We start from the raw sequence: 72,089 nt of genomic DNA, 5'->3' as shown, positions 1-72,089 counted from the left end.
TAAGCTGAGGAGCAGCAGTGGTGGACCAGAGGGAAGTTTAAGTTGGGCCTGGAGGGAGGCTTTTTTTCCCATGGTAGGGGGGAAGGAGGTAGGCAGGCAAGCTGGCTTTTGCGCAGCAGAGAGGTAGGTAGGTAGGCAGGCAGGCTGGTTGGCTGTCTGGCTTTGGGGGAGGTAGGTAGCTAGGCAGGCTTTGGGGGAGGCAGGCAGGCAGGCTAGCTTTGGGGGAGATAGGCAGGCAGGCTGGCTCTGGGGGAGGAAGGCAGGCAGACTGGCTGACTTTGGGGGAGGCAGGCAGGCTGGCATTGGGGGAGGTAGGCAGGCTGGCTCTGGGGGAGGTAGACAGGCAGACTGGCTGACTTTGGGGGAGGCAGGCAGGCTGGCTCTGGGGGAGGTAGGCTGGCTTTGGGGGAGGTAGGCAGGCAGGCAGGCAGGCTGGCTCTGAGGGAGGCAGGCAGGCCGGCTTTGAGGGAGGTAGGCCGGCAGGCTTTTGGGGAGGGGATGGGACAAAGGCTGGAAGGCAGTGAGGGGGACATAGGAAGGAGCGATGAAGGAAGGAGATAAAGAGGCAGAGAAGGTAGGGGGATTGTAAGTAGAAGAAAGACTAGAGAGATAAAGGCCTGGACCAAAGGAGAAAAACAGGAGACAGAAGTAGGACTTTGGGAGGAGCGGACAGAGGGGGAGAGCCCCTAAGGAAGAGCAGAGAGAGGCAAGATCATAACAGAGGAGGGAGAGAGAGGGAGACCTGGAACAAAGGTACAAAGGAGAACTGACACTGGATCTGGGGGCACTAAGGACATAGGAAGGAAGGAGGGAGGGAATAGAAAGGGACAATTGTTGAGCCTGAGTGCAGAAAGAAATGAAAGAAAAGGATGCACAGTCAGAAGGAAATGCAACCAGACAGCAAAGGTAGGAAAAATGATTTTATTTTCAATTTAGTGATCAAAATGTGTCAGTTTTGAGAATTTATATCTGCTGTCTATATTTTGCACTATATTTTTCTATAGTTACTGAGGTGACATCTTTGAAAAAACCCCAAATATAAATGATAATTAACATTTTCTCTACATATAGGGTGCTTTGTGTTTTTTTACATTTTATGGTTACCATTATGAAATAAGATATTGTGTGTACATGAAAAATGAATGGAAGAAATTGGGGCGGGGCTAGGGCGGGTTTGGAGGTGGAGCTAGGGCGGGATTGGGGGCAGGACTGAATATTAATAGATGTCCCGTTTTGATGAAAAAAAATAAATGGTCACGTTAAGCATGCTGAAATAGGAGGGGCCTTAACCAAAAATGGAGGGGCCTGTGCTCCTCCAAGTCCACCAATGGTTACACCTCTGTTGAAAACACAAGTACTTTATATAGGAATGTGCAATAGAAGGCCCTAGGCCAAGAAATGCCAGTATGGATGTTTATTCTAGCTTCCTTGTCATTCATAAGTCTCATACCACCCTCAGATTGTAACCTAGTCAGGATTTCAGGCACATATGCATTTAAGAGATTTGCATACAATGGAGGCAATGTATACAAATCAATCACGTGCACATTCAAGTGAATGCAATGTTTCTACGTTTATTATTTTTTTTTACATCACATTTGTTCAATGCTCTCATTAGATAATTCAAAACAAAGAATGAAAACTGTGGAATCAATGATCTTGGTATAAATGTATTTGAAAATGATGCAAGTCAATAAATCAAGTAGTACTCCGCTTTCGCACACACATTATTTTGAAATCTCACCCAATTCTGTGGCATCTTCTGATTGAACTCCAGAAGAAGGACTTTATGACCGAAACACGGACCGTGTCAGGTCCACGCCACAATACCTCACATCTGAACTTTGTTTCTCCACCGGTTAGAGGTTCTAAATTTAAAAGTCATCACCAACATCTTCTCTCACATCCAGCAGCATTATGGGGTAAAGACCTGGAACAACTGCTCATGCCTACTACTTAAAGGGAATTCAGGAAATGCCTAAAAACACATCTGTTCCTGAAATACTTAGGTAACTGACCTATAGAATCTTAGTCCTCAACAAATGATCTTTAGAACTGTTATTCACTAACTCTGAACTTTGTTTATTCCACTCGATTTGTAATACCTTTTAATCATTGTAAACCGCATAGAAATTCACAGTCCTGCGGTATATAAACTGTTATTATTATTATTATTTATTGTGTATTATATGGATTTACTGACTGACCATCATTACTCTTTATTATAAAGATTTTTGGATCTATTTATTGACTTGCAGCATTTTCAAATACATTTATACCAAGATCATCGATTCCACATTTTTCATCCTTTTGTTTTGGTTTCTCCTGATTTCCTGTGGAATTTTTGGTGAATTTCTTTGGCTTGTCTCATTAGATAATTTGCAGAAAAATGTTTTAGCACTTATCTCTTCTAGATTTTTTATTCTGATATTGCAAAATCAGGACAGCAGAGACTTCATGAGAGGGAGACACATTGAGGAAGAAGTCAGAGAACTCGAGGAATTCATTGAGGAGGCCTACAGGAGGAGGGTGGAAGAACACGAACATCAGAGGAAAGATGAAGACACACCAACATGGATGGGAGAACAAGTGGAAGATAACTCCAAGGAAGAAACCCACAGAGGAATCCCGCAGGAAAGGGAGGAATGGTTTAGTCAATGCCCAGAAGTAGCAGCAGCTAAGCACACCAAGGACATAGAAGAAAAAGCAGCGAAGCACTCAGAGGACATAGACCTGCGACCGGAGCAAGAACTGAAGAAGGGAAAGTCTGCAATCCTAGTGGGAGACTCAATCCTTAGGCAAGTAGACAGCCACATAGCAGGTGGGAGAGAGGATTGACTGGTGATCTGCCTCCCAGGAGTGAGAACAAAGGACATCGTGGACAAAATTGGAGAGATCCTAGAAGGAGCAGAGATGGAAGAGACTACAGTAATGATCCACATCGGGACAAATGATGTCATCAGGAGGGACTACAGTAGAAGTGCACTGATAGAACAGTTCAAGATTCTGGGAAGGAAGTTAAAGATGAGGACTCAGAAGATAGCGTTTTCATAGATCCTACCAGTACCGAGGGCAGATGTGAAGAGGCAGGTGGAACTACAATCAATAAATGCATGGATGAGGAGATGGTGTGAGGAAGAGGGGTTCCACTTCATGAGAAACTGGACAACGTTTTGGGGCAAGAACAAGCTCTTCAGGAGAGATGGACTGCACCTAAGCACAGCGGGAACTAGACTTCTAGCAAACAATGTCAGGTGAGGAATAGAACAGGCTTTAAACTAAGAAGAAGGGGAAAGCCGACAGTCGACCAAGTGTTGACGATTCAGAAGAAGGTATCCCATGAAGATATTAAGTGGGAAAAATGCTGGGAAGAAACAACAGGCAAAACACAGGAACTGACTGACTTAGAAAAGGAGGATAAGAGGATTGTAGCACAGGAGAAGAAAATAAAGATTGAAGCACAGGGAAAGGAAATGAAGACAAAAAAATACCAGGACTTAAATTGCATATATACTAATCCAAGGAGTCTAAGGAACAAAATGGGGGAATTAGAAGTCATGACCAAAACTGAGAACCTAGACATCATTGGGGTCTCAGAAACATGGTGGAATGAAGAAAACAAATGGGACATAGCACTGCCGGGGTACAAACTCTATCGCGAGGACAGGTCAGGTCAGAAAGGAGGAGGAATAGCCCTATACATAAAAGAAAGCATACACTCGACCAGAGTGGACACAGCAGCGACGACCAACAAATTGGAATCGCTATGGGTTAAAATACCTGGAAGGAAAGGGCCCGAGATAAAATTGGGCCTGTACTATCATCCACCTGGGCAAACCGAAGCTACCGATGAAGAAATGGAAGCCGAGATGAAACAAGAATGCAAAAGCATTAACACGATTATTATGAGAGACTTCAACTATCCTGGGATAGACTGGAGTCTTGGAAACTCAAAATGCGCTAGGGAGACCAGATTCCTGGAGGCTATTAAGGACTGCTTCATGGATTAGCTTGTCAGAGAACCAACGAGAGGAAATGCCACTCTGGATCTAATCCTAAATGGGCTAAGAGGACCTTCAAAGGAAATGGAAGTAGTCCAGTGTTCCCGCTAAGCTGCGCTGGCGTGCGCTGGCGCACAAAATATTACATCGCAGCGCACAAGTTTCACGTCACAGCGCACACTCGAGCGGAGGTGAGAGGAAGCGGCGGCGGTCTGCCCTGATCGCCTAAGATGCAGCAGCGGCGGCTCCTTTCATGATCCCCCGTAAATTACGGGGATGCCGCCGCTGCTGCATCTTAGGCGATCAGGGCAGACCGCCGCCGCTTCCTCTCACCTCCGCTCGAGTGTGCGCTGTGACGTGAAACTTGTGCGCTGCGATGTAATATTTTGTGCGCCAGCGCACGCCAGCGCAGCTTAGCGGGAACACTGAGTGGGACCGTTGGAAAACAGTGATCACAATATGATCAAGTTCAAAGTTGAAGTAGGAATACCAAAGGGAAAGATAACCACAGCGACAACTTTTAACTTCAAGAAAGGAAACTACAAAGTGATGAGGGTAATGGTAAGGAAGAAACTTAGGAACAGCTCAAAGAAATGGCAGACTGTAGAGCAAGCCTGGTCTTTATTCAAGGACACGGTGAGCGAGGCGCAAAATCTGTATATCCCCAGATTCAGAAAAGGATGCAAAAAGAGCCGAACAAAAGACCCGGGTTGGATAACTAAAGAAGTGAAGAAAGCGATAGGGGATAAGAAGAATTCTTTCATGAAATGGAAAAAGAGCAAAACTGAAGAGAATTGGAAAGAACACAGGAAGTATCAAAAAGAATGTCACCCAGTGGTTAGAAAAGCAAAAAGAGAATATGAAGAGAGGCTAGCCAGGAAAGTACGAAATTGCAAACAGTTCTTCAGATATGTTAAAGGGAAGCAGCCGACTAGGGAGGAGGTGGGACCGCTGGATGACGGAGATAGGAAGGGAGTGGTGAAGGAGGAGAAAGAAGTGGCGGAAAGACTAAACATGTTCTTTTCGTCAGTATTTACAAAAGAGGACACATCTAATATACAAATCTTCAAAGGAGACCAAGCAGGAAAATTAACATCCATGGAAGTAAGCCTCGAAGATGTACACAGGCAGATAGAAAAATTAAAAACTGACAAATCACTGGGCCTGGACGGAACCCACCCTAGGGTACTGAAAGAACTAAAGGAGGAAATAGCGGAACTACTACAGCAAGTCTGTAATCTATCCCTGAAAACAGGCGTGATCCCAGAGGATTGGAAGATAGCCAATGTTACGCCTATCTTTAAAAAGGGATCGAGAGGTGACCCGGGGAACTACAGACCGGTAAGTCTGACCTCGGTCCCGGGGAAAATGGCGGAAGCACTGATAAAAGATAGCATCGAAGAGCATCTAGAAAGGAATAAACTTATGATAACAAGTCAACATGGCTTCTGCAAGGGAAGATCGTGCCTGACGAACTTATTGCACTTCTTTGAAGGAATTAACAAACGGATGGACAAAAGGGACCCCCATAGACATCGTATACTTAGACTTCCAAAAATGCTTTGACAAGGTACCCCATGAACGCCTACTTTTATTGATTCTAATTGAATGGTTTAATCCTTTACTTCTTGTTATAATTTACACATCCAGGGGAGGGGGTGGGTGGGAGGGAGAGGGATAGTATATTGGGACAGGTTTATTGAAGATATGATGATATGAAGGTATTATTGTATGGTTTCTTTATGAATGTATTGAAATCAGGGGGGAGGGGGAGAAAATTATTTCTCATGTATCTTATGGATGGATGTAAGTGCTGTTTTTCAAATTACTTGTATGTATTCTTGTATGCACTGTTTATAGTTTGAAAATTAATAAAGATTTTTTTTTTTTTTTTAAAGGTGGTAGATGCATGGAACAGTCTACCAGATGAGGTGGTGGAGACAGAGACTGTGTCTGAATTCAAGAGGGCCTGGGATAGGTAAGTGGGATTTCTCGGAGAGAGAAAGAGATAATGGTTACTGTGGATGAGCAGACTAGATGGGCCATTTGGCCTTTATTTGTCATCATGTTTCTATATTTTGCCTGTTACACATTCCTTTGCTGCTCTTTATTCTTTAAATATTACCTTAGCACTTGATCACCCTACTACCACCACACGGACACTTTTTCATAATGATTTTAGTTTACTATTTGGTCTGTTCATATTAGTGGCATCACATATCAGACATTATTACTTCTGGTGTGGCACACCTTTTATACCTACTTCTCTACACACCATGACTCAATACATTCTTTGACAGGAATCCTGAGGAAGAAGTGTTTTTCAAAACAAGGACCATGGCAGGTCCGCACCCTTCATATCAAGGACCAATTTTGGAAACACATTTTTCATCGATTATAATAAAATTCCTGAACCTTGTCCATTTTCTGCAGTTCTTTTTTGGTTAGAATATATTCTATGTCACACTGCCAGAAAGATCACATGAAATAACCTGCAGAATGGTGAAAGGTTTTGTTCCCACACCAGTGGTAACTATATCAAATTTTTACCCGTTCCTGCAGTTTTCCTCAGGGGAGGTATTGTTCCAATGCATGCCCTAGTGGGGAGAAATATGCCCTATGAAGCACTGTATGATTTAATAATCTGTGGATGAATAATGTCATCAACAATCTCAAGATTCAGTCTAGCTCTCCTGTCTTCCACAGTTTCTCCCGCAATAGAAGATGTCTTTTCAGAAAACATGCTGGTAACAGGAATGCATAGAATCTCCTGTGCAAATTTTGCAGTTCTGGCCAGCAGTTTTGCTTGTTTTTTCAAAAAACTCAAAACATCATTGTCTGCATTTCTCAAACGTAAATAATTTCATTCATTAACAATAGCCTTCAGGGGAGGTATTGTTCCATAAAAGGTGTTCAGAAAACTGCTAACACCCATTCTCACTGAGTCCTTGTTGCAAGGAGTTGCAGAGCATTGCAGGCTTTATTCTGTCTATCTCAAGAAAACATTGAATGCTTGAGTGTTTGGAATGCCATTGGTAGATGACTGCACTAATTAGTATGTGTTTAGTTATTAGCGAAGTATGTTAATTTCTGTTATTTCCAATCCCACAATAACGTGCAGATATTGGAGGTTCATCTAATAAAATACTGCTAAATTTTCTTGCATGTCTTTTATCAATGTTTCATTGCTGAGTGTGAAAAACATGTAAGTTAAAGTTATAATACCAAGAAATTTGCTCTATTAAGCAAAACTAATAGCAATTTTAAGACAAACGGAGCTTTATATAATCAGTGGCTTTGAGTGACCCCAAGATGGGCTTAAATTTTTTTTAAAATTATTTTCTGATCAAGAAACAATCAAATTCATGGGGAAAACTTCAATTCACATAGTTTTTCCAACTTTAGGTTTTTCTGGACAACCCTACAGTAAGATGCTTAAGCAACTGGGAAGGATGTTATAGATGGTAGGGATCTGCTCAGCAGATAAGACTCTTGTTGTCACATCAAAGGCATACAAGACATATATGATGTCATTTAAAAGTGCTTCTATAACTCCAAAAGCAGCATCTTTAGTTTGGGTTTTTTTTTTTAAATCATTTAATTCGTTTGTCAGTTATCTGAGATGTGTTAAGTTTTTACATATTGATACTAGCACTTTAAACATGCTGTTCCATCTAGTTGACACAGCCTGCTTAAGGCTAGAATCAAGCATTAGAAAATGGCATGGGGTAAAGTTTATGCCTATCTCCGTCCCCGCTCTGTCCCCATCCCCATCCTATCCCTGAAGGATCTGTCCCTGTTCACATGGTTCAATGGATGGGATGCAAACATACTAGGATATAATCTTTTTAGGAAGGACAGAGATGGTTAAAAAAAAGGTGGAGGAGTAGCTATGTAAAGATTGATATTCAAGTGACCGAAATGCAAGGGACCTGGTGAGAGGAAGAAGCAATATGGATCGCTCTGAAAAGAGAAGATGGAACTTCTATCTATGTGGGTGTATTCTACAGACCTCCGACTCAATCGCAGCAAATTGATAAAGATCTGATTGTAGATATCCTAAAGTTTGGAAGGAAAGAGGAGGTGCTGCTTTGGGGAGATTTCAACCTGCTGGATGTGGACTGGAATGTTCCGTCTGTGGAATTGGAAAGAAGTAGGGAGTTTGTGGAGGCCTTTCAAGATGCTCTGCTCAGACAAATGGTGATGGAAACCATGAGGAAAAATGTGATATTGGCTCTGGTCCTCACAAATGGAGAGAGTATCTCTAATGTTCGAGTGGGTGCTCACCTGGGATGTAGCGATCATCAAATAGTTTGGTTTGATATAACGACTAAAGTGGAAGGCGGCCGCACGATACTTAAAGTCCTAGATTTTAAACGTACGGACTTTAATAAAATGGGAGAGTACCTGAAGAAAGAGCTGTTAGGATGGGAGGACATAAGAGAAGTGGAAAAACAGTGGTCTGAGCTGAAAGGAGCTATAAAAATGGCTACGGACCTTTAGGTGAAGAAAAAAATAAAAACAAGAGGAAAAGAAAACCGATATGGTTCTCCAAACTAGTGGAGGAGAAAATAAAGGCAAAAGAGTTGGTGTTCCTGAAATATTAATAAACCCAAGAAGAGGAGTGCAGAAAGGACTACCAGGTGAAACTGAAGGAAGCCAAGAGAGACATATGTCTGGCAAAAGCACAGGCGGAAGAACAAATGGCTAAAAATGTAAAAAAGGGAGACAAAATTTTTTTTAGATATATTAATGAAAGGAGGAAGATGAAAAATGGAATTGCTAAACCAAAAGGTGCTGGGAACCGATATGTGGAAAGTGATGAGGAAAAAGCAAACGTGCTAAACAAACACTTCTGTTCTGTGTTTACAGAAGAAAATCCTGGAGAAGGACTGAGATTGTTTGGCAAAGTAACGCGAGAAAATGGAGTAGATTCTGCGCTGTTCAAGGAGGAAAGTGTTTATGAACAACTTGAAAAACTGAAGGTAGACAAAGCGATGGGACCAGACGGGATCCATCCCAGGATACTGAGGGAGCTCAGAGAGAACATAAGAACATAAGCATTGCCTCTGCTGGGTCAGACCAGAGGTCCATCATGCCCAACAGTCCTATCACGCGGCGGCTCATCAGGTCCAGCACCTGTATAGTATTCTTCAATCTATACCCTTCTATCCCTTTTTCCTTCAGGAAATTATCTAATCCCTTCTTGAACCCCGATATCGTGTTCTGTCTTATCACACCCTCTGGAAGCTCATTCCAGGTGTCCACCACCCTTTGGGTGAAGAAGAACTTCCTAGCCTTGGTTCTGAATCTGTCCACTTTTAATTTTTCCGGTGCCCTTTCGTTCTTGTAGTTTTCGAAAGTTTGAAGAATCTCCACTTTCTCTATGCCCTTCATGATCTTGTATGTCTCAATCATGTCCCCTCTAAGCCTCCGCTTTTCCAGTGAAAAGAGCCCCAGTTTCTCTAGTCTTTCAGCATACGAAAGGTTTTCCATACCTTTTATCAATCGTGTCACTCTTTTCTGGACCCTCTTGAGTATCGCCATATCCTTCTTAAGGTACGGCGACCAATATTGGACGCAGTACTCCAGATGCGGGCGCACCATCGCCCAATACAACGACAGGATAACCTCTTTTGTTCTGGCTGTAATACCTTTCTTGATAATGCATAGCATTCTATTCGCCTTCTTTGAGACTGCTGCACACTGTGCCGACGGCTTCATTGCCTGGTGGATCCTATTAAAGACTTTTTCAACAAATCTCTGGAGACGGGAGTGGTTCCTGGGAATTGGAGGAGAGCGGATGTGGTCTCTATTCACAAAAGTGGTCACAGAGATGAAGCGGGAAACTACAGGCCAGTAAGCCTCACTTCGGTTGTTGGAAATATAATGGAAGTGTTCCTGAAAGAATGGATAGTGAACTTCCTAGAATCTAATGGGTTACAGGATCTGAGGCAACATAGCTTTACAAAAAGTAAATCGTGCCAAACGAACCTGATTGAATTTTTTGGTTGGGTGACTGGAGAACTGGATCAAGGGCATATGCTAGATGTAATTTACTTTGATTTCAGCAAAGCCTTTGATATGGTTCCTCATAGGAGGCTCTTGAACAAACTTGAAGGGCTGAAGTTAGAACCCAAAGTGGTGAACTGGATTAGAAATTGGCTGTCGGACAGATGCCAGAGGGTGGTGGTTAATGGAAGTCGCTCGGAGGAAGGAAAGGTGAGTAGTGGAGTCCCTCAGGGTTTGGTGCTTGGGCCAATCCTGTTCAATATGTTTGTAAGTGACATTGCTGAAGGGTTAGAAGGAAAGTTTGCCTTTCTGCGGATGATACCAAGATTTTTAACAGAGTAGACACCGAAAAGGGAGTGGAAAATATGAAAAAGGATCTGCAAAAGTTAGAGGAATGGTCCAATGCCTGGCAACTAAAATTCAATGCAAAGAAATGCAGAGTAATGCATTTGGGGATTAATAATCAGAAGGAACCATATATGCTGGGAGGTGAGAGGTACCTTGGGTTCATAGTGTCTGAAGACCTAAAGGTGAAAAACAGTATGACAAGGCGGTGGCTGCTGCCAGAATGATGCTGGGCTGTTTAAAGAGAGGTGTAGCCAATAGAAGGAAGGTGTTGATGCCCCTGTCCAGGTCATTGGTGAGGCCCCACTTGGAGTATTGGATTCAGTTTTGGAGACCATATGTGGCGAAGGATGTAAGAAGACTAGAAGCGGTCCAGAAGAGGGGGACGAAAATGATAGGTTTGTGCCAGATATATGAGGAGAGATTGGAATCCCTGAATATGTATACCCTAGAAGAAAGGAGGGACAGGGGAGATATGATTCAGACGTTCAAATACTTGAAAGGTATTAACGTAGAACAAAATCTTTTCCAGAGACAGGAGAATGGTAAAACCAGAGGACATAATTTGAGGTTGAGGAGTGGTAGATTCAAGAGCGATGTTAGTAAATTCTACTTTACGTAGAGGTTGGTGAATGCCTGGGATGTGCTCCCGAAAGAGGTGGTGGAGAGGAAAACGGTGACGGAGTTCAAAGAAGCGTGGGATGAACACAGAGGATCTAGAATCAGAAAATAATAGTAAATATTGAAGAATTAAGGCCAGTACTGGGTAGACTTGCATGGTATGTGTCTGTATATGACCTTTTGGTTGAGAATGGGCTGGGGAAGGCTTCAATGGCTGGGTGGGTGTGGATGGGCTGGAGTGAGCATGTGTTGATTTAGCATGCGCTAAATCTGCGCTAAAACGCTTAGCGCGCCTTTGCAAAAGAGGGCCCTAGAGTCAAATAATTTTCATACTGTTTTTCAAGCAATATTTATGGTATGCCTTGAACATTAAAAATATACAATAAGGAAATATTATAATCTGTACCTCATAATATATACTGATATATACAGTATATATCTATATATATAATAATTATTATTTTTGATATATGCTTTGAATATTGCATTATTATATATAAAGGCATACCAACATCTGCTCTTAATATTGCAACTTAATTATTATTAGGCCAGCCTTGATCTGCAGATGTGACTCTGCTTGTAATTTAGTCTGTACATATGGTTCTGCTTTTAGTTCAATTACATTGGCTTCTGATTGTATTTAAATATAGAGTACTTTTTCAATTTTTTTAATTTCAGCAGCGTTGTCTAGCTTTTTATCTTTTTGTGCTGGTTACATCTATGGGCATGATATTTAGCCAGTGACGGGCAGTGCTTTGCCCACCACCGGTCTTAAATCCAGATATTCAATGCTGGGCCATTTCTGATGGCCAGCATTGAATATTTGTTAAGTTATAGCAGTTAAAGATAGGACAGTGCAGTCCAATTTAACCTGTAATCTTATCTGGTCTGCTGCTAAATCTCCACACCTAATGGGATAAGTCACACAATAGAGCGGTTCAGCAGTAGTCACTAACCACGCTTATTCAGTGAGATAACTGGTCATCTACTGCAGAATATTTGCGTTTAGCTGCAAATGCTATTTAAGTGGTCAGCAGCCATTTCTCACTGGTTTAATAGTGCTGAATAGCGGAGTGGTGTTTATCTTTTTACCCCATGCATTCCTGTCAGTAGAATACTTTTTTGGTCTCGTCATTTCATGTTAGTAAAACGTAGGTGGAAAAAAATGCAGCCATTTTCAATATATAAATCTGTTATATGGAATATCATTCATTTGAGTTGTGTTCATTGAGGGAAGCGGTGACATTTTGTTAGGGGACTTAAGACATTATCAGGCTGATATTCAGACAACAGAAGGCAGGCTGGCTAACTCCTTCAGTTGATGCTGACTGTGGATATTCAGTGCTGGGCCATTTACGAATATTCAGTTTATTTTTGGCCGGTGTAAACTCAACTGGCTAAGTTAATATGCATCGCTGGCTGGTTAAGTTTATTGTGGCCAAAGATAGGACTAAACCTAACCCAGGATTTACCAAAATCGCTTCATAGAATACCTAACTGATTGGTAAATAAATAGATATAGATGGGAGGTGAGAAAGCTAATAAGCTTGAACACTCAATATATAATAGGGGGGGAGGCAAGGTAAAAGTAATACTACCTAAAATACTGGGGAACTGCAAAATAAATGTCCCATAAAAAAATGAATAAAAGACAGGCAGACCTGTCATAAAACATCCCTCCAGATAAATGCCCCCCCCCCCCCGTGACTCATAAATGGCAGGAGAGATGCCGACTCCATCCTGCCATTGGTGCTTCCTCTCCCAAAAAACATGAACCCCCTACTCCCCGCTCCCCCTACCTCTAAATTTGGGAGCAGGAGGGTGCTCAGTCCTTCCTGCTCTGTAGGCCTCCAACGATGGGAACAGGAGGAACCGCAAAGTCCTCCTGCTTCTTCTCCTTCGCCCTGCTGCGATGTGAATGCGGGCCTTAGGCCCCGCCCCAGTGCATCATATGATGCACGGTGAGGGGCCTAAGGACCTTATTGGCTCAGGCAACTCGGGCTCCTCCCTTGGGCCAAACAAATGGCCAATCAGGGACTTCCTTCATCTCAGCCCTAAAGAAGTCCCTGATTGGCTCAGGCGCCTCAGGTCCCTCCCAAGGGAGGAGCCCAAGGTACCTGAGCCAATCAGGGCCTTAGGCCCCTCCCTGTACATCACATGATGCACCAGGGCAGGGCCTAAGGCCCGCATTTGCATTGCGGCAGGGCAGAGGAGAAGGAGTAGGACTTTGCGGTTCCTCCTGCTCCCATCGCTGTAGGCCTACGGAGCAGGAGAGACTAAGCCCCCTTCCTTTAAAGGTAGGGAGAGTGGGGGTTTGTGTTTTGGTGGGAGGGGAAGTGCCGATAGCAGGATGGAGTCAGCATCTCTCCTGCTATCCTGTTTGCCGCGGTAGCGGTGGGCATTTATCTTCGAGGATGAAGGGGCACTTTGTTGGGGGAGTCTTTTTTTTATTTTTTTAATCGAGCAGTTATTTTGCGTGTGTAATACATGCAAAATATCTTCCCAATTAAAAAAAGAAAAGAAAAAAAGTTGGCAGAAGCCCTGACAGCAGTGATAGGAGGCTGCTTCTCCTGTCACTACTGGTAGGACTATGCACCGACTCAATTGCTCACTGAGCGATTGAGTTGGGAGTTTGCATGCAAAAAAGATAGTGAATCAATTGCTGTTTTAAAATGGACCAGGAATCAGCCAACAGTGATTGAATCGCTATCTTTAGTGAATCTGGGCCTATGTTTGGGAGGCAGGATGACAATTTCTTACTTAAGGATAGGCGCCGCTATGTTGTCAGTGGGGAGTGTAAAGCTTTGGAATGCACTGCCTGGAATTCTGCGCTTATGCGCAGACAGGTTGGGCTTCAAGAAAATGTTAAAAACGCAATTGTTTATAAATGGTTTCTTGTGATGAGATATTGTGTGAAGTAATTACCTGCAAATGCTTTATTGGATCTTATGGTAAATTTTTATGTATTGAACATGTATGCATCTGAAAACCTGGCTTTTCTCCAAAATGTAAAGCTATCTATTTAAAATGTAAAGCTAGCTATCCTCTTCATAACCTCTTATTTCTTATTATGTCCTTCGTTCATTTGTTGAATTACCTGTAAACCGTGTCGAGCTCTATCTTCATGGAGATGATGCGGTATACAAACTTAAGGTTTAGTTTAGTTTAGTATGTACTGTCTAATAGTTATGACTGTTATGTAAACTGTTTAGGATTTATACGGTATATATAGTTTTAAATAAATAAATAAAATGCTGTTCATTAACTGAGAATTACAATTCAATTATTTAACCTATTTATCAAAAATATGTTTTTATCAATTTCCTAAAAATTAGATAGGAGTTGGAACTTAAAATCAAATTACCAAAGCTCTTATCCCACAAAGCTGCCTGATAGGTGAGAATTCTATTTAAAAAATTGTTCGTATAAACAACCTTTTACTGAAGGGGAAGCAAATAGTCTGGAATCACGAGTAAAGTGCTTTCTGTTAACAAACTTAAAATGATCAATGAAATAGGTAGGCACCAGACCATGCAATGTCTTCTAACAAATACAACCAAATTTAAATAATATTCTTGCTTCAATTTGCAAGCAATGTAGACTCCGATAATAATCCAATACATGATTGAATTTCATCAGATTGAATATCAATCAGACAGCTGTGTTCTGAATAATTTGTATTCTTTTGATGTTCTTTTTGCATGACGCTAAATAGATCATGTTATAATCTAAAGTACTTAGGACTAATGATTGTAGCAAATGCCTAAAGGCATTAAAATCGAAGTAAGGTTTAATAGTCTGAATTTTCCAGAGCAAGAAATAACAATTTTTAACTAGAGAATTCATTTGTATATCAAATGATAAATTACGATCCAAATAGATCCCTAAGATTTGATATTGAATTGCTGAGCAGGCTAAATGAACCGATTGATCCTTTTCTTTATTTATTTAGTGTGATACTATAAGAGCAGTAATGAAAGCTAAAATAGTATTTAACCCAGTCTGACCATGGGTATAAGGGCCCACATTGTTTATCAGGATGAGTACTCGCTCCTAGAACCAAATCTTTTCCAATAGAAGGGAACATGGGAAAACTAGAGGTTATAAATTGAGGTTGTAGGGAGGAAGACTTAGGAGTAATGTTAGGAAATCGTTTTTCATGGAGAGAGTGGTGGATGCCTGGAATGTGAGCGAACTGGTGGAGAAGATTTCTAGTAGAAAATGAATGGTATAAATTAAAGAACAAAGATCGATATTGGGCAGATTTGCACGGTCTGTGTCTCATATATGGTGATTCGGTGTAGGATGAGCTGAGGAAGGCATCAATGGGAATTCCTGTAACTTGGAACATGAAGAGATTATTGACCAGGCTTTATGATAGGTATCCTGCTAATAACAGGAGGGTTGGATTGGCTGGAGTGAGCATGGATGACAACTCCGGCAGTTGACACATAGGACAGTACCAGTGCACTTTACAGTTTATGACCCAGAAATATCAAAGAAAATAGACAAGTTAATTTTTTTTTAAGTTCAAAAAGTTTTATTAAATTTTTATAACACAGACAAACAATAGATATTCAAGATCAGTCAAGTTAATTTAATGGGCAGACTGGATGGACTATTCAGGTCTTTATCTGCCGTCAGAACAATTTATGTACCTGTGGTAATGTGAACAAGGTTGGGCCTGGAGCCCAGATTAAACAGAGCCACACAGTGGGCTAAGGTGCACAAAATATTTATTTATTAAAGGTTTCAGGTAGGGGATTGTGTTCAATTCACAGGTCGGGGAGAAATTAAGCACAAAATTAGTCCTTAGAAGAATGGCCTCTTGTGGTCTCTCAGCAAGACTTCACATTCCACTTGACTCTGGTCCCCAGTAGAATCTCTAGCACAAAAGATTTGTTTGAGAGTCTTATTAAAACATTCCACCAGACTGTCTGTTAGTGGATGATATGCTGAAGACCACAAGGAAACAAACACAACCAGGAGAATCACCTCCACGAGTCAATAACAGGCAAACACACAGTGGACATGTCCCAAACCACAGTAATACTTGATAATTTCAACACTCTGCTTTATTTATGCAGTGACTCGACACACAAGTCGGCCTAAACGACCTGCCTCAGGAGTCTTGTTGGAATCACAATGAATATTGTAGAGTAAAATATACTTCAAATTGGAACATCAACATAAAAAGGCACTTCAAACTTAACTTTGAGATCGCCGGCACCAACGGTAATTTACACAGGTTGTCTGGCACCTACCCCAAAATTTTTCCTCTCTGGCATCACTGCTAGACCACCAGGGCTTTAAAGGTAAGCTGTGGAAGGGTCCGGGAAGTGGGAAGGAGTTAGGGTATGGGCCCTAAAGTTATTCACAATTTTTTTTAATATTCACGAGGGAGCAGTGCCCCTAAGCCATGTAAATATGAAGGGAGACCTGTATAATGGTACTGGATTATACAGCACTTTACAAAGAATGCATGCAAATTTGAAAATAATTCGGGCTGGAAATTGGTAAACAATGCAACTTTAGATAATATTCAGTTACAAGATTGTGATTTTTTAGGGGGAAAAAAATCAGCCTGACTGCAATGTTTTGTGCTGTTTATACTCGTAGTTGATTGAGTAAATAGTGAGGGCATCCTAAGTAGATTTATATTACAGTACAGTGTTACCCCGCAAATTTGCGGTTCGCGGTTTTAAAGTGTGTCAAAGCAGCTCCTGATTGGTGTAGCCCGACTTTAGTACAGGAAAAGGCAGTCTGAGCATACCGCGAGTGATTTCCTTCACTCGACAGTGCTCCAGCTGCACTCTCCTGCCTCCCTAGGCAAAAAAACAAATTTGTGTTTTTTCAATATTCGCGGGGGTTCCTGGAACGGAACCCCCGTGAATATCGGGGGAGTACTGTAATCCAGAATGCTTAATGCAAGCAACTGGACAATCAATTTGAACTGGAGTTCAAGAAAATAACTTCTAATTTCATGCAGTTTTCATAAGTGTAGAATACCTTTTTTAGAACTATAGATACGTGAGATTGAAAACATAAGAACATAAGAAAAGCCCTCACCAGATCAGACCGAGGTCCATCCAGTCCGGTGATCCGCACGCACGGCGGCCCCATTAGGTACTCCCGAATGGAGACCCAGATATACCGTAGCCCTGAATATGATTTGCAAGAAGGTGTGCATCCAACTTGCGCTTAAATCCCAGAACAGTAATCTCTGTCACAACATCCTCCGGGAGAGCATTCCAAATTCTCACCACGTGCTGTGTGAAAAAGTACTTCCTGATATCCGTCCTGAACCTGCTGCCACTCAGTTTCAGTCTATGACCTCTTGTCCGTGTCACATCCGAAAAAGTTAGTAACGCTGCTTCTTGGTCTATTTTATCAAAACCTTTTATCATTTTAAAAGTCTCTATTAAATCCCCTCTCAGTCTTCTCTGCTCGAGGGTAAATAGTCCCAATTTCCTGAGGCGTTCTTTGTAGCTCAAATTCTCCAATCCCTTGACAAGTTTTGTGGCTCGCCTCTGTACCCTCTCCAGCAGAGTTATATCTTTCTTGAGGTATGGAGACCAGTGTTGTACACAGTATTCCAGTTGCGGTCTGACCATTGCTCTATAAATGAACGCCTAAAATTCTTCTTGTAGAAACAAAAGGATAGTAAGCATAACAAATTGTTATTTCTGTTTCAATTTTTGTAGGGGTTCTGCTTGCAACAAAGAATTTACACTGGCTTTTGCAAAGCTGTGGTAGAGGCTTCTACCATGGGCCAGCGAAGTAAATTCTTATGAGCATCAGGGCATTTACCTTACCAGTCCAAGGTAGAAACCTCTACTGTGACTTTGTAAAAGAAGCCCTTAGTTTTTTTCTCTGGGTTTAATTTTAAATTATATTTTAGCATCCAGTTATCCACAATAAGGTCCTCTTTTACAAAGGCGCACCAAGCGTTTTAGCGTGGATTTAATGTGTGCTGAATCAACGCATGTGCTAACTGCTAATGCGTTCATAGGATAACATGTACACGTTAGCGTTTAGCGCATACTACAAAGCATAGCGCACTTTTGTAAAAGAGGGGATAAGTTTTCCACTTTTGGTCAAACTGATGTAATTGTAGAAGAAAAGGGAATGATAACTGTAATATCATTCACAGAACTAATGTTTCTGACATTGTTTCAGATTATTGATTGAACCATATCCATGTCATTCTCTTCTTGGTTGGGTGAGAATTTTTCATTACACCCTCCTAGGTAGTGTTTAAATCTGTGCTTGAGATAGTTTTTGTTATTGTTCCATTGTTTGTTTGTTTTTTGTTCATTAAATCTTTATTGATTTTCACTTTAAAGTCAAGTATTACACTTGTACAGAAAGCAATTATAGAAGGTACATTAAATACAATGAAATTATAAGTCATAAAGGTAACAAAATTTTTAACTATTTATGCTCAAGTCCTCGACTTAGGATCCAAGACTTCAAAAATGGCGAAACTTTAAAGAAAATACAAAGTATTTAACAAAAAGCTGAATGCTATAGCACTGAAATGAGGTCTTCTATTAGTTAAATTATAGGGCTCAAGGATTTCTTCAATTGACAAAAGTTGTCAATTGAGATGGTTCAAAGAACACATAGAGGGGCATAAACGATAAGTCGTATAAAAGCTCCAGGCGTCGGTGACGTAAAACGTCCAGGGAAATGTGTCGATAATCGAAAGACGTCCAGGCCAGTCGATTATCGGCACATAACACGTCCACCAGAAACATGTCCACATGAGCTATATCGAAGCGTCCAACTTTACCTACCAAAATGTCACTCGTCCAAACAGGACGTACAACTATTGTCGCTGCATTCCGCTAGATGACTTGCTAGTCATGTAGCGCTCTTTATCTATTAGTTGGCCTGGTACATGTCCCACTGATGTCACACTGTCCCCAACAACGTCCTGCATGCCCATATATAAACCACCACGTGGAAGTGCGACCCTTGTGGGTGTAGTAGGAGTTTAGTGAGGAGTAGGAGAGTGGTTGGAGTTTGGTGGAGGTTAAGAGAGTTTAAATTGATTACTGAGTGGGATCGAGTGATTGGAGAGTATTTCTGTGAGTGTGTGTGTGAGAGCAAGTGAGAGAGATTGTAAGGGAGACAGACAGGAGTGACTGTGAGCGATTGTGGGAGTGAGAGATAGTGTAGTGAGGAAGGGCGTGCCAGGAAGAGTGTGTGGCCACCAGGGTGAGTGTGGGAGAGGGTGTGGGAGTGTATGTGTGAGAGCTTCTGTGAGTGCGTGCGGGTGTGATGGTGGAGCGTAGGGAGCCCAACTACTCCCTAGCGGAGACAGAGTCATTAGTGGAGCTCTGTCTCCAGTATGAGGCACGGGTGTTTGGCCACAATGGCAGGAGGCCACCCCGCAACGTCGCCATGAGGGCCTGGGCCAGAATACGGGACACACTGCATAGGTGAGAACCACCCCAGTACCCATCACTATGTAGCCAGTGAGTCCTAGTCGCTTAACCTGTCACCTATTGCTCCCACCCCCATTTGTCAAGGACCTGCTTGCTTATTCTGTGTTGCATAAAAAAAGAGAGATAGATAGATCGATAGATAGATATATAAAGGAAACATAGATAGATAATGAAGGATAACAATATTTTGGCAGGCAGATGTTTAATACCTGGACAGGTCCCTACCTCATCAGAATCTACGACAGATGTGATGTGCTCAGTGCCTTCATAACGCTGCATATGTTTGAAAAGGATTGTCACCTGACCATATTCTCCACCATATCTTTCTTCCAGGCGTTATGGTGTGTACCGGGACCTCGAGTCCCTGAGGCGCAGGTGGCACAGAGTCCACCGGGAGAACCCAGTCCTCATCCGGCGCACCAGACACCGCCTCCAAGCTGGGCGTAAGTGGCAGCCCCCCCCCAACCAAAAAACACTAAAGTCAGTAGCACAATTATGACAGCTGCCTTGTAATAAATACTAGAAATCCTGAAACGTGGAGGTGACTCTCAGATGCAAAAAAGCTATAATGGAGGAACGGGAGCTAATGGTCAGCTCAATGAATATCTCTGCAGTTGATGTCGGTGCTGATAGCATACTGAGTGCTCATTCTCTGAGGCCCCTCACCACAATCATCTGCATTGTCAAGGAGGCATACCCGAACAAGGGATATAGGTCTCAGAGGCTGCCGGCCACATGTTGCTCTGGAGGTCACCCTCATACCTCCAGACGAATGTCAGGCCTGCTGTTGTGGGAGGCATATATCCCTTGGTCAGGTATGCCTCCCTGACAATGCAGATGATTGCGGTGAGGAGCTTCAGAGAGACACGATCAGAATCTAAGCATCATGTGTGCTTCATAGTTGCACCTGTCACCTTCTATTCTATGTCATCTCATGTCTGCTACCTCTCAACGCTCACCTTCTTGTAAATGTGCTCTTCTTTGGCAGCTGTTCTGGTATGCAACCTATTGGTGATGAGATGCCGGTCAGGCCACTGTGTCAACAAATACATCAAGACCACTCAGTATCACCTGCATAAGCCTGGCCACCTTTTGTTTAGATGTATACCGGTGTCACTGAACACAGAAAGTAGTTTACATATGTGTTCACACACTGGCCTGACCTGTCTCCCACCTAGTCTCAATGGGTTGGGTGGGGGTGGGGATAGCTAATTGTGTATGTAGTATAAAAGCTATGCACACTATGGTTACCCTAACATCATATTCTGTCCATACACAGGTCGTGCACAGCATGCTGCAGAGGGCCTAGCCCAGGAGGTGGTGCAGGATATGTGTCTCGAGGCTGCCAGGGAGGCAGTGGCAGAGGCAGCAGATGAGGAGGAAGGCTACTCTGCATCTGAGGAGAGTCTGCCACATGACAACATAGTGGAGGTGTCAGAGGTGGAGGAGGAGGGCCAGGCGGCAGAGGTGCAGGATGTGGCACAGGGCGTGGTGGAGGTGGTGCCACAGCACGTGGTGGAGGAGCAGGGAGCATGGGAGGTCCCCGATGTCTATGCAGACATGCCCCCTCTTGAAGGGGATGAGGAGGTGGCGATGGAGGCAGCAGGGCCAGCCCCAGCCCAGGATGTGCAGCCAGTGGCCCCAATTGTTCCTCCCCGTCCTGAGGCCTATGAACAGCTACTGAACGTTGTGGCCGATAAGCGCGCTGAACTGCAGGAGGGGAAGCGAGAGACAATGGAGGCCCTGGCGGAGATTGTCAGGCTCCTGCGCCAGCTGGTAGTCATCTTCCAGGAGCCTGTGAAGGAGCCAAAGGGGCAGACCTGAGGGCCATGGTGGCAATGGACCATTGAGGCCCCAATCATGTTACCAACAGTGTCCCTGACATCTCACAAGTAGCTGGCAGATATCCAATGACTGAAAGGACATCACACGGGTGCTCCTTTGCATATTCATGGGACTTTACCTACTGTATCCCATTGGGACATACTTGCATGATACAGGCTGTCGCCTACAATGTTGTCACCATATTCTCTGCCAATGATTGCAAGTGTTGAGATGTGATGTACAGATGCAAACTGTACATTGATGGTTAAGGTGTGCAATAGTTGCACTGAAGGTGTGTTTTCACCCCATGCCTAGGGTAGGAAGACATGCATATGGTGGGACAGTGTTATATGCAATATAGGGTACCTATCCCATATCAGTGGAAAAGAGGTATGCAGTGAAATGAAAAGACCCTGCCATCAGATGGCATGTGGTGTGGAGGCCCAAAGAGTGACACTGAAAATGTGGGAATGGTAGGCTGCATATTTGAGGTGACAGATAGCTTGCCTAACCTATGGGCCAATGGATGATGATGTAACGAGGCCAGGGGTACAGGGAGCAGAAGTGAGATTAGAAGCCACAACCTCTGGAGACAGAGGCTGCTGCAGCAGGACAGCCCTCACAGATATTTGCTGTCCCTTACAAATGAAAAAGTATGTGAGGCTGAGAACTGCTCGCTTACTTTGCACAGGTCGGAGCAGTTTCAGGCATGTTGGGCCAATCAGCCTGGCATGTGCCATGTTGTTACCATAAGTATGATATTGTGTTTTCTCATAAAGCGTACATATATGTATGGTGAATGTTCTATGACAGTCTATTGTGACCAGGTGGTCTAGCATTCATGTCTACCTCAGCAATGGTGTATGCATTTATATATGAATCATGACAAAACAAAAGCAGAAGTAAATAAATAACAGATATCTACCTCTAAACTGGGTGTCATGTGTGCTCCCTGATGTCATGTCACTGACCTGCACCTAACAAAAGGTCAGGCAGCCTACTGAAAGTGGGAAGGTGCCCATCTTGTAAGTGAGATGTGGATGAGACCATGTCACATTCAGGACCTGAGACAGAGGTTGTGTTAGTAAGATGTCTAGAATGAGGGGAGAGACATAGACCTGTGGGTTCCATGATTTGCAATGCATGTACCACCTGACAGCGCAAATAGCTCCCCCTCATTCTAGAGGCCTGTGCTACCCCTAGACTGACGGGACATCCTAGGCCTGAGGAGTCATGTACAGGACAGCTGGTGACTGCTTTGCAATGCTGGGAATCATATGCAATCAGGTAGATGCCATAAGAGCATCACATGTGCAAGGTGAGGCACTAGGAAGCAGAGCTGTGAAAAATAAGAAGGTATCCCCCCCCCAATGACACCTAAAAGATGTAACTGCATACCCACCAACACGGCCACACATACACCTGTGGCCAGGATCAGGGGTGTGTAAGGCAGGTATCCCAGGGGAGGGGGGTGAGGTGAAGCAATCATTGGAGGAAGGAGATGGCATTGTGGGATAAGGAAGCCCCCCCAGGCAGGGATGGAGGACAGGGACAGGGAAGAGGTGTGTCCCCCCAATAAAGAGTGCCTCTCCCCCCCACTCTTCTTCTATACGCTGTTTCACACAGCCTTTCCAGGGGGTGACCAGCAACGTGAGCCCCAGACATTACTATGAGCATTCCAAACATCATAGATGAAGCAGGAATACTTGCTTACCTGAGTACAGCCACAGGCTTGAAAAGGCAGCCCATGTAATGTGTAACATTTAGCAAACGAGTGCAGATTGCAACAGTAGATAGGAAGGTGTCTCCGAACAGACAGGAGACGGAAGTTTGTGGTGATGTAGACGTATCACAGCCCTCAGAATTTAAACGTACCAAGGAACGTGGGCTAGACATCTTTCGGATTTGTCCATAACCGACCAGATGAACGTATTACGTCAGGTCGTCTAACGTACGGCTTGTTGCACGTGCTTAATTGTGTATAAATACGTCTAACTTCATATTATCAAAAGTGTGGGTACTTTAGAAACATAGAAACATAGAAAGATGACGGCAGATAAGGGCTATAGCCCATCAAGTCTGCCCACACTATTTACCAACCCTCTTAAGTCTACTGACCCCCTAAAGTATAATTGTAATTATACTGTCACTCTACTAACCCGCTCATTCAAGTCCATACCCTAGTGACCCTATCCCTTGGCATGACCCTCGTAGGGATCCCACATAGGTATCCCATTTGTTCTTGAAGTCTGGGATGCTGCGTGCCTCGATCACCTGCACTGGAAGCTTGTTCCAATGCTCAATCACTCTCTCCGTGAAGAAGTACTTCCTGACGTCTCCACGAAACTTCCCTCCCCTGAGTTTGAGCGGATGTCCTCTTGTGGTCGAGGGTCCCTTGAGAAGAAAGATATCATCTTCCACCTCGACCCGTCCCGTGATGTACTTAAATGTCTCAATCATGTCTCCCCTCTCCCTACGCTCTTCGAGAGTGTAGAGCTGCAATTTGCTCAGTCTTTCTTCGTACGGGAGACCCTTTAGCCCCGAGACCATCCTGGTGGCCATCCGCTGAACCGATTCAATTCTGAGCACATCCTTACAGTAATGTGGCCTCCAGAATTGCACACAGTATTCCAGATGAGGTCTCACCATGGCTCTGTACAATGGCATCATGACTTCAGGTTTCCTGTTGACGAAGCTTCTCTTGATACAACCTATCATCTGCCGTGCTTTAGTTGAAGCCTTCTCCACTTGAGTGGCTGCTTTCATGTCAGCACTGATGATTACTCCTAAGTCTCGTTCTGCCGTAGTCCTGGTTAAAGTTTCTCCATTCAGGGTGTAAGTTCTGCAAGGATTTCTGTTACCGAGATGCATGACCTTACATTTCTTGGCGTTGAAGCCCAGCTGCCAGATCAAGGACCAACTTTCTAAAGTATGCAGGTCTTGCTCCATAGCATCCTGTAGATTATAGCTGTTTACTATATTGCATAGTTTGGCGTCATCAGCGAATAAGGTTACCTTGCCTTGAAGCCCTTGAGTCAGATCCCCAATGAATATGTTGAAAAGGAGTGGGCCCAGGACTGAACCCTGTGGCACTCCGCTAGTCACCTCCGACATTTTAGAGAGGATACCGTTAACCACCACCCTCTGAAGTCTGCCACTAAGCCAATCTTTAACCCATGCAGTTAGAGTCTCTCCTAATCCCATCGATTTCATCTTGTTCAGCAGCCTGCGGTGTGGGACGCTGTCAAACACTTTGCTGAAGTCCAGGTACACGACATCCAAGGACTCTCCTGAGTCCAGTCTTCTTGTTACCCAGTCAAAGAAGCTGATTAGATTGGACTGGCATGACCTACCCTTGGTGAATCCATGTTGACTGGGATCCCGGAGATTTCCCTCGTTCAAGATCGTATCTAATTTATACTTAATTAGTGTTTCCATGAATTTACACACTATTGAGGTGAGGCTTACCGGTCTATAGTTCGCAGCCTCAGCCTTACAACTCTTTTTATGTAGAGGAACAACGTTGGCTGTTTTCCAGTCCAACGGAACTTTCCCCGTACTTAGTGAGAGATTGAAGAGCACTGCCAATGGTTCCGCCAGAACATCTCTCAATTCTCTGAGCACTCTTGGTTGTAAATTGCCCGGTCCCATGGCCTTGTTTACCTTTAGCCTTGCCAGTTCGTTGTAGACATCCCCAGGTGTGAACTCAAAATTCTGAAACGGGTCATCCATGTCTTGTTTTATCTTCAACTGTGGTCCATGTCCCGGTGCTTCGCAGGTGAAGACTGAGCAGAAATATTCATTTAGTAGTTCTGCTTTTTCTGAATCCGCCACCGCGTAGTTTCCGACCGGTTGTCTAAGGCGTACTATACCGTCTGTGTTCCTTTTCCTATCACTGATATACCTAAAGAAGGATTTGTCCCCTTTTTTAATGTTTTTTTGCCAGAGTTTCTTCCACTCGAAGTTTGGCCTCCCTAACTGCTGTTTTGACCGCTGCAGATCTGGTCTTATATTCTACTTTAGTTTCTCTTCTCTGCGTACGTTTGTAGGAAAGAAATGCTTTTTTCTTCTCCTTAATGAGGTGTGAGATCTCTTTAGTGAACCATTGGGGTTTGTTGTTTCTTTGCCGTTTATTTACTGATTTTATGTAGCGATTAGTTGCTTCGTGTATTGATGATTTCAGGTACGACCACATAGTTTCCACATTGCCGGTCTCTGCTTGGTCCTGCAGCGTCTGATGAACGAAATCTCCCATGCGTGCGAAGTCGGTGCCCCGGAATTTGAGCACCTTTGTTTTTGTAATTGATTTAGGGGATCCTTTCCCAAGGTTGAACCATACCATGTTATGGTCGCTGGAGGCTAGCATATCTCCTACCGAGACCTCTGAGACGCTTTCCCCGTTGGTGAGTACCAGGTCTAGGATCGCCTGGGCCCTAGTGGACTCCGTTACCATCTGTCTGAGATGTACTCCTTTTATGGAGGTCAAAAGCCTCCTGCTGCTGCTGGTTGTTGCTGAAAATGTGTTCCAGTCTGCATCAGGCATGTTGAAGTCCCCTAGCAGAGGAGAGCAGAAAGGACTACAGGGTGAAACTGAAAGAAGCCAAGAGAGAGATACGTTTGGCGAAGGCACAGGCGGAAGAACAAATGGCTAAAAATGTAAAAAAGGGAGATAAAAATTTTTTCAGATATATTAGTGAAAGGAGGAAGATAAAAAATGGAATTGCTAGGCTAAAAGATGCTGGGAACAAATATGTGGAGAGTGATGAGGAGAAAGCAAATGTGCTAAACAAATACTTCTGTTCTGTGTTCACAGAAGAAAATCCTGGAGAAGGACCGAGATTGTCCGGCAAAGTTACACGAGAAAATGGAGTAGATTCTGCGCCGTTCACGGAGGAGGGTGTTTATGAGCAACTTGAAAAACTGAAGGTGGACAAAGCGATGGGACCAGACAGGATCCATCCCAGGATACTAAGGGAACTCAGAGAGGTTCTGGCGAGTCCTATTAAAGACTTGTTCAACAAATCTCTGGAGACGGGAGTGATTCCTGGGGATTGGAGGAGAGCGGATGTGGTCCCTATTCATAAAAGTGGTCACAGGGATGAAGCAGGAAACTACAGGCCGGTGAGCCTCACTTCAGTTGTTGGAAAAATAATGGAAGTGTTGCTGAAAGAAAGGATAGTGTATTTCCTTGAATCTAATGGGTTACAGGATCCGAGGCAACATGGCTTTACAAAAGGTAAATCGTGCCAAACGAACCTGATTGAATTTTTTGATTGGGTGACCAGAGAGCTGGATCGAGGACATATGCTAGATGTAATTTATTTGGATTTCAGCAAAGCCTTTGATACAGTTCCTCATAGGAGGCTGTTGAACAAACTTGAAGGGCTAAAGTTAGGACCCAAAGTGGTGAACTGGGTCAGAAACTGGCTGTCGGACAGACGCCAGAGGGTGGTGGTTAATGGAAGTCGCTCGAAGGGAGGAAAGGTGACTAGTGGAGTCCCTCAGGGTTCGGTGCTGGGGCCAATCCTGTTCAATATGTATGTAAGTGACATTGCTGAAGGGTTAGAAGGAAAAGTGTGCCTTTTTGCAGATGATACCAAGATTTGTAACAGAGTAGACACCGAAGAGGGAGTGGAAAATATGAAAAAGGATCTGCAAAAGTTAGAGGAATGGTCTAATGCCTGGCAACTAAAATTCAATGCAAAGAAATGCAGAGTAATGCATTTGGGGATTAATAATAGGAAGGAACCGTATATGCTGGGAGGAGAGAAGCTGATATGCACGGACGGGGAGAGGGACCTCGGGGTGATAGTGTCCAAAGATCTAAAGGCGAAAAAACAGTGTGACAAGGCAGTGGCTGCTGCCAGAAGGATTCTGGGCTGTATAAAGAGAGGCGTAGTCAGTAGAAGAAAGAAGGTGTTGATGCCCCTGTACAGGTCATTGGTGAGGCCCCACTTGGAGTATTGTGTTCAGTTTTGGAGACCGTATCTGGCGAAAGACGTAAGAAGACTTGAGGCGGTCCAGAGGAGGGCGACGAAAATGATAGGAGGCTTGCACCAGAAGACATATGAGGAGAGACTGGAAGCCCTGAATATGTATACCCTAGAGGAAAGGAGAGACAGGGGAGATATGATTCAGACGTTCAAATACTTAAAGGGTATTAACGTAGAACAAAATCTTTTCCAGAGAAAGGAAAATGGTAAAACCAGAGGACATAATTTGAGGTTGAGGGGTGGTAGATTCAGGGGCAATGTTAGGAAATTCTACTTTACGGAGAGGGTGGTGGATGCCTGGAATGCGCTCCCGGGAGAGGTGGTGGAGAGTAAAACTGTGACTGAGTTCAAAGAAGCGTGGGATGAACACAGAAGATTTAGAATCAGAAAATAATATTAAAGATTGAACTAGGCCAGTTACTGGGCAGACTTGTACGGTCTGTGTCTGTGTATGGCCGTTTGGAGGAGGATGGGCAGGGGAGGGCTTCAATGGCTGGGAGGGTGTAGATGGGCTGGAGTAAGTCTTAACAGAGATTTCGGCAGTTGGAACCCAAGCACAGTACCGGGTAAAGCTTTGGATTCTCGCCCAGAAATAGCTAAGAAGAAAAAAAAAAAAAAAAAAAATTTTTAAATTGAATCAGGTTGGGCAGACTGGATGGACCATTCGGGTCTTTATCTGCCGTCATCTACTATGTTACTATATGTTAGTACAGTGTCGCCCCGTAGAGTTATATTCTCTATGTCTTCAATTAATTCTGCGTCCATGTCTTCCGGTTGTCTTGGAGGTCTGTATACCACACCAAGATGCAGGCATTTCTTGCCACCTCATAGAAACATAGAAAATTGACGGCAGAAAAGGGCCTTAGCCCATCAAGTCTGCCCACACCAATGACCCACTCCCTAACGTTTATTCCCCTAGAGATCCCACATGAATATCCCATCTTCTCTTAAAATCTGTCACGTTGTTGGCTTCAATCACCTGCTGAGGTAGCTCGTTCCAATGATCGATTACCCTTTCGGTGAAGAAGTACTTCCTGGTATTACCGTAAAATTTCCCCCCCCTGACTTTCAGCGAGTGCCCTCTTGTAACCGAGGGCCCTGTAAGACAGAAGATAGCATCTTTGACCTCTATAGGTCCCGTAATATACTTAAAGGTCTCAATCATGTCTCCCCTCTCTCTCCGCTCTTCCAGCGAGTACATCTGCAGTTTTTTTAGCCTTTCTTCGTACGTGAGTTCCATGAGCCCCAAGACCATCCTGGTAGCCATTCGCTGAACCGACTCCATTCTCAACACATCTTTCCGGTAGTGCGGTCTCCAGAATTGAACACAATACTCCAGATGAGGTCTCACCATGGATCTGTACAACGGCATTATGACTTCAGGTTTTCTGCTGACAAAACCCCTACGGATGCAGCCCATCATTTGTCTTGCCTTGGACGAAGCCATCTCCACCTGATTGGCAGCCTTCATATCATCACTAATGATCACTCCCAAATCACGTTCTGCCTTGGTCCTGGACAAGGTTTCACCATTTAGTGTGTAAGTTCTGTGTGGATTTTTTTACCTAGGTGCATCACTTTACATTTTTTAGCATTGAAGCTTAGCTGCCAAGTTGACGACCACTGTTCCAGCTGCCGTAGGTCCTGCGTCATAATGTCAGGCACACTGCTTTTACCTACTATGTTGCATAGTTTGGCGTCATCGGCAAACAGTGATACTTTTCCTCTAAGCCAGGGGTGTCAAAGTCCCTCCTCGAGGGCCGGAATCCAGTTGGGTTTTCTGGATTTCCCCAATGAATATGCATTGAAAGCAGTGCATGCAAATAGATCTCATGCAGATTCATTGGGGAAATCCTGAAAACCCGACTGGATTCTGGCCCTTGAGGACCGACTTTGACACCTGTGCTCTAAGCCCTTGGGTAATATCTCCTATGAATAAATTGAATAGAATCGGCCCCAAGACGGAGCCCTGTGGCACTCCACTTGTCACTGCTGATGTTTTGGAGGGGGTACCGTTTACCATCACCCTTTGAAGCCTACCGCTTAGCCAATCCCTAACCCATGTAGTGAGTGTATCCCCTAATCCCATAGATTTTAGTTTGTTTAACAGCCTGCGGTGTGGGACGCTGTCAAAAGCTTTGCTGAAGTCCAAATAAATCACGTCCAGGGACTCCCCGGCATCCAGATGACTAGTCACCCAGTCAAAGAAGTCAATCAGATTAGATTGGCAGGACCTTCCCCTGGTAAATCCGTGTTGGTGTGGATCACGTAGATTTTCTTCTTCTAGTATTTGGTCGAGTTCCTGTTTGATCAGTGTTTCCATGAGTTTGCACACTATGGATGTGAGACTCACCAGTCTGTAATTTTCTGTTTCTGTTCTGCAGCCCTTTTTGTGGAGTGGAATTACGTTAGCTGTTTTCCAGTCCAGGGGTACTCTTCCCGTGCGCATGGAAAGATTGAAGAGCACGGATAGTGGTTCAGCTAAAACTTCACACAGCTCTCTGAGCACCCTGGGGTGTAGATTGTCTGGGGTGTAGTAGCTTTGTCTACTTTGAGTCTTGAAAGTTCGTAGTAGACGCCACTGGGTGTAAACTCAAAATCTTTGAATAGGTCTTTTTGACTGTCTCTTATCTGTAGTTGCGGACCAGCTCCCGGTGCTTCACAGGTGAATACTGAGCAGAAGTATTCGTTTAGTAGTTCTGCCTTGGTAGAATCAGATTCCACGTAGTTTCCATCTGACTGCCTAAGGCGCTCTATCCCATCCTTGTTTCTCTTCCTGTTGCTAATGTACCTGAAGAAGGATTTATCCCCTTTTTTAATGTTTCGTGCTAGATCTTCTTCTGTTCGTAGTTTGGCCTCCCTGACTGCTTTTTTGACAGCTTTCGATCTGACCAGATAGTCTTCCCTTGCCTCCCTCTTCCCAAGATGTTTGTAGGTGATAAATGCTTCTTGTTTCTTTTTGATGAGGTCCGAAATTTCCTTGTTGAACCATTGTGGTCTTTTGTTTCTCCGGCATTTGCTTACTGTATTAATGTAGCGGTTAGTTGCTTCGTTCAGGATGGATTTCAGATTTGACCACATAGTTTCTGGATTGTCAGTTTCTGTATGGTTTTGCAGCTCTTGATGGACAAAGTCTCTCATGTGGTCAAAGTCTGCGCCCCTAAAGTTGAGGACCCTCGTTGCTGTGTTTGATTTAGAGAAGCCTTTCCTGAGGTTGAGCCATACCATGTTGTGGTCACTGGAGGCCAACGTGTCTCCTACTGATACCTCTGAGACACTGTCTCCATTGGTGAGTACCAGGTCCAGTATTGTCTGTTCCCTTGTGGGCTCTAATACCATTTGTTTGAGTTGTGCACCCTTAATGGAGGTTAATATTCTTCTGCTACCACTCGTAATCGCGGAGAGTGTGTTCCAATCTGCATCTGGCATATTGAAGTCCCCTAACAGTACTGTGTCACCACGCAAAGTGATGTTCTCTATGTCTTCAATCAATTCCTTGTCTTTTTCTTCCTGTTGTCTTGGGGGTCTGTATACCACACCGAGGTAAAGGCATTTTTCATTCCCTCTGGCCAGGTTTACCCAAAGTGATTCCCCTGTGTATCTAACCTCTTGCCAGGTTTACCCAGAGGGACTCCCCGGTATATTTGACATCAGTGATCCTGGTGGTTTTGATGTCCTCTTTAATGTATAGTGCTACCCCTCCACCTAACCTGCCCTCTCTGTCCTGACGAAGTAGATTGTACCCCCGGTATAGCTATATCCCACCCATGTGCGTCCGTGAACCAAGTCTCGGATATTGCCACCACGTCCAGGTTGGCATCCCTTATTTCAGTTTCCAGTTCTAGAATTTTATTGCCTAAACTGTGTGCATTAACATACATTGCCCTCCACACTTTGTGTTTGCTGAGTCCCTGTAAGGCTATTCCTGAGTTTGTGTGGCTCCTAGAGAACTGTTTGCAAATTGGGTCCTTACCTCTGAAACAGAGTGTCGACTTGTCCCATCAGGATAGTTCCTTTCCACACCAGTATATGAGTAGGTCCCCCTTTGACACCCAAAGCACTGAAACCTATGGCGAGAAAGCCCAACTTCACCCAGGCTGAGACCGAACTGCTGGAGCAGGAGGTCCACACTCACCAGCAGTGCCTCTTCTCGCCCCAGGGAGAAAGACTCGGGGCATACTCTAAGAGCAAGCTGTGGACCGAAATTGCTCACCGCCTCAATGTAGTCCACCACCATAACCGGGATGTGGAGGACTGCAAAAAGAAATGGCGAGCCATTAAAAGGGAGATGCGAGCAAAGGTGGGGAACCGGCCTCAGGATGGAGACATGTCAGACCTCAGCCCCATGGAGCAGCTGGTGCTGAGCTTTGTATCACTATCCTCCACCTATGGTGTGGGCACCCAGGACACCTCAGCTGCCCCACCTGCACAGCCTTCTGGTAAGTACCTGTCCTCATCCCCAGTCTCACAGCTATGTCCCATATTCTGAGAGCCCTCTCTTTTATCCGCCTTCCTCTACCCCTCTAATGGGCCAGTGAGTACACCTGCTGTTCAGTCCTTCACATAACACCTGTTTGGTACTGCTGATGTCACAGCATGGAATTAGAGTCCACCACCCTTATACTCACAAATTGGAGCATTTGCTATGATTAGCAGTGTGGTCACGTAAGGTGTCTGCATATGCACTGCGTTCATCCCCTTCATACTGTCACCAACACACCGCCCTATGGTTGCTGGCTATGTGGTACTACACCTTTGGGATGCATGTTACTGGCAACTCATCTCACCTACACACAGGTCGCACACCTGTGCTATGCGGTGACATCTATATGTGCTTTTCCCCTATGTAGATGCCAGCTCTGATGAGGAGCAGCCCTGCGGTAGTGGCATGGACACATCAACTCCGCAGGATGAGCCAGCTACAGTCAGCCAGAAGGAGCTTCAGGGGTCCCAGCACACCCTCACACAGGAGCCTGCGAGTAGAGCTGAGGACCTTCCAATTCTCTCACCACCTGAGCAGTTTGCCACTGTGGTTGGCGAGACTGAAGACGGCAGTGAGGGAGGCCAGGCTGGCCGCTGGAGGGCACCTAGTTGCCAGCGTCAACACCTGGTTCGATTGGCCCAGAAGCTACTGGGCCAGAATATGACTCTGGAGGGGTATCGCCAGCAGAAGCTCCAGCTGCTGAGAGAGGCTGTGGAGGTGAAACAGCAGGGAGTGGAGGCCCAACAGGAGACGAATGACCTTCTGCGCCAGCTTGTGCATACCAACACTGCCATCGTTGGCAAGCTGGAATGTCTCCGCAATGAGCTGCGAGCTGCACACCGTACCCCCTCCATAAGCCACCACACTGATGAGGTGCCTGCACCACCCTCCAGCACTGGCTCAGTGCCAACCGGCCGCAAAGCCACACAGAAAACCAAGCACCCCCAGGTGTTGGGGCCTGTTCCACGCTTGCCTTCCTCGGCTCCCTTAAGATGGCCAGCGTTTGACCACAACACAACCTCCAGCAGTGAGAGTGGCAGCTCAGACACTGATGTGGCGCCAGTTGTTCCAGAGGCCACATCTCTACCTAGAGGGGGAGCTGGGAGGGCTGTCAGGGGCCGTGGGAGACCACGTGGACGAGGGAAGGGGAAGTAGGTGGGGGCTGCAGTTGTTTGTGTATGGGGTGGGGTGGGTTTGGTGAGGAAGTGTGTATGTAGGGGTGGTGTTTTGCACATTATGTGGGATAATAAAGGTGTTTTTGGAGAAGAACCTATTGTCAGTGCTGTTTTCCAGCTTCAGTTTATGTACACTGAAGCTGACTTGGTTTTGCAGTCCAGTTAAATGGCACTGGACTGATATAGTGTTAGGTGGCTAGGGTACACCATCCATGTCACACGAAGTGGGTCTGTATTAGATGGTACCTGACGTTGAACCCTTCATGGACGGCACTCTGTTCAGCTCTGCAGTGTGGGGGTGGAGGGGGCTCGTCATAATCAGCATCAAGTTGTTGCTGTGGGGGATCCAGCAGTGGCAGCTGTTTGCGTAGTGCAAGGTTATGCAACATGCAGCATGCCACAAAGATGTGAGCCACCTTCTCAGGCCTGTACAGCAGCTGGCCCCCCGAGCGATCCAGGCATCTGAAGCGGTTTTTTAACTGGCCAAATGTTCTTTCAATGATGCTCCTGGTGGCTCTGTGACGCCGGTTGTATTCCTCCTCAGCTGCAGTATGAGGGTGGACAATCGGAGTCATCATCCAGACTCGCTGCAGATATCCCCTGTCACCTATCACACATAGAGAGAGAGAGAACAATGATGAGTGGCAGTGATTTGCAGATGGAGAGTGTTGGGGTGGGGGGGGGGGAACAGGGTAGCTGTATCCCTGAGGTGCTTACCAAGAAGCCAAGCCCCATTGAACTCCCCCTGGGTTGCTCTCCTGTGGAGGCCGCAATGTTGCACTATATAGGAGTCGTGTGTGGAACCAGGGATTCGGGCACACACATCCAGGATCTCTCCCTCTGAATTGCACACCACCTGCATATTCATGGAGTGGAACGCTTTCCTATTCCGGTAACTGGCCTCATCCGCCCGAGGGGGTCTCAGGGCAATATGAGTGCAGTCTACCACTCCGATGACGGAGGGGAATTGTACCACATTGTAGAACCGCCTCATACTGTCCTGTAGGGCCTGGGGAGTGGTGGGGAAGGAGATGTAGTCATGAGTGTGGGTTAGGAAGGCATTAAGAAATTGGGTGAGGCAGTTGGAAATGGCAGGTTGACTGAGCCCAGTGCTGGAGGCCAATACAGACTGGAAGCTCCCAGTTGCCAGAAAAGCGAGGGCTGTTGTTACTTTTAGATGCACTGGGATTGGGTAATTACGGCGAGTTGGGGCCTGTAGCAGGGGCTGCAATTGGAGGCAGAGATCCTGGATGGTGGCTTTGTCGAATCGGTATCGCTCCACACACTGCTGGTCGGTGAGCTCAAAGAAACTGGAGTGCCCCCTAAACTGCCTACTATGGTACACTCGATGTTGAGGTCTGTCATTCTCCATCTCCTCCTGCAGAAGGAGTTCCACAGCAATGACCACATTGATCCCTTCCATGGGCCACACGGAAAGCACCTGGCAAAGAAAGCAGAGCTCCCAGCCCAGCGGTCAACCCACACCCCCTCCCTCCAGGGATTGAGACAGGTGGTGAAACAGCCCACTCATGCCACACAATAGAGACCATAGTGCATGAGTAAGCTGTAATAGATGTAAGAGAATGAGCTGGTGATGGTGATAGGAGGTAGGATGAGAGAGGGTTGTTTGCAGAGGAGGATGAAACGTGGGGTGACACACAGCAGTGAGAACATACGTGGGGAGGTTGAGATAGAGATGGTGGGAGTGAGGAGGGTATACAGACACACTCTTCCCTTACCTGTAGACTGCACGACACACGCTGGAATAACTTAGATGTTGTGAAAGCAGGTCTAAGTCAAAACGCTACTTTGAACGTACTGAGCAAACTGATGTGGCTTTGGTTATCGTATTTGTACGTTTGGGGCCTAAACCCACCCTCGGACCGCCCCCAATTTGAACGACTTACGTTCGAAGTTTTGCGGGTGGGACGTGCAGCTGGCTGACCTTTGATTATGGTTACTTGTACGTTTTGCTGGGTAATACGTCCAAACCCCGACTTGTGTGCTTTTTTAGACGTTTTTCTGCTTTATTACCCCCATTCTTAACAGCATGGTAACACACAATACATTTACATGGATGTCTCAAATAAAAAGTCGCCCCCAAAGATATAACCCCAGGTTCAAAAGAAGAAATTCACGGCGGCGCTTTTGCGTCCCCTGTGCTAAATTTGGAAACATCTGTATTTTATGACCAAGGAAAATTTTTTGTTTATTTTTAAAGTAAAGCTTTAACAACCATGTTTTATCAATTGGTAATGCTACAGTGATAATCATAGTGGCTGACGATGCTAAGTCCTTCTCAGATGTCTCTAAGATTTCAGAAATATTTAAGAGTTCTTGATCTGAGGATTTTTCTTTTTGTTGTTGATTATGTCCTTTATCAGGCAGGTAGTTACGTCCGCTAGTTCCATCTGCAACCTAGATAAAACCTCAGCATGATTTTGGAACAATTGGCTCAGGTGGTGGATCGTATTTCTGCCCTGGAATTGACTTCTAAACAATTGGCAGCATCTGTCCCCGCGAGAAAGGAACAGACCTCAAGGAGAAAGGATAACAATATCAGTTACAGGCCTTCCGGAACTCGAGTGGTCAAGTCTGTAGTAACTGATACCCATGCTTCCTCAGTAGACGACCTGGATGACACACCCGAATTGTTAGAGGATGATACCGCATGACTAGTCCGAGAACCAATTTCTCCACCCACTATTGTATCTTCTGTCCAAACAACATCTCCTGATGCTACACAAGACATAGATCTGGTACAATCCAGTGAATTATCTGAGAACACCGAGTGGCTTCCTTCGTGGGATTCCATTAAGTCACACAAGTATTTCTTGGGTAGGTTAAAGCCTATGGGTCAACGGTACACTTTACCTTTGTTTCTCCAACAGGTTTTGTCTTGTCCCGGTTTACTTGATACGGCTTCCGAAGTGACTTTGATCACTCAGGGACTATTCCAACGTTTGCAGACTACCCTGGGTACCCAGAATACACTGTTGATTGTTCCCAGTGATTTGTCTTTGGTTGCATATGGATATCAGAACATTGAGACAGTTGGTTAAACTTGGCTGACCTTGCAGTTAGGCAAAATGAATGTTAAACACCCAGTGATTATTACCACTAGTCCAGGAGAGGAGTTTTTGATTGGAAACGATCTTTTGAAGAGATTGCGGCCTATTTTGGATTACGTCCAAGAAGTGGTCTGGGCTCAGGTGACTCGTCCCCTTCCTTTTGGAAAGGTACCGACTACACGCCTTCCCCAGGTTACCAGTACTGTGGAACGAAACGATACTTCAATTCGAATAAATTTCCTGCGTTCAGCGGATCCACACATTTTGGAGCTACGGTATGCCAATGTTCCAGAAGGGGGTCCCACAGACCGCGAAATTGTCAGCGTTCCCAAGGAACAAATATCTGACATTGTTCTCCAGGCTGACCATTTGGAGATTGTTCTGAAGTCTACGTTCCCCGTGCCAGATCCACCTCAAGAGACTGTCCAAGACCCGACCTCATCTGTTTCCAGTTCTTTGACCTCTCATCCTCGTCTACTGGCTGTACTTCACCAGGATGATACTGACTTGTTTGTTGATGTTCACCTGCACGGTTCTGTCCCAGTTCAAGCTCAACTGCTACTCCAGAGTGACATCTCCATGATTAGTGAATCTTTTTACTGTCAACTTCAGCGAACCACATCAGTTCCGTTTGTTCGGCACCACTCTACTCACCTACCTATACCAGGTCAGGGGGTCAAGCCTCTTGTTGGGGTTTGTAGCCTTTCGCTGACCCTGGGTTCTAAGACTTTCACTCATCACTTTTCTATGGTGAAAGGCCTATACACATCCTTGTGTTTAGGATCAGAATGTCTTGTTCGTCTAGGAGTCTACGTTGATTTGGTGAACGGTGTGCTTTGGAGCAGATTGCAAGGCACCCCGGTAGAAGATGTGGACCTGATGGATGGTCTGAAGGCTGGACAACTTCTTCCTCAAGTTTGTGAAGTGGTTTGTGCTGAAGACGTCAAGATTCCTGGCCTTGTGCAGGATTTTGCTCTGCCTCTTCGTTTGGCCCATGGTCAACGCATGCTCGATGATATTGGCTTTTTCAACCCGAATTCCTCTTTTCTCGAGCATGGTCTTTCTCTAGGTGCTTTACCATGTCTTGAAGTACCTACCTCTTCTTTCCATGTATTGATTGTCAATGCTCAACCTACGGAAGTCTTTCTCTCCGCTGGAGAACATTTGGGTTTTCTAGTGGGTGAATCTTTTCCTGATGTTGAGGTAACATTGCCTATCATTGGCAGCTTGTCTTCCATTGTTGACCCCTGCCAGGGGGGGGGGGATATACTGGACCATATTTTTACCTCACCTAAAGGACTCATTTCACTGGACTTCCTTTGGCCATATGATGCAACGACTTCCCATGTAACAGTGGATAATGATTTTTTGATTTTATCCAGGAAGTTAGCTCTGTCTGACCAATCTAAAGCGGTGAATGCCATTGAGTCTTCATCTTTGCAAGAACAGATTGAAGACCAAGTGGAAATCTCTTCCAACCAACCTTTTTCTAAGTTTGATGCTATGGTAAAGGAACAAGTGGACCTAGCTGATGCGTGCTCTTCTGATGAAGAAAAGGCTCAGTTCACACAGTTGTTGTACAAGTATCGAGACCTTTTTGCAGTGGATTCTTATGACACTGGTCTGACCAATCTACATGTGACCAAGATTCCTACGGATCTCCACAGTAAGCCCGTCTTCGTACGTCAGTATAAGATTCCTTTGGCCTCGTATGAGTCCGTGCAAGAGATACTTGATACCCTGGAAACTAGGGGTATCATTAGGCTTTGCAACAGTACATACAACTCATCCTTGTGGCCAATCCTGAAGAAGAATAACAGTTGGAGAATTGCCTTGGACTACCGACAGCTAAACAAGCGGGTACCCTTGTCTAGGTGGCCTATGGCCCATCTTGACCAGAGCTTGACTACCATCAAAGGAGCTAAGTATTTTACCAGTTTGGATTTAGCTTCTGGATTTTGGACAGTTTCTGTACATCCACCGGATCAATACAAACTAGCATTTACCTTTGGGAAGAAACAGTACACGTGGAATAGAACACCTTTTGGTTTTCTGAACTCTCCAGCTGAGTTCAATATATTTCTCCATAAAGCCCTTCCAGATGCGGAAGCTCGAGGAACTCTAGTCTATGTGGATGATATCCTGATCAAGAGTCCCACCTTTCAGAAACACCTGGAAGAGGTAGAACATGTGTTCCAACAATTGCAAAATGCAGGAGCTAAATTGACCCTTGCCAAAGGTCAATGGTGCCGAACATCTCTGAATTATTTAGGGTATGACATTTCCTCTGAAGGTCTTTGACCACAGAAGAAAAGGATACAGGCCCTACAACAGTTGAAGAAACCTACCAATTTGACGGAACTTCGTTCATTTTTAGGAATATGCAATTATTCTCGACAGTTCATAGATCAGTATGCAGAGATCTCTAGACCCTTGGTTGCCTTACTAAAGAAGGATGTACCTTGGACGTGGGGTCCTGAACAGGAAGATGCTATGCAAGAGATGAAAGAGCAGCTTAGTCGCTTTCCTTGCTTGTCCTACCCTGAGAGTGGTCGTGAATTCTTCATCGACCTAGGATTCTCCAAACACTCTATGAGTGCTGTCCTGTACCAGAAATACGACTCTGACAAGCGTGTGGTGGCCTATGCAAGCAAAGGCTTCACCGATGTAGAGAAGAAGTATTCTGAATGTGAGAAAGCTCTACTGTCAACTGTTTGGGCTCTTCAACATTTTCGGAGTTACATCCAAGGAGAAAAACTCATTGTAGAGACTTGTCATCAACCCATTAGTTTCTTGGGTAGTGACAAGATCAAGACTGGTCGTGTCTCCAATAGCCGAATAGTCTCATGGACTTTGGCTCTCCAAGGATGGCCTTTACAGGTAAAGTATGCCCAGAAACATCGAAACACAGTAGCCCAAGGGATAGCAGAATTGCATGATTGTACAGAACAAGATTCTCTTACAGGTATACCGGAACCTGATGTTCCACCAGAAGAGGAGGAACCCCATCGTCATCATCTTTATGATGAACAGCTATGTGCCAATACACCTCAAGTCTACGTAGATGGCTGTGCCTTCCACCAGACCTCGACCCATAATTTGGTCGCAGGAGTAGGTGTAGTGTAGAATGTCGACACACCTATGGAAACCTTGAAGTATAGATTGGGTGCTAAAACCAACCAATACGCAGAGATTGTAGCAGCCTTGGTCGCTGTACAGTCTGCGGTACAAAAGGGGATCCCAGAACTGATTATCTGTACAGATTTTGATTATGTGCGTCAAAACTTTGTGTCTCACTTACCCGTGTGGAAAAAGAAGGACATGTTAAATTCCAAAGGAAAGCTTGTCCATCATGGCGACTTGATTCTAGCCTTAGATCAATTGGTACGAGACAATGACATGACCATCTACTGGAAGAAAGTGAAAGGTCATGCTAAAGTTAATAGTCATGACAAGATCGGAAATGACCTTGCGGATCAACTGGCCAAAGAAGGTGCTTTGTCAGGTGAACTATGGCAATGCCCTGAAGAGTTGTTTTCAATGGTACATGCTATTACTCGACGCCAAGCTAAACAGCTGAAACACCTGTAGTGCAGTGGGGTAATGATGTCCCTTCCTTTGATCTTGTAATCGCTCAGAAGACAGATCTTATTCTGGGAAAGTTCTATAACTTCATACAGAATCCACAGGATCATCCATTGTCTGAAGACGATCGGAAGGATGAAGAACTTAGGATACTCTACACCTCCAGAGAGAAATTTTCGATTCATCAGAACCTGCTCACTCGGACGAGTAAGCATGGTATTGTGCAGTGGGTTGTACCCCGTGCATATCGAGGAATCATGTTGCAACATGCCCATGATGAACCTTGTGCTGGACATAGAGGTGAAGAAGTTACCTATGAGACACTGAAGCAAGTGGCCTATTGGCCTCATATGCGGCAAGATGTGCAGTTATATACGAGAGGTTGCTTGACTTGTTGTCAATTTCAACCCTCTACACCACTTCACCGAGCACCCTTGAGAAAGAAGGGTTTGGTCATGCCCTGGTCCGACATCCAGATTGACTGGATTGGCCCAGTGGTCTGTTCCTCCCGAGGTAATAAGTATATGTTGACTGTCACTTGTTTGTTTACAAAGTGGATTGAGTGCTTGCCTGCACCCAATTGTACGGCAGAGACTACCGCTACCTTGTTACTGAATCATGTGTTCAGTAGGTGGGGTTTGCCCATGAGAGTGGACTCAGACCAAGGATCACATTTCACTGCAGAGGTGATGCGACATATGTGGAAGATGCTCGGAGTGAAAAGTAAATTGCACATAGCTTACCACCCTCAATCATCGGGACAAGTGGAAAGAGCGAATCGTACCATCATCACGATCCTGAAGAAGTACGTGTCTACCTCTGGTAAGGATTGGGACATGAAGTTACCTTTGGTACTGATGGCTATTCGTGCCACGCCTCACCGGTCTACGGAGGTGACGCCTTTTGAAATGATGACAGGTAGAGAAATGATATTACCAATTCATTTGTTGTATAGAACTAATGATGTAAATCTTTCTAGTGCTACTACTGCTCATGAATATGTCACCCATTTACGTAACCATTTACAGGGTGCATTTTCTTTTGCCCAGAAAAATCTGGAAATTGCTGCTAAAGGTAGAAAAGCCTATTATGATCATAGGACTACCACAAAGGAATACCAAATTGGCGACAAGGTATTTTATTACAATTTTGGCAAAACCAAGGCCAAAGAAAGTAAATTTTTGCCAAGTTGGCATGGTCCATTCCCTATAGTGGAAAAAGCTTCACCTGTGGCCTATCAAATTCGCATCAAATCAAATTCTCCAGGTGCAGATGTCCTTAAATGGGTCCACATTAATCAACTGAGCCCATGTCATCCCAGTAAATTTGCCCAGGATGAAACCATTGTTGTGATGAATGACATTAACCTAGCAACAGCCTAGGCTGTTCTCTCTCTTTTCTGTTTTTCAGATGGCGAAACGAGTTCTGCCGATGCTGTTCCTGGTTGTCCTGCTGATTGGAGTTGTTACCAAAGTGATTGATCCTGGTCCACAGTCCCGTGTTGTCCTTCAAGATTCTCCTGGTTTCTTCTTCTTCCCGTTCCAGATCTTGCTCCAGACCATCTTCTTTCGATGTTTCTCTTTTCCATTTGGACTCTACTCCTACTGAAACTAAATTAGAAATCTTAGATGTTTTCCGTGGACATCCCATCAACTTTACCCTTGAAGTGGAACAATATTTGATGACAAAACCTTCCCACACCATTGAACTGAAAGTTCATAATGATAAGCTTCATATTGAGGACTTTCATATTGGCTCCTCCAATGTACATGAAGTTGTTGATACCCGCAGTATTGATCTTTTTATCACTGTTGTTATTCCAATTTTTGCCATCTTGTGGGTTCTCTTATTTGGGTTCTCTGTTTTTGCACTCTATGAGACCATCCGGATTAGACGTCTTATTCGACAGAAACCATCACATATTGACTTAAGAATGCATGATTACATTGCGGCTATGAAAGAGTAATTTTGCTAGCTGTATTTTTGTTTATGATCTATCTGTCTTAACTTTTGCTTTGGCATACCTTTTGTGCCTTGCTAAGTAGTTATGATTTTTGATTTTATCATATATTGCCATTATTCAGTGATTTTATTCATCTATTTGGCTGGGTTCATATATTTTGCCCTTGCCTTTATGATTATTATCCATTGATTATTGATATCTTTGATTTATCGCTGATTTATATGGTATTGCTTATGTTTATGCATTTTTATATCACCTTGGGTCTTGTCGATCCTTTCCTACTTAGTTAGGTTGAAGGTGAAATTGACTCCATTGAAGTTATTTCTCCTCCAAAAGGGGGGACTGTAGGGATATTTCCGTATTCACACCTGAAGGTTAGGCCTCTATGATGTCATCAAGCCTGAACCATTGTTTCAAGAATCTCTCTCTGCAAGCAACTTTCCAGCATGAATTTTGCAAGAAGTAAGAAGTACACAGCTTTGCTGTTTCTGCCTGATGCATTATGGGGATGTACCCGAATGTTGCTATTCAAGGGCATTCATCTGTGCTTTAATAATGGGACAGTGTGAATCTTGAAGAAATTATTCTGTTCTTATCTGTCTAACGGCCCTGGGTCTTCCAGCATATATGATACTTTATACAGAAAGGCTATTCATCAAGTTCTGTTTCTGGATTGGTCCGAGGAAGTCATCTGATGAGATACAAGAAAAGAAAGGTGCTAATTAATTAATAGTTAGTTAGTCTGTGATAAGGTCAGATCTGCTCACAGATGTTCTATATGTAAACTTTTTCTTTCAATAATTAGACCTGTAAGATACCTCGTGTGACTCTCTGCCTAAGAGAGAGAAATTCAGACATTTATAACGGCTCTGAACTCGGCACGGAACGGGACTTATTTGCAGATGATTTATAGCCTCATCAAGGATTGTGAACACGTGTGCCTTTAACAACCGGATTCCTGACGTCTACCAAAGCAGCCAAGAAGTTTTTCCTTCCACCTAATTTCGTCTGAGAGGCTAATCTTAAGGTGAGATTACGGAATTTACACTCTTATCAGCGGGGTTAGATAAGGATCACTTGTGATAAAGGATAAGGGTTGAAAAGATTCATTGGTGATAATATAATCATTTGCTAATCAGGGATTATTATTATAAGGAATTGTGTAGTGTGTGTTTAACAAGAAGTTTTACTTAATTGTCTAACCATTAGATTGTGACAATCATGTACTGAGTTTCATTTGTGTAATTAGATATTTTGAACAATCTTTAGATTCTGCAGCTGGCTTGTGAATTATATTTTTCTATTTTCATAATAAAGATATTTCTCATTAGCCTGGTTTTTTTTGTTGTATAATTAGACCTTGATATTTGAACTTGAATAAGAGGTTATGGTTTTCTCTAGACCACTTAACAGAGACGTAACGTGTTTATAATACCGCTAAGTGAACCATAAATCCTTCTACAAATAGACCCGTGAGAATGGTGGTAACAATTCTTCAGATATCTCCAAGATTTCCACTAGGTATCTCTTAAGGATATCTCTAGGTGTTACCAACTTTGCCTTTAAACTATAAACTTTAATGTAAGCATTGACAAGTTTAGACTGCTTGCTCTGCAGACACAGGATTGAGCAGCTGGAGGGCATCTGGAAATGCATGGACATCGGCGTGATGACTTCACACGCATGAGTTGCACAGTACTGAAAAAAAAAGAAAATATCAACCACAGGGTCAATAGCCGTTTTGATCACCCCTCCTACTTAAGACTTGGCTGTATGCTTTACAACTTACAAGTTCCAAGAGAACTGACTCAGTGCAAATATTAAGAAGAGTACTAGCAGTAAATTTGACAGACTGAAGTCATTCTCAACATATCCTGGGTTAGGAGTGATGTTTATTCCTATCATGTATTGTGCAAAACAAATCCTTTGGGAGGCACAAGCCTGTGAAAAGGTATTACTATTTTCTATTGCATTTGCGGAAAGTCTTAGATAATTCTTTTAAGACAAAATGATCCACTGTCTTCCCTGCTTATCTTAAATGTATTATAGTTGAAAGCTTAGATAATTCCCACTGTCTCACACAGGATTTACTGTCTGGGAAAATAACAGAGGCAGACCCCAAGTACAGGCTTGACACTATGAGGAACAGAAGTAAATCACAAATGCAAGTGAGGAAGGCAAGAGTTCTATAGTAAAGGTAAAATGAATCGATAGCACAGTTAAAAAAAATAAAATAAAATAAATCAAACTAATAGTTTTATAAGATTGAATTTTTTTCAAAACATTATTATAAAGGAGACATGCAGAAGAAAAAAAAAAATCACATCTTAAAATAGCATAGCACAGAACACACTCCGGCATCCTGCTGTAACTGCCAAATCTGCATCAACTAAAAAATGTATATTTTTTGAAGGAGTGGAGAGTGGCATAACCACTTGCCTCCTATTCCCTGTAGCTGGTTATATACATAGGAGGAAGGCCAGAAGACACTATCAAGTAAAAGGAGACAAATATCTAGTCTAATCTTCCATTTGTGTGTCGCACATACCTATACAGGCTCAAGGCGACAGATCAAGGAGGAAAGGGGAAGTAGTAGGAAAGGGGGCATGGAAAAATAAGAGAGGGGACCCAAAAGTAGGGGGAGTTATACAGAAACTAAGACAGTTAGTTGTCAAAGAGGTGAGTCTTCAGGTTTTTTCTGAATGTAGTATAGTTTGTCTCTGTCCTGATAACTTCTGGTAGGTCATTCCAGGTTTTTACACCCAGATAAGTTAGCACAGAGTGGAAAATTCACTTGTAGTGGAGGTTTTTTGTGGATGGTAGATTTAGTTGGATTCTGTTAAGGATTCTTTTTGATGTACATTAGAGAATAATTGGATGAGAGGGACTTCTGAGCTTTCGTATAGGATCTGGTGTAGGATACAAGATGATTTGAAAATTATTCGGGATGATATTGGGTGCTCATTGTTGCCAGATTGGACTGCAGTATTATATCCTAGAAGAAGTCCTTAGGAGATCCTTTCTCTGGCCAATACCTGACGAAATCATTGAAACCATCATCCAGGTGAACCGAGAGCTGATTCAGATTCTAGAGGACCTGGAGGACTACAGAGAACCTACAGATTCTGTAATGATTAACCCCTGATGAAGGCAATTTGTGTTGCCATAACTAGGATCCTTGTTAGGTCTTAATTCATTTAACAAAGATATTTCCAAAGAGCTTCTGAATAAAGATATTTCAAAAGAATGGTTTGTATCATTTCCAATTAGGATATCATCAAGAATATGATAACCTCTTTTAAAAACACATATCTGGATAGCCATCTCACCTGCCCTTTTTTTTTTTTTTTTTTTGCTAAGAGATGTAGATATGAGATTAGCGAAAAAATAAAACAGCTTCACAGAAAATAAGCAGATGATCAGGAAGCTGAAGCACCAAACTGGAAGAAAGTTGGGAAAGGGGAAATATGATCAAAACATTTAACTATCTCTGTGGTATAAATGCACAGTAAGTGAATCTCTTTCAATAGAAAAGAAGCACTGGAATAAGACACAGGATGAAGGTCAAAAGGGAAGACTCAGGAAATACCGGTGGTGAATATATAGAATGGCCTCCAAGTGGAAGTAGTGAAGATGAAGATTGGATCTCCAGTGCGTACAAAACGCAGCAATCTACCTCCTACACAACCTCAACTACCATGGCCCTATCTCTCCAGCCCTCCGCGCAGAGCACTGGCTCCTGATCAACCAACGCTGTGCTTTCAAGGCCCTGGTGATAACACAAAAAAGAATCTACACTACCACCCCAGCATATATAGGATCCAAGCTAACCCTTTACACCCCCACCCGCCTCCTCCACTGTGAAATGAAGAAGCATCTATGCATCCTCCCAGGAAGGTCTCTCCTGTCAGAAACCGCCCGCAAACACTCCTACAGCCACTTCATTCCCCCCTCTCTGGAACCAACTCCCCCCACAAATCAGACTACAGAACTCTCTGATGACCTTCCGAAAAGCAGTAAAGACCCTCCAACTGAAATTCTAACTGCAAACTACTCCTTGACCCCCTTATATTCCCCCTCCTTTCTGCACTCTCCTGTACTTAAGTTGCTGTATAGTCTTGTACTGTCCAAAATGTTTTCCATTGTGAATGTTGGCTTATAACCCATTCTAAGCTACTGGGAGGATGGGATAGAAATCGAAATAAATAAATAAATTCAAGCAAGCTTGGGACATGTACCTAGGATCTCTAAGGGAGAAGAAAGGATAGTGGATGCTATAGATCGGGGTGCCCAACACGTCGATCGCGATCGACCAGTAGCTCAGGAAGGCAATGCGAGTCGATCGCGGAGCCCACCCCGGGCTCCGTGATAGACTCGTGTTGCCGTCCTGATCTACCGGGCCGATCAGCCTTCCTCTCCAGTGTTCTCCCTTGGGCCTTTTAGCTGGGCGATCCGCCCAGCTGTCATCTGCTGCTGAACATTAAAAAAAAACAAACCCAAAAAAACGGCTTGGAGATTTCAGCCCGTAGCGAACTTATGCTCCGTGGCTCTAACGTGTGCGTGCCGGCTTCCCTTCTCTTCCCTCCGAAACTGGAAGTTATGTCCGGGGGGGGGGGGGGGGAGAAAGGAAGCCGGCACGCACATGTTGAGAGCCCTGAAGCAAGTGTTCGCTATGGGCTAATGCGGGAGACAGGTTAGTGAAGCATTTGCTCTTCTTGCTGCCGGGTCCTGTCTACTTCCTGTTTCCGTGAAGGCAGGACCCGGCAGCATTTCCCCCAATAGGTCGATCGCGATCTTGGGCCAATCAACCTTCTCCCCGACGGCAGAATTAATGTCGGGGAGAGGAATGCTGGTCGGCCGAAGCAGGGAGAGCTTGGGGTTGCGTCGGCTTTCGGGCCTGTTATTGGTGGCGGTTTGGGTCCTGATCCCCGATGGCAGTGGCTTGGGGGAGGGCAGGGAGAAAGAAAGAAAAAGGGCAGGCAGGGAGACAGAAGGAAAGAAGAGAAACAGAAAAAAAGAAAGGGAGGCAGAGAGAAAGAAAGGGCAGGGAGAGAGAAAGGAAAAGTTGGGGGAGGGAATGAGGTCTGGAGAAGAGGAAGCATACAGGCTAAAAGAAAGGAAGAAAGATTGGATGCACAGTCAGAAGAAAGTGCAACCAGAGACTCATGAAATCACCAGACAAGGTAGGAAAAATGATTTTATTTTAAATTTAGTGATCAAAATGTGTCTGAATTTATATCTGCTGTCTATATTTTACACTAAGGTCCCCTTTTACTAAACCGCAATAGTGTTTTTTAGCGCAGGGAGCCTATGAGCATCGAGAGCAGCGCTGGGCATTCAGCGCAGCTCCCTGCGCTCTAAAAACTGCTATCGTGGTTTAGTAAAAAGGGAGGGGGTATATTTGTCTATTTTTGTATGGTTGTTACTGAGGTGACAGTGCATAGTCATCTGCTTTGACCTCTTTGAAAAACCATGGAATAGGAATGATAATTAACATTTTCTATGCGTACAGTGTGCGTTGTGTTTTTTTAAAAATTTTATTGTTGGTAGATCATTTTGACTTGGTCATTTTAAAAGTAGCTCGCAAGCCCATAAAGTGTGGGCACCCCTGCTATAGATGGTTTTTATCTACCTTCATTTTTCCCTGTTTCTATATCCATTGCCTTTTCATAATCAGTGTAATGTGAGAAGGACAGGGGCGACTTAGAAGCATTGTGACTTTGCCACTGAATATTGAGGTTTAAATATATTCAGATAACATATTCAGATGTCTTTGGCTTGAAATATCCACAGCTGAGATATTCAGATAACTTTAAATCAGCTGAATATTAAAAGCAGAAAGAGGTAGGGTAAATAAGATCACTCCTTGCCTGGCAATTCTTGAAAGCTGTCTATTATATATTCAAAGAAGGATCCATGTTCAAAGAAGGATCCATGTTTTGGCACTGACATACTTTTTCAGGGGTAAAATACAAAACCTCCACAAAATCAACACAAAAACCCGGACACTATAAACAGTTCACAACAAAACTCAAATTTCTTTTCTTTTTTTTCAGACAAATATACAAAACATTTAGGGCTCCTTTTACAAAGCCACGCTAAGGCCTTAATGCGCAGAATAGCTCGCGCTAAATTGCCACGCACACTAGCCGCTACTGCCTCCTTTTGAGCAGGTGGTAGATTTTCGGCTAGCACGCGCTAATCCAGTGCGCTAAAACGCTTACCGCACCTTCATAAAAGGAGCCCTTAATTTTTTACAGAATGAAAAATGGTGACAATGTGCAATACTTATATTTTTGCAGCTTATGAAAATAATCTTTATTCATTTTAAAATAATTTCAATAAGTGAAGAACTATAAATAAAACATTTATACTATAGACATCACTTAAAATATTACAAGATTCTTACAGATCAATAACCCCCCCTACCCAAACTATTCTTTATCATTCAAGTATCTATAAATTTATCATAATTCCGTAATTCACTACATATTTTAAACATAAAATTACACATTTATCCACTTAGACATATTTTAAACTTATAAACCACCCTGCCCCCATCCATAATAATAGTTGATTATAACCCTTATATTCCTCCCACCCTCCCCCCTCTCTCCCTGGATGTGCAATTCTTCTAACAACAAAAATGTATAATTATAATAAATCTACAAAAGACGTCAATGGACCCCATATTAAATTAAAGTTTTTAAAATTCCCTACCTGATCAGCTCTCATTTTTTCATATTTATATATTTGACATAAACTTGCCCACCAGAAAGCAAAACTGAGATGATCCCAGTTTTTCCAGTTATGTGTAATCAATTGTATACCTGTACTTGTCATAATTAAAGAGACTTCTTTTATATTTATCTAGGGTATCATTGATATACAAAATGGTACCACAGATTACTTTCTTTTGCAGCAGTGTCGCAGCGTTTGTCAGCGTGATACGTCTTTTCAAAGCAACATTTAGTGAGGTTGTGCACCTTTTTACAAAGCTGAAGACTCATAAGACTCCTGAGGCAGGCCGTTTGGGCCGAAACATGCGCATGTCGAGTCATAGAGTCATTTTATGAATTTTGGATGAATAAAGGCATTTGGATTTATCAGATGAGTTGAAAGACACTTTTTTGTGCACCATTCTGATTGGGACAATTCCACCTTTGTTCTGTGCTTTTGAGATTGTGGTTTTGTTTCCCCTGTTTTATCCTTGTACCACAGATTACTATTTCATAAGTTAAAGGAATCTCAGATTCTAAAATATTAGTAATATGTCCCCAAATCGATTTCCAAAAAAACAGTATCTTAGGGCAATAAAACTGTAAATGATCCAAAGTTCCTATGTCAAGATGACAGTGCCAGCATCTATTAGACTTTGAATTATCTAACTTATTCAATCTAACCGGGGTCCAAAAAGAACGATGCAACAGAAAAAAACAAGTTTGTTTCATAGATGCTGAGATGCTGAAGCTGTACATCTCATCCTCCAAGACCAAATACGTGGCCATCGAGATGCAGAAATATACTGCTTAATCTCAATGCTCCAAATGTCTCTAAGAGCGTTTTTGGGTTTCTTATTCATAAGTTCAGATATTAATTTATACCACTTAGCAGCTTGATGTCCTAGGATGTCTGTCTGAAAACAGAGGAATTGCAAGATGTAATAATTTTTCAAATTTTGTAGCTTATTGTTTCAAATTGACCATGGAGCAGGGAGACACAAAAACAAAAGTTGGCTCAGGGTGCTGCAGCCTCTTGAACCAGCACAGGACGCAAATAACCACACCTGCACACCAGAGGAAATGCTGTTCCCTCCCCCTACTAGTGCATTTTGGAAGCTAGTCTTTTTTTTACAATTCTCAGTAAAGCTTGTTCTAGCATGGTAAGTGAATGTATATACTTGTGCATACATATTAAGTACGTATTTTAGAAAGGAACTCCTGGTGCTCTAAGGCAGGAAGTTCAGGATCGGTAGGTGCACTGTCTGAATCTAAAATAGCATGCTATCTCAAGCATTCATTTCCTTTCATGGCCAAAGAAAAGCTAATGTACATATCTATGGTTTACAAAGACCATGTCTGATTAACTCTCACATGAGTAGAGCGGTAAAGTCTCAGTCTCTTCAAAATGTACACATTTCCACAGAACACTGACCTGGAGGAACTCACATTTCTGGCAGCCCCAGTTTCTTCTAGAAGGAAGTACTACAGGCACTGATAAAGGCCCAGGGACCACGGAGGACATCACATTTCTTGTTGCTCAAATATCTGACTTTCCCACCAAAATTCAAATTGGTGGACTGCTCTGTTCCCAGTCAGGTCAGTGAACCCACTATTTACAAAGTCACACTGCAGACTTCAGAGCATACCCTGAAGAAAGCTGAAACGTCAGTTTCTACTTGACAAAGACACGGCGAGATCTGGAAACCTGCAACAAGCACAATGCCAGCTGCAGAAACCCTGAGATAACAGTCGGTATTGGTGCCTATAATGGCCGCCAATTGCATTTCAATTACATGTTTATAGAATCACAGCTGTTTTTAAAACAGGCACATTAAAAATAGGCCAGCATTTTACAGGCATTCTTAGGCACTTCTGAAGGCAAGCAAACAATGCCTTCAACATTGCCGCATCAATTTTTTTTTTTCTAAAACGTGTATCCCAATTGGTTAGAAGGCAGTAGATGACACCAGTTGTTTGCAATTTGATGAATGTTTAAGGAGGAAACTCTTTCATTTGGGGATGCTCAAAACAATATTGATAGATGCTACACCTGCCACATTTTCTATGTCCCTCAAAATTAGATGGCCCCTAAAGTAATCTTAAATTAGGTAGTATAGAAGGAGCCAATTTTTATTTCAAATTCCTATTGCTGGAATAAGCTACTACCAAGTGCTCTCTGAAACATGCGTGCTCCTCTAGTACTTTCCAATGTTTACAAATGATTTTTATGTATGTCTATTGCTAAGTGTGAGTATCTGAGAGTGCACAAGATATCTGTTTGTGTCCTTTCTGTGGGTCTAAGTAAATCTTCTCAATGTCCACCTGTTTGCCTATCCCTCCCCAAAAGGATGCATCTACAAAAGATTCTTGGACAAAACCCTCTCTTTCCAAACTGGCAAATGGAATGACTGCTTGACCACCCTCATCTCTCTTGCCCCAATCTACCTATCTTTCAGGAAATCTCTCAAATCATACCTCTTTGATAAATTCCTCTAACTCCCGCCCTCCCAACCAAGCTACTAATCTCAACCTCGCCTCCCTCCCTTCCATTCCCCCCCTCTTCCACGGTTATTGTTCGCACCCCCCCATGCAACAGTTATCGGATCATTTTATAATGGCCACTGGTTTATACCATACACTTGATAACTAATTCTCTGTACCTTCATTGCACAAATACAGTTCTTATCTCCTGTAAACTACTCTGAACTGTTTTCTGATACTCTGTAACTTCGCTGTGTATGTACAGTCTCTTCTCCTGTAAACCGCTCTGAACTGTTTTGTGGTATTGCGGTATACAAAAATAAAGTTATTATTATTATTATTATGTTGGGATCTAGCCTTGTTGTAGGCTTTTTTTATTGTTTCTCAATGGATACCCTCTTCTCTGAAACTTCTCTATCGTGACTTGGATCTCGTCTGAGAAATCCGAGAAATTAGTACAGATTTTCCTGAGTTGTAGAAACTATGAATATGGTAGGTTTCTTTTCAAAGATGGATTATGTAAACTAGTGTATTGTAAATAAGCATTATGATCAGTGGGGTTCCTATACAGTAGTGGAAAAACAACACAACTTTTTCCAAACCAATAAATCTTGAAAGCTGATCTCTTTAGGATTAAAGTTCATTTTAAATGAAAGATGTTCATCTCTAGTATTGAGCCAATGAAAAAGTACTGAGACCAGCACAATTTCCATGCCATAATAGAAAAAAATATATATAATCGATATACCTATGATTAAAATATATATGATTCTTAAAAGGATGGTCCTGTGAGTAGGTTTTCTCAAAATGTGCCACATAAAGATTAGCAATGAGAGGGGCTATGGTTAGGGTTATCAGATTTTCCTGAAGGAAAATCCAGACCTGTGGCCACGCCCTCAGGTCCATCCAGTTCCACCCCATTCGACCTGTGCCACACCCCATTTTACCCCCTCAGCTGCGCCCCCAGATGGCATTCACGCATGTGCAGATACCCCTTCCCGACGCAATTTTGACGGGAAGCTTTTCAAAACCCGGACAAAGTGCCTGGTTTTGAAAAGCCATCTGGAACCCCGGACATGTCCTTGAAAAGGAGGACATGTCCAGAGATATCCGGAAGTCTGGTAACCCTAGGTATGGTAGCAGCCATTGCTGTATCCTGAAACATAAAATAGTTTTGAGTGAGGACAATCGTTGCAAAAGCTAATATTAACCAATTTGGAATCCTATGATCAAAATCATGTCCCAACAGCATATTTTCAATAATAGATAAAGCTTTGATTTGTGGAAATGTTAGTATATAAAGAATCTGGGCCTGATTCTGTATAGGACTTCAGTCTCAACGGCCACCTAAGAAGCGGCTGAGAATCGCATGCTGGTAACCTATTCAAAATTGCATCTGCCCTAACAAACAGACACCTAACCCCCTGATTCTCTAAAAGGCACCCATATCACTGTTGTTGGTTACAGAATCACGCCTTAGCCTGATCACAAAGACAGGCAGCTCAGCCGCCTATTTTTTTGTCGAAGGATCCCTTGCCATCAGCTGATTGCAGCAAGGGCTGAGCCGACAGGACTCCCCAAAGCCACGCCTCAGAGAGACCTGCCTACTCAGCTGTAGAGAAGAAAATACCCCTGCTACAATCAGCTAAGTCAGCTGCGGCAGAAGACCCCCAACCCACCCCCTGTCTATGAGCATCAGAGCAGGTACCGCCGCTGTAAGTGATAAAATGCACACTCTGCGTTCATAAAAGAGGGGGGATGTTTGTTATGTTTACACATGACAGCGTGGGGTTGGAGAGAGGAAAGGGAGGTGGAGTGGGTGAAGAGGCTGCAAGATAATTTTAAAGCTATGTCATAGCAAATTGAATTGAATTGAAAAATTGATTAAATTGGCTAAATCAATCAAATCCAAAAAAATTTTTTCCTGAATCGGATAGCTCTATTTGGTACTGGATTTTTGTGTGTCTTCTGCAAAATATCCAAACTCGGATTTGAATGTCCTATTGAAAATATCCTTTCAGATGTACCATCTTTGGCTGAAGGTGAGATTGTTTTTTATTCTTGTGCACATTCTCTGTTGAAGGTTTTCGTGAATTTGTCAAATTTTACTACTTTGATCCTGAATCATCATGACATTTTCTTCAAACAGGCTTGAGTTCTTTGTGATCTTAGGGTTGTTAAGAAATTAATTCCTAAATTGCCCATTTCTTTTTTGATTGATAAGCTTAAGCTTTATGTGATACACATACACTTACAAATTCGGTGTAGTTTGCATGCTCCCCTGATATGCATTTCTTCTTCAGTCTTAGCTAATTTCCAATGCCATTTGAGCAAATTTATTTAAATACTTTTGGGAAGATGATAATTACTTGCTCATTGAAAAATTGCTGTTTTCTGAAGGTATTCACTCTAATGAAATCACATGTACAATTCTCCCCAAAGGAGAGTTATACATTCATTTTGCTTACATGTAAATCAAAGCTTCTACTTTCATTAAAATAATCAAGGCTGTGCTATAAATAACCAGATGTTTGAGTTTGCTGCAGGTTCCTTATCTTTAAAAGCAATTATTCTTGCTTTCTTGCCTCTTTTTTGATTACCCGTCTGCAACTTCTTTTTTCTTGTTGTGTCTTTGCCATTGTTGCCAACATTGGCGCTATTTGTTCCTCATTCAGTGTCCTGGGGTGTTCTTTTTTAATGGTTTTTATTAAGATTTAAAATTTCAAAATGTAAAGACACATCCAGAAAAATATTATAAGTAATACAATCAGAAGAGTACAATTTCAGCAACAATATTATATACAAAATAGAAATAGCAAGAACCATACATACTGTACTGTATATTTTGGAGGCAGGGGCCTAATAAGAGGGACGGGGGTGTGAATTGCCCCAGACACCATTTTCATGGGGAGTGCCAATGCCTCTCCTCATCTCTGCTCCCTGGTACCTCTTTAAATATTCACTGGTGCAAGCAGCATCTTCCACTTGCTGCTCACGCCGGCTTCAGTTCCCTTCTGATGTCACTTCCTGGTTTTTGAAATGTCAGAAGAGAGCCGAGGCTGGCGCGAGCAGCAGGTGGAAGATGCTGCTCACGCCAGCGAACATTTCAAGAGGTACATGGGGCAGGGTGCGCTCAAGCGGCGGGGAAGAGTAGGGGCACACTGGGTCCCGACTCTCCGGCTTCTGCTGTTAATGAAGCGCTGCAAAGCAGGTGAGATTCAAAGTCCACCAAGATGATAACACACACAAATCGTTTGCCTCTCCAAACTTGTGCAGTCGCGGCATCCCTTTAACCCTCAGGCAAAGGACCCACGTGACGTCAGGACGTCTGACTCCTTGGGTGCCCGCAGGGAAACAGGTCCCGACTCTCCGGCTTCTGCTGTTAATGAAGCGCTGCAAAGCAGGTGAGATTCAAAGTCCACCAAGATGATAACACACACAAATCGTTTGCTTCTCCAAACTTGTGCAGTCGCGGCATCCCTTTAACCCTCAGGCATAGGACCCACGTGACGTCAGGACGTCTGACTCCTTGGGTGCCCGCAGGGAAACAGGTCCCGACTCTCCGGCTTCTGCTGTTAATGAAGCGCTGCAAAGCAGGTGAGATTCAAAGTCCACCAAGATGATAACACACACAAATCGTTTGCCTCTCCCTCCCCACGTTAATTTAAATATCTTATCATTACACAAACTTTCTGCATTCATTTTTTCATATTTATAGCATAAACATAAAGAATTCCACCTAAAGGAGAAATGGAGTCTATCCCAATTTTTCCAGTTTTTAGTAACCATTTGCATGGCAAATAGATTGCTTTTATATCTATCTAATAGAGGTTTAGGTGACAACAATGTACCACAGATAACCACCTCATAAGATAACGGAATCGAAGACTCCAGAATCAAATTGATCCCCATATTGATTTCCCAAAAGTTGAGTATCAAAGGACTATAGAACAACAACTGATTCAGTGTCCCTATTTCAAGATGACAGTGCCAGCATCTATTAGATTGTGAACAGTCTAACTTCTGCAAACGAACTGGGGTCCAAAAAACTCTATGTAACAGAAAAAACCAAGTTTGTCTCATAGATGCTGACACTGTACATCTCATCTTCCAAGACCAAATCCGTGGCCATTGAGTGGCAGAAATCTGCTGCTTTATCTCAGTGCTCCAAATATCTTTTAGACTAGTTTTAGGCTTCTTATTCAAATATTCAAATATTAATTTATACCACTGATGCCCTATTCATAGAAAGGGTAGTGAATATGTGGGATAGCGATCTGAATTCAAGAAATCTTGGGATAAGTACAGTAGATGTCTAACGGAGAGGAAGGGTTAGTAGATGGCATGAATAGGCAGACTAGATAGGCCATATGGTCCCTTCCAGTTTATGTACAAGTAACTATAGCCCTGGGCTTTTTGGCTAAAGGAACCTTCCAAACGTCCCTGGGAGCTGGGGCTGGCATCAGTCAACCGTCTGTATCCAGGATCATCAATAAGTTTTTGGACGTCTTTTTAAGACATATAGCTATGTATATCCAGTTTCCCATGAGTGAGGCAGAGCGGCTACGCACAATGAGGGGTTTTGCTCAATTGGCACGTTTCCCCTCTGTCCTGGGAGCTATAGACTGCACACACGTAGCACTCAGACCACCTGCTGAGACTGAAAGGCAATTTAGGAACCGGAGGGCATATCATTCCATGAATATGCAGGTGGTCTGTAGTGCTACCATGGAGGTGACGGATGTGTGTGCCAGCTTCCCAGGGTCCTGCCACGACACTTATATCCTGGCCCACTCTGGCCTAGATGGCAGGTTCCAGAGGTGAGAAATCCACGGTGGATGGCTGGTTGGTGAGTTAACATACTACTGCAGATAAAGCTTTGCTACATTAACCGCCTTTCTCTCAGTTTAGCACAGGGTCATGGCTAACTTTGGAGGATGATGCAGAACAATAGACAACAGATATGTGCCCCTTTTCTAATATTTTTCTCCTTGCAGGTGATCGGGCCTATCCCCTGAGGACGTGGTTGATGACCCCAATTGTGCATCCCCAACAGCCGGAGGAGAACAGTATAACCGGGCCCTGAACACCACAAGGACCATCGTGGAACGTGCGTTTGGGTTGCTCAAGTCCCGCTTTAGATGTCTACACCGCTCAGGAGGGCAACTGCTCTACAGGCTCGACAAGGTGTCCAAGATGTTTGTTGCCTGCTGCATGCTACATAACCTAGTGCTGAGAAGAAGGATGCCAGACCCTCCTGAGCCGGTCCAAGACAGTGACGATGATGAGGACATCCAACCTAGACGCAGGCCTCTACCTGAGCAAGAGGAGCGTAGGAGAGGGCAGGTGGTTAGGGACAACCTAATAAGAGCCCATTTCTTGGAATAATGGTGAGTATATTTATGTGAACCCCAAAGCTTCTCTCTCTCTCTCTCTCTCTCTCATGTGACTGAATGTGATCATGCCTCTTTCTCTAGGCAGCAGTTAAAGCTCAGATGTGGCAGCTCAAGTATTAAAGGTGGAATAATAGGTGAGAATCGACTATAGCTATCTTTGTTTTTGGCCTCATTCACTATGTTGCTCCTGTATATCATTCCATTAGTAGGCTTTATGATGAATTGACCACATGGCAAATAGCTAACAGCTTTCATACTCTTGTTGCAGGTTGGATGTCCAAGACTTTCATCGTCAACATACAAGGGCATCGTAATGTGATTCTTGATGGCCTGGTAAGAGCTAGAAGTTTAGGACCTCTTGGTTTTTTGTTGTTTTACCAACAACAAATCGTAAATCAACACACGCTAGTGTTAGGTTAGCGTATGGGTTGATTGAACACCCCCTTAGTTTTAGGTATTAATGACATCTATAGTGGAAGCTCAGAGAAAGCCGATTGGATGACCTATACTGCTAAAATGTTAAACTTTGGCTATCAGAAGCCTATATGCTGCTCAGCTTTCCACTTCTTGTAGGAGTTAATGATGGTATTGGTCTCCAAGTTTCTGTGTAGCATAAGACTATAGCACCCCCCCCTTTTTCCATGCTGGCACTTCAAGTTCAATTGAAGCTATAGGGTAACTGTAGGTGTTGTGACAGTTTGAGGTGGGGGACTTTCCAATGTATTAACATGCTTCCCCTCTTTGCAGGTGCTCGGGCCCAGCTGACCTCCTCCTGTGATAGCATCTCATCGTGAAGCTGTTCCTGTGATATGGGCGGATCCTGTGACCTATTCTTGATACTTGTGCATAGGTAGGTACGAAACATTTGTGGTCACTTCCACTAACCTTCAACATTCCAAACAGTGTGTGTAGGTTCCTAGCTCTCATATGGACTCTGTGACAAGGAGGACGGCTTTTATTTCCCTTGCTTCAATGGCAGAAACCTCTGGCCTTTATTCTCTGACCTCCTTACTTTCCTTTCTTCCAGTGCACCGAAGAACATCCTACATCTCTGAATCTATCTTCCTTTTCCTACAACTTGCCTTACCCTACCATGAGGAAACCTTAATATTTCACAGGCACTGACATTTTACCCTTTCCTCCTGTAGGATGGCAGTTGATTTGGACCTAGGAGTGGCTTACTCTGTATACTGGTGTAGCTGTGATCCATCTCAGTGAACTGCAGTTGCATGATGTTACACTTGCACACCGCTTTTCTGGACTTTGCAAGGATTGTACATTTGAGTGTCAATGAAATGACATGATATTCTACAATAAAAATCTTAAACCATTTATGGATGTTGTGATTACTTAACAAAGGAATGCCAAGGCCCAGTCTGATACATTTAGGGGTAAATTCTCTATTACTGCGTTTAACTTAGGCGTGCTTTGGACGTCCGATGTAAGTGAATAATTACGGAGTTAAGGGTCTTAATTAATGTTAATTGAGTAATTAACGACACATAGACGTCCCTATGAGGTACTTGACGAACTGACGTCTATCGAAAGCATAGTCCCGTCTCCAGCTCTGGACGTGGGCGTTCCGTGGGCGTGCCAAATGGGGACGCTACCTGAGCGCTACCTGAGCGAGCAACTGCGTCTAAATATCGAGTATTATGTAGACGTAAGAAACCCTGGTCTAACTTGGATTTCAATGCTGTTTCAACTATCGTAATTGCGGCTCTTTGTTACACGCGAGGCAGACGTCCGCTGTGTTTTTTCATCAATAATTCCAATAGTGAGTTTGAATAGGTAATTTTCATCTTTTCTCTGTCCTAATAAATATAATGACACCATAACAATGGAACACATTATATTGCATGGATAACAAACCACATTTCTGCCCAAACAGTAATATAATTTACACATGGCTTTTACAACCCCCTTTTTTTTCTCAACAAACAGCACTGCAATCGGCTCTCTTTTGAAAGCAAAGAAAAACCAGCACACATTATCAGCACTTAAAAAGAGAATAAACAGATACACACCTTAACATTCCAGCTTCCCTCATTGCAAAATGGAGGTCTTCAGTTGCACAAAACTGACCTCATTGTGACCTCATCAATCTGCACCTTCAAAGTAGTATGCCACAATTAAAAGATGTGCTGGGTGTAGAATCCACAACCTCTGGATGTTAGGAACACAGGCTGGCTCCTAACCCATAGAGCTACAGCTGCTTGACTGAGCTGTGTATGCTTCATTAGGTATCATATCAGGATGAACTCAAATAAGTTTAAGCAAAGGAATGCCTAAAGATTTGGAAGGTTTTCAAGTAGAAAACAAATATCAAATATGTATTAAAGAATTGCAGCACAAATAACGCCTAAACGGAACAGATTACTTACAGTCATATATGCATTAGTACAGTGCTTAGAATGAAGATTAGCGTGTGAGAAAAACGGAGCTCCACCTCACATGCATTCAAGCACACTTGGGAATATGGGTTTGGGGCTCAGTGAAAGCAGCGCTTTTAACCATTGAGCTACCACTCTTGTCTCAGCCTACTATGACATTATAGCTAAACTCCTTTTCCCTTAGCACTTCACTAAGATATGATATGAGAAGGGAGCCAGAGGCATTGGAGCTGTAGGTCAGTGAGGAAAGGCACTCTCTACCAATCTTCTGGCCTTTGAGGGTTCAAATCCCAGCCTGTATTTTACTTGTGGCATATCTACCTTCCAGGTGCACTTTGATGATGCTTTCCACTTCTTATACGAGTTGAATATAACATTACTGTACAACTTTGCTGTGTAGCAGAAAAATAAACTTTTCCCCCTTCCATGCTAAGAATTTGAGTTCAACTCATCTTATATTTCTCCTTTTAAACATGGCATACTTTGTTAGTTTATATCATGGTAAAGTATACATTTCTGAAATGGTGAAGAAACAATAATATACAACTGCAGTGTTTTGTCTCACCAAACTGCTATAAGCACAAGAAAGCATTTGTAGCTCAACACAGTAATGCTCCTGTTCCGAGCTTTGACCTCTGAAACTCCCCGGTTCGACTCCCACCTTTGCTCATTTTAATAAGGTCCTAGTTTTTTCCTATTAGCTCTGATAACAGGGTCTACAAGGAGGACTTTGCCATTTGTAAGGTGCACATTTCCCTTTGCAGGCAAACCTATTTTCAACTTACCATGGCTCGGACATCCTAAGCAGTGATGAGAGCACATTAACCAGGTGATCCACAAATGTCATCTTGCTGTCAGAGGAAAGGTTTCCTCTCATCACTGCTTAGGATGTCCGAGCCATGGTAAGTTGAAAATAGGTTTGCCTGCAAAGGGAAATGTGCACCTTACAAATGCCAAGTGCGGCTTAATTATGCCAGCGCAGGAGAATTGTTAATGGGGTATGCTTAAAGGCGTGTAGCAAAGACAAGAGAGGGAGTAGGTAGAGAGAGAAATAAGGAATACAAGCATTGACTTGGTAGTACATTATAAATTTAGCTGTTGTGGCCTCCTCATCTCCCCTTATAGCCGCAACCATGCCTCCGATCATTTATAGAATGAACTACAAAGCAACTAAATTTAGAATAAACAACAAAGTTTGAAAAAATCAGTACAGTTTTTAGGCCAGGGCAGGAGAATTGTTAATGAAGGAGGTAAGAGAGTAGCAAGATGAGAGAGTGAGGAGGTAGAGAGAGAGAGAGAAATAAGAGGTCAATGTAGAAATGAACCACAAAGCAGCTCAATGTACACATCAACCACAAAGCAGCTCAATGTACACAATAACCACAAAGCACCTAAACATACACAAGAACCAGAAAACACCTAAAATGTACATCTGAACCACAAAACAAGCTAAATATACAACTGAACCACAAAGAAAGTTAAATGTACACATCAACTACAAAGCAGCTAAAATGTACACATGAACCACAAAGCAGCTAAGTGTACAAATGAGCTACAAAGTGAGAACAAATCAGAGCGGATTTTATACCACTGCAGGAGAATTGTTAATTGGGTCTGCTTAAAGGCAGGAGTGTAGCAAGGACAAGAGAGGGAGGAGATAGAGAGAGAAATAAGGAAAATACGCATCGACTTTGTTGTATATTATAAATTTAGCTGTTGTGGCCTCCTCATCTCCCCTTATAGCCACACCCATGCCTCCGATCACTTTAAAATGAACTACAAAGCAACTCAATTTACGATGAACTACCAAGAGCGGGTTAATTATGCCATCGCAGGAGAATTGTTAATGGGGTATGCTTAAAGGCAGGAGTGTAGCAAGGACAAGAGAGGGAGAAGGTAGAGAGAGAGAAATAAGAGGTCAATGTAGAAATGAACCACAAAAAAAACAATGTACACATCAACCACAAAGCACCTAAACATACACAAGAACCAGAAAGAACCTAAACGTATACAAGAACCAGAAAACACCTAAAATGTACATCTGAACCACAAAACAAGCTAAATATACAACTGAACCACAATGGAAGCTAAATGTACACATTTACTACAAAGCAGCTAAATGTACACATGAACCACAAAGCCGCTAGAGAGAAATAAGGAAAATATGCATTGACTTTGTTGTACATTATAAATTTAGCTGTTGTGGCCTCCTCATCTCCCCTTATAGCCACACCCATGCCTCCAAACACTTTTAAAATGATCTACAAAGCAAATTAATTTACAATGAACTACCAAGTAAGTGCAGGTATAATGCTAGCGCAGGAGAATTGTTAATGGGGTATGCTTAAAGGCAGAAGCATAAGAAGACAAGAGAGGGAGGAGGTAGAGAGAGAAATAAGGAAACAAGCATTGACTTGGTAATACATTATAAATTTAGCTGTTGTGGCCTCCTCATCTCCCCTTATAGCCACACCCATGCCTCCAAACACTTTGAAAATGAACTACAAATCAACTAAATTTCGAATGAACAACAAAGTTAAAAAATCAGTAGTTTTTAGGCCAGTGCAGGAGAATTGTTAATGGAGGAGGTAGGAGAGTAGCAAAGCAAGAGAGTAGCAAGGTAAGAGAGAGAGGAGGTAGAGAGAGAAATAAGAGGTCAATGTAGAAAGGAACCACAAAGCAGCTCAAAGTACACATCAACCACAAAGCAGCTCAATGTACACATCAACCACAAAGCAGCTCAATGTACACATCAACCACAAAGCACCTAAACATACACAAGAACCAGAAAGAACCTAAATGTACACAAGAACCAGAAAACACCTAAAATGTACATCTGAAACACAAGAAAAGCTAAATATACAACTGAACCACAATGAAAGCTAAATGTACACATTTACTACAAAGCAGCTAAATGTACACATGAACCACAAAGCAGCTAGAGAGAAATAAGGAAAATACGCATCGACTTTGTTGTACATTATAAATTTAACTGTTGTGGCCTCCTCATCTCCCCTTATAGCCACACCCATGCCTCCAAACACTTTTATAATGAACTACAAAGCAAATTAATTTACGATGAACTACCAAGTAAGTGCAGGTATTATGCCAGCGCAGGAGAATTGTTAATGGGGTATGCTTAAAGACAGAGGCGTAAGAAGACAAGAGAGGGAGGAGGTATAGAGAGAAATAAGGAAACAAGCATTGACTTGGTAGTACAGTGGTGCCTCACACAACGAACTTAATCCGTTCCAGGAGCAAGTTTGTTATGTGAAACGTTCGTTGTGTGAAACGCGTTTTCCCATAAGAATACATGTAAAACAAAATAATTCGTTCTGCAGCCCTGTTGTCCCATAAGAATACCTGTAAAACAAAATAATTCGTTCTGCAGCCCTACATTTCCCTCCCTCCACCTCACCTCACATGCAGAGCCTGCCAGCCTTCTCCCTCACCCAGCCGCACGATCTGCAGGAGGCTAAGAACTTCGGGAACTGGGTCAGTTCCCACTGCAGCTCCATGTGACTCTAGGCAAATCACCTGACCCTCCAGTTGTCCTAGGTGAGTGGTCGGCAAACCGCGGCTCGCGAGCCGCATGTGGCTCTTTAGCCACTTGAGTGCAGCTCTGCACTTGCCTAGGGCCCGAAACTGTCAGAAGGGTCCCATGGCTGGCGTAAGAGGGGGAGCATAGATCTAAGGGGCCCTGCGATCCAAACTTCTTTATTAAACACCTAAATTTTCCTTTTCAGAGGGACCCCGACATGGCAGCTGTTCTCATAAACTGCCGGTAGCTGCCCCGAAGCTTTCCCTTTGCGGCGATCTGCCCTATCAGAAACGGGAAGTTGCAGCAGAGGGAAAACTTCGGGGCAGCCGCAGGCAGTTTGTGAGAATAGCTGCCATGTCGGGGTCCCTCTGAAAAGGAAAATTTTGGCTGGAGAGGGCAGTGATCTCTTGCCTTCCCTACTGCTCCTCCCCCGTACTGTCCAGCTTTCCCTCCCCTGCTGGCCAGAACTCCTCATCTTTCCCCCAAGAAATTCAACAGTTTTCCTTCCTCCCTCTTCGGCTGTACCAGCAGGTTAGTTTGTCTGCACAATATTCACTGCTGCTGTGCATCAGCGGGTCTGGCTCCCGGCACGATCTCAAAAAGCTGTGCACGCGCAGCTGCTGGAGTTGATCAATGTTCTCCTCTCCTGCAACTTCCGGTTTCCGGTTGCGTCAGAGGAGAAGATTGAACAACAGAGCATGCGCGCATGTGCTGCTCCCTGAAAGCGTGTGGCTGGCCGAAAAAGAAAGCCGGAAAACTCGGCATCCGAGGTAAGGTGAGGGTGCTGCTGTTCCCGGCTCACATTAGGAAGCGGCGAGAGTAGTTCCGCCCCCCCCCCGGGCCCCTCGGGCGACTTCGTTGTGTGAAACGAAGTTCGTTATAGGGAGCAAGACAAAAAGTTCGTTATGCGCAGCGTTCGCTGTGCGAGGCGTCCGTTATGCGAGGCACCACTGTACATTATAAATTTAACTGTTGTGGCCTCCTCATCTCCCCTTATAGCCACACCCATGCCTCCAAACACTTTTAAAATGAACTACAAATCAACTAAATTTCGAATGAACAACAAAGTTGAAAAAATCAGTACAGTTTTTAGGCCAGGGCAGGAGAATTGTTAATAGAGGAGTTAGGAGAGTAGCAAAGCAAGAGAGTAGCAAGGTAAGAGAGAGAGGAGGTAGAGAGAGAAATAAGAGGTCAATGTAGAAAGGAACCACAAAGCAGCTCAAAATACAAATCAACCACAAAGCAGCTCAATGTACACATCAACCACAAAGCAGCTCAATGTACACATCAACCACAAAGCACCTAAACATACACAAGAACCATAAAGAACCTAAACGTACACAAGAAACAGAAAACATCTAAAATGTACATCTGAAACACAAAAAAAGCTAAATATACAACTGATTCAAAAGCAGCTCAATGTACACATAAACCACAAAGCAGCTCAATGTACACATCAACCACAAAGCAGGTCAATGTACACATAAACCACAAAGCAGCTCAATGTACACATCAACCACAAAGCAGCTCAATGTACACATCAACCACAAAGCAGCTCAATGTACACATCAACCACAAAGCACCTAAACATACACAAGAACCAGAAAGAACCTAAACGTACACAAGAAACAGAAAACACCTAAAATGTACATCTGAAACACAAAAAAAGCTAAATAAACAACTGAACCACAAAGCAGCTCAATGTACACATCAACCACAAACCACCTAAACGTACACAAGAACCAGAAAACACCTAAAATGTACATCTGAAACACAAGAAAAGCTAAATATACAACTGAACCACAATGGAAGCTAAATGTACACATTTACTACAAAGCAGCTAAGTGTACACATGAGCCACAAAGCAGCTAGAGAGAAATAAGGAAAATATGCATTGACTTTGTTGTACATTATAAATTTAGCTGTTGTGGCCTCCTCATCTCCCCTTATAGCCACACCCATGCCTCCAAACACTTTTAAAATGATCTACAAAGCAACTTAATTTACAATGAACTACCAAGTAAGTACAGGTATAATGCCAGCGCAGGAGAATTGTTATTGGGGTATGCTTAAAGGCAGAAGCGTAAGAAGACAAGAGAGGGAGGAGGTAGAGAGAGAAATAAGGAAACAAGCATTGACTTGGTAATACATTATAAATTTAGCTGTTGTGGCCTCCTCATCTCCCCTTATAGCCACACCCATGCCTCCAAACACTTTTAAAATGAACTATAAATCAACTAAATTTCGAATGAACAACAAAGTTGAAAAAATCAGTACAGTTTTTAGGCCAGGGCAGGAGAATTGTTAATGGAGGAGGTAGGAGAGTAGCAAAGCAAGAGAGTAGCAAGGTAAGAGAGAGAGGAGGTAGAGAAAGAAATAAGAGGTCAATGTAGAAAGGAACCACAAAGCAGCTCAAAGTACACATCAACCACAAAGCAGCTCAATGTACACATCAACCACAAAGCAGCTCAATGTACACATCAACCACAAAGCACCTAAACATACACAAGAACCAGAAAGAACCTAAACGTACACAAGAAACAGAAAACACCTAAAATGTACATCTGAAACACAAAAAAAGCTAAATAAACAACTGAACCACAAAGCAGCTCAATGTACACATCAACCACAAAGCACCTAAACGTACACAACAACCAGAAAACACCTAAAATGTACATCTGAAACACAAGAAAAGCTAAATATACAACTGAACCACAATGGAAGCTAAATGTACACATTTACTACAAAGCAGCTAAGTGTACACATGAGCCACAAAGCAGCTAGAGAGAAATAAGGAAAATATGCATTGACATTGTTGTACATTATAAATTTAGCTGTTGTGGCCTCCTCATCTCCCCTTATAGCCACACCCATGCCTCCAAACACTTTTAAAATGATCTACAAAGCAACTTAATTTACAATGAACTACCAAGTAAGTGCAGGTATAATGCCAGCGCAGGAGAATTGTTAATGGGGCATGCTTAAAGGCAGAAGCGTAAGAAGACAAGAGAGGGAGGAGGTAGAGAGAGAAATAAGGAAACAAGCACTGACTTGGTAATACATTATAAATTTAGCTGTTGTGGCCTCCTCATCTCCCCTTATAGCCACACCCATGCCTCCAAACACTTTTAAAATGAACTATAAATCAACTAAATTTCGAATGAACAACAAAGTTGAAAAAATCAGTACAGTTTTTAGGCCAGGGCAGGAGAATTGTTAATGGAGGAGGTAGGAGAGTAGCAAAGCAAGAGAGTAGCAAGGTAAGAGAGAGAGGAGGTAGAGAAAGAAATAAGAGGTCAATGTAGAAAGGAACCACAAAGCAGCTCAAAGTACACATCAACCACAAAGCAGCTCAATGTACACATCAACCACAAAGCAGCTCAATGTACACATCAACCACAAAGCACCTAAACATACACAAGAACCAGAAAGAACCTAAACGTACACAAGAAACAGAAAACACCTAAAATGTACATCTGAAACACAAAAAAAGCTAAATAAACAACTGAACCACAAAGCAGCTCAATGTACACATCAACCACAAAGCACCTAAACGTACACAAGAACCAGAAAACACCTAAAATGTACATCTGAAACACAAGAAAAGCTAAATATACAACTGAACCACAATGGAAGCTAAATGTACACATTTACTACAAAGCAGCTAAGTGTACACATGAGCCACAAAGCAGCTAGAGAGAAATAAGGAAAATATGCATTGACTTTGTTGTACATTATAAATTTAGCTGTTGTGGCCTCCTCATCTCCCCTTATAGCCACACCCATGCCTCCAAACACTTTTAAAATGATCTACAAAGCAACTTAATTTACAATGAACTACCAAGTAAGTGCAGGTATAATGCCAGCGCAGGAGAATTGTTAATGGGGTATGCTTAAAGGCAGAAGCGTAAGAAGACAAGAGAGGGAGGAGGTAGAGAGAGAAATAAGGAAACAAGCATTGACTTGGTAATACATTATAAATTTAGCTGTTGTGGCCTCCTCATCTCCCCTTATAGCCACACCCATGCCTCCAAACACTTTTAAAATGAACTACAAATCAACTAAATTTCGAATGAACAACAAAGTTGAAAAAATCAGTACAGTTTTTAGGCCAGGGCAGGAGAATTGTTAATGGAGGAGGTAGGAGAGTAGCAAAGCAAGAGAGTAGCAAGGTAAGAGAGAGAGGAGGTAGAGAAAGAAATAAGAGGTCAATGTAGAAAGGAACCACAAAGCAGCTCAAAGTACACATCAACCACAAAGCAGCTCAATGTACACATCAACCACAAAGCAGCTCAATGTACACATCAACCACAAAGCACCTAAACATACACAAGAACCAGAAAGAACCTAAACGTACACAAGAAACAGAAAACACCTAAAATGTACATCTGAAACACAAAAAAAGCTAAATAAACAACTGAACCACAAAGCAACTCAATGTACACATCAACCACAAAGCACCTAAACGTACACAACAACCAGAAAACACCTAAAATGTACATCTGAAACACAAGAAAAGCTAAATATACAACTGAACCACAATGGAAGCTAAATGTACACATTTACTACAAAGCAGCTAAGTGTACACATGAGCCACAAAGCAGCTAGAGAGAAATAAGGAAAATATGCATTGACTTTGTTGTACATTATAAATTTAGCTGTTGTGGCCTCCTCATCTCCCCTTATAGCCACACCCATGCCTCCAAACACTTTTAAAATGATCTACAAAGCAACTTAATTTACAATGAACTACCAAGTAAGTGCAGGTATAATGCCAGCGCAGGAGAATTGTTATTGGGGTATGCTTAAAGGCAGAAGCGTAAGAAGACAAGAGAGGGAGGAGGTAGAGAGAGAAATAAGGAAACAAGCATTGACTTGGTAATACATTATAAATTTAGCTGTTGTGGCCTCCTCATCTCCCCTTATAGCCACACCCATGCCTCCAAACACTTTTAAAATGAACTATAAATCAACTAAATTTCGAATGAACAACAAAGTTGAAAAAATCAGTACAGTTTTTAGGCCAGGGCAGGAGAATTGTTAATGGAGGAGGTAGGAGAGTAGCAAAGCAAGAGAGTAGCAAGGTAAGAGAGAGAGGAGGTAGAGAAAGAAATAAGAGGTCAATGTAGAAAGGAACCACAAAGCAGCTCAAAGTACACATCAACCACAAAGCAGCTCAATGTACACATCAACCACAAAGCAGCTCAATGTACACATCAACCACAAAGCACCTAAACATACACAAGAACCAGAAAGAACCTAAACGTACACAAGAAACAGAAAACACCTAAAATGTACATCTGAAACACAAAAAAAGCTAAATAAACAACTGAACCACAAAGCAGCTCAATGTACACATCAACCACAAAGCACCTAAACGTACACAACAACCAGAAAACACCTAAAATGTACATCTGAAACACAAGAAAAGCTAAATATACAACTGAACCACAATGGAAGCTAAATGTACACATTTACTACAAAGCAGCAAAGTGTACACATGAGCCACAAAGCAGCTAGAGAGAAATAAGGAAAATATGCATTGACTTTGTTGTACATTATAAATTTAGCTGTTGTGGCCTCCTCATCTCCCCTTATAGCCACACCCATGCCTCCAAACACTTTTAAAATGATCTACAAAGCAACTTAATTTACAATGAACTACCAAGTAAGTGCAGGTATAATGCCAGCGCAGGAGAATTGTTAATGGGGTATGCTTAAAGGCAGAAGCGTAAGAAGACAAGAGAGGGAGGAGGTAGAGAGAGAAATAAGGAAACAAGCATTGACTTGGTAATACATTATAAATTTAGCTGTTGTGGCCTCCTCATCTCCCCTTATAGCCACACCCATGCCTCCAAACACTTTTAAAATGAACTACAAATCAACTAAATTTCGAATGAACAACAAAGTTGAAAAAATCAGTACAGTTTTTAGGCCAGGGCAGGAGAATTGTTAATGGAGTAGGTAGGAGAGTAGCAAAGCAAGAGAGTAGCAAGGTGAGAGAGAGAGGAGGTAGAGAGAGAAATAAGAGGTCAATGTAGAAAGGAACCACAAAGCAGCTCAAAGTACACATCAACCACAAAGCAGCTCAATTTACACATCAACCACAAAGCACCTAAACATACACAAGAACCAGAAAGAACCTAAACGTACACAAGAAACAGAAAACACCTAAAATGTACATCTGAAACACAAAAAAAGCTAAATAAACAACTGAACCACAAAGCAGCTCAATGTACACATCAACCACAAAGCACCTAAACGTACACAAGAACCAGAAAACACCTAAAATGTACATCTGAAACACAAGAAAAGCTAAATATACAACTGAACCACAATGGAAGCTAAATGTACACATTTACTACAAAGCAGCTAAGTGTACACATGAGCCACAAAGCAGCTAGAGAGAAATAAGGAAAATATGCATTGACTTTGTTGTACATTATAAATTTAGCTGTTGTGGCCTCCTCATCTCCCCTTATAGCCACACCCATGCCTCCAAACACTTTTAAAATGATCTACAAAGCAACTTAATTTACAATGAACTACCAAGTAAGTGCAGGTATAATGCCAGCGCAGGAGAATTGTTAATGGGGTATGCTTAAAGGCAGAAGCGTAAGAAGACAAGAGAGGGAGGAGGTAGAGAGAGAAATAAGGAAACAAGCATTGACTTGGTAATACATTATAAATTTAGCTGTTGTGGCCTCCTCATCTCCCCTTATAGCCACACCCATGCCTCCAAACACTTTTAAAATGAACTATAAATCAACTAAATTTCGAATGAACAACAAAGTTGAAAAAATCAGTACAGTTTTTAGGCCAGGGCAGGAGAATTGTTAATGGAGGAGGTAGGAGAGTAGCAAAGCAAGAGAGTAGCAAGGTAAGAGAGAGAGGAGGTAGAGAAAGAAATAAGAGGTCAATGTAGAAAGGAACCACAAAGCAGCTCAAAGTACACATCAACCACAAAGCAGCTCAATGTACACAACAACCACAAAGCAGCTCAATGTACACATCAACCACAAAGCACCTAAACATACACAAGAACCAGAAAGAACCTAAACGTACACAAGAAACAGAAAACACCTAAAATGTACATCTGAAACACAAAAAAAGCTAAATAAACAACTGAACCACAAAGCAACTCAATGTACACATCAACCACAAAGCACCTAAACGTACACAAGAACCAGAAAACACCTAAAATGTACATCTGAAACACAAGAAAAGCTAAATATACAACTGAACCACAATGGAAGCTAAATGTACACATTTACTACAAAGCAGCTAAGTGTACACATGAGCCACAAAGCAGCTAGAGAGAAATAAGGAAAATATGCATTGACTTTGTTGTACATTATAAATTTAGCTGTTGTGGCCTCCTCATCTCCCCTTATAGCCACACCCATGCCTCCAAACACTTTTAAAATGATCTACAAAGCAACTTAATTTACAATGAACTACCAAGTAAGTGCAGGTATAATGCCAGCGCAGGAGAATTGTTATTGGGGTATGCTTAAAGGCAGAAGCGTAAGAAGACAAGAGAGGGAGGAGGTAGAGAGAGAAATAAGGAAACAAGCATTGACTTGGTAATACATTATAAATTTAGCTGTTGTGGCCTCCTCATCTCCCCTTATAGCCACACCCATGCCTCCAAACACTTTTAAAATGAACTACAAATCAACTAAATTTCGAATGAACAACAAAGTTGAAAAAATCAGTACAGTTTTTAGGCCAGGGCAGGAGAATTGTTAATGGAGTAGGTAGGAGAGTAGCAAAGCAAGAGAGTAGCAAGGTAAGAGAGAGAGGAGGTAGAGAAAGAAATAAGAGGTCAATGTAGAAAGGAACCACAAAGCAGCTCAAAGTACACATCAACCACAAAGCAGCTCAATGTACACATCAACCACAAAGCAGCTCAATGTACACATCAACCACAAAGCACCTAAACATACACAAGAACCAGAAAGAACCTAAACGTACACAAGAAACAGAAAACACCTAAAATGTACATCTGAAACACAAAAAAAGCTAAATAAACAACTGAACCACAAAGCAGCTCAATGTACACATCAACCACAAAGCACCTAAACGTACACAACAACCAGAAAACACCTAAAATGTACATCTGAAACACAAGAAAAGCTAAATATACAACTGAACCACAATGGAAGCTAAATGTACACATTTACTACAAAGCAGCTAAGTGTACACATGAGCCACAAAGCAGCTAGAGAGAAATAAGGAAAATATGCATTGACATTGTTGTACATTATAAATTTAGCTGTTGTGGCCTCCTCATCTCCCCTTATAGCCACACCCATGCCTCCAAACACTTTTAAAATGATCTACAAAGCAACTTAATTTACAATGAACTACCAAGTAAGTGCAGGTATAATGCCAGCGCAGGAGAATTGTTAATGGGGCATGCTTAAAGGCAGAAGCGTAAGAAGACAAGAGAGGGAGGAGGTAGAGAGAGAAATAAGGAAACAAGCATTGACTTGGTAATACATTATAAATTTAGCTGTTGTGGAGTCCTCATCTCCCCTTATAGCCACACCCATGCCTCCAAACACTTTTAAAATGAACTACAAATCAACTAAATTTCGAATGAACAACAAAGTTGAAAAAATCAGTACAGTTTTTAGGCCAGGGCAGGAGAATTGTTAATGGAGGAGGTAGGAGAGTAGCAAAGCAAGAGAGTAGCAAGGTGAGAGAGAGAGGAGGTAGAGAGAGAAATAAGAGGTCAATGTAGAAAGGAACCACAAAGCAGCTCAAAGTACACATCAACCACAAAGCAGCTCAATGTACACATCAACCACAAAGCAGCTCAAAGTACACATCAACCACAAAGCACCTAAACATACACAAGAACCAGAAAGAACCTAAACGTACACAAGAAACAGAAAACACCTAAAATGTACATCTGAAACACAAAAAAAGCTAAATAAACAACTGAACCACAAAGCAGCTCAATGTACACATCAACCACAAAGCACCTAAACGTACACAACAACCAGAAAACACCTAAAATGTACATCTGAAACACAAGAAAAGCTAAATATACAACTGAACCACAATGGAAGCTAAATGTACACATTTACTACAAAGCAGCTAAGTGTACACATGAGCCACAAAGCAGCTAGAGAGAAATAAGGAAAATATGCATTGACTTTGTTGTACATTATAAATTTAGCTGTTGTGGCCTCCTCATCTCCCCTTATAGCCACACCCATGCCTCCAAACACTTTTAAAATGATCTACAAAGCAACTTAATTTACAATGAACTACCAAGTAAGTGCAGGTATAATGCCAGCGCAGGAGAATTGTTATTGGGGTATGCTTAAAGGCAGAAGCGTAAGAAGACAAGAGAGGGAGGAGGTAGAGAGAGAAATAAGGAAACAAGCATTGACTTGGTAATACATTATAAATTTAGCTGTTGTGGCCTCCTCATCTCCCCTTATAGCCACACCCATGCCTCCAAACACTTTTAAAATGAACTACAAATCAACTAAATTTCGAATGAACAACAAAGTTGAAAAAATCAGTACAGTTTTTAGGCCAGGGCAGGAGAATTGTTAATGGAGGAGGTAGGAGAGTAGCAAAGCAAGAGAGTAGCAAGGTAAGAGAGAGAGGAGGTAGAGAAAGAAATAAGAGGTCAATGTAGAAAGGAACCACAAAGCAGCTCAAAGTACACATCAACCACAAAGCAGCTCAATGTACACATCAACCACAAAGCAGCTCAATGTACACATCAACCACAAAGCACCTAAACATACACAAGAACCAGAAAGAACCTAAACGTACACAAGAAACAGAAAACACCTAAAATGTACATCTGAAACACAAAAAAAGCTAAATAAACAACTGAACCACAAAGCAGCTCAATGTACACATCAACCACAAAGCACCTAAACGTACACAACAACCAGAAAACACCTAAAATGTACATCTGAAACACAAGAAAAGCTAAATATACAACTGAACCACAATGGAAGCTAAATGTACACATTTACTACAAAGCAGCTAAGTGTAC

At 42.9% G+C, this 72,089-nt stretch overlaps 1 protein-coding gene across 1 annotated transcript; it reads right to left on the bottom strand.

Moving 5' to 3' along the window:
* Positions 1-33,122: 33,122 nt before the first annotated feature.
* Positions 33,123-34,330, bottom strand: LOC117354878 (putative nuclease HARBI1). The gene is made up of 2 exons (XM_033932837.1): positions 33,625-34,330; positions 33,123-33,514 (listed from the first exon to the last, which is right to left on the bottom strand). The coding sequence occupies exons 1-2, from the start codon at positions 34,328-34,330 to the stop codon at positions 33,123-33,125; spliced, it is 1,098 nt and encodes a 365-aa protein (XP_033788728.1).
* Positions 34,331-72,089: the final 37,759 nt, after the last annotated feature.

This window comes from Geotrypetes seraphini, chromosome 2 (assembly GCF_902459505.1).
Source record: "Geotrypetes seraphini chromosome 2, aGeoSer1.1, whole genome shotgun sequence".
In the NCBI taxonomy this organism is placed as follows: Eukaryota; Metazoa; Chordata; class Amphibia; order Gymnophiona; family Dermophiidae; genus Geotrypetes; species Geotrypetes seraphini.
The sequence above is the reverse complement of the archived record's forward strand: the minus strand, read 5'-3'. Positions and strand labels throughout refer to the sequence as shown.

Excerpts from the sequence above, each read along its gene's own strand:
- LOC117354878 (XM_033932837.1), bottom strand. The coding sequence starts at position 34,330 with ATGGAAGGGATCAATGTGGTCATTGCTGTGGAACTCCTTCTGCAGGAG. Across the intron at positions 33,515-33,624 it reads CAATGGGGCTTGGCTTCTTG|GTGACAGGGGATATCTGCAG; the intron begins GTAAGCACCTCA and ends TATGTGTGATAG.